The following is a 60,948-nucleotide window of genomic DNA, read 5'->3' on the forward strand; positions in this document are numbered from 1 at the left end:
CTTATTCGGCTCCTTTGTTTCAACCCGGAGAATTTCACCGTTTTCACAATTTAATTCAAGAATTTTCTGTCTACAATTTACCTTGGCATCATGCAATATCAACCAATCCATCCCCAAAATAACATCAAACTCATCAAATGGTAACAACATCAAATTAGCCGGGAAACAGTGACCTTGAATCATCAGGGGACAATTCTTGCAAACCTTATCGACTAAGACATATTTGCCTAAAGGATTTGATACTTTAACTACAAATTCAGTGTTTTCAACAGGCAATTTCTTACTAGACACCAAATTCATGCATATATATGAATGAGTAGAGCCGGGATCAATCAAAGCAATAACATCAATATCATGAAGAGAAAATGTACCAGTAATCACATCGGGAGATGAAGCATCCTCTCGAGCGCGTATAGCATAAGTCCTGGCAGGCGCTCTAGTTTCTGATCCTCCAGCTGCATCTTTTATCACACTCTTACCACTGGCTTTGCTTCCCACATTTCTCGGTGGTCTGCCTCTACTGACAACATCACCCGATCCAGCTCTTTGTAATCTTTCTTCTTCTATTCTCTCAGGGCAGTCTTTTACATAATGCTCTTGGGAACCACATCTGAAACAAGCTCGTTTAAATCCCCAACACTCACCAGTATGTCGCCTGCCACACTGTTGACATTCAGGTCTGGTGTTTCCTACATTACCCACACTTGCCACTGAGGTAGCTCGAGTTGTAGTTCCGGAATATGACCTCCCTCGGTCTCTGCGTGAATACCCAACTGAACCGGTTGGTCGTGGATCCATCCCTTTAAACTTCTTCGGGTGAGATTGAAATGTTCTGCCCATTGACCTCTTCCTTACATCTCGAGCTTCCATCTCTGCCCTTCTCTTTTCTCTACTCAGCTCTTCAGCTTTGCAAGCACGATCAACTAATACCACAAATTCTTTTAACTCTAAAATTCCAACATGTAATCTGATGTCTTCATTTAGCCCCTCTTCAAATCTTTTACACATAATAGCCTCCGTAGGCACACATTCCTGGGCATATTTACTAAGCCGGACAAACTCCCGTTCATATTCTGTTACTGACATTCGGCCCTGTTTCAATCCGAGAAACTCTTTGCGCTTCTGATCAATAAACCGTTGGCTTACATATTTCTTTCTGAATTCTTCCTGAAAGAAGTCCCAAGTAACTCTTTCTTTTGGAACCACCGTTATTAATGTTTTCCACCAACGGTGTGCCGAATCCTTCAATAAAGACACAGCACATTTCAAACATTCCACAGGAGTACAAGATAATTCATCAAATACCTGGATAGTATTTTCAAGCCAAAACTCGGCTTTTTCCGGATCATCATCAACATTGGCCCTGAAATCTTCAGCCCCATGCTTTCGAATTCTATCAACGGGTGGTTTACTTGATCTCACCAATTCAGCACTTCGTGGAGCTACGGGGACCGGCGGAGGAATAGGAGGGGGTGGAGGAGGTGGAACATTCGGATTTACACGGACATATTCTGTATACCAATCACTCATCATTCGGAGGAAGGCTTCTCGAGCCTCATCCTGTCCATGTGTCTCATGTCTACTCTCTTCATGCGCGGTCCCTTGTGCGGGAACCGGCGTGTTACTTTCAACATCATCTGCCATACCTCGATTAGGATCCATTTACTATATAAAACAAAATTTTAAATTGTCAGAAATCATCACACTATCACAATATATTGATGGCATGTATAGACTGACTTTCACACATATTTTATTGGTCCGAGAAACGACTAAACCGTAGCTCTAATACCACTAAAATGTAACACCCCTTACTCGTATTCCGGCTCGGAACAGAGTATGAGGTATTACTAAGTTTTTTTTTTTAAAAATTTCGACAGCATTTCTGCTTAATTTTGCTTAAACCTCCTGCAAATTTAAATCACAATCCAATATATATATATCAACCAAACTCATTTATAATAATACTCACAATTTAACTATTAATGAACACCACATTTTAAATCAAACCATAACATATATTTACATGATGATTCCATATTTCATAGGTCGTCTATACATGCCATAATTTTCCGGAACGATAGTAGCAAAATACCCCAAGTGTGAAGGATAGTGTGGATGATTGTCTGACTTCGTTCCAAATTTCCGAGTTGTCGGAAGTCACTATAATCAAGGGAAAAAAAATAAAATCGAGTAAGCATATAGCTTAGTAAGTAAACACATGATAAATAAGTAATTACTCCCATAACTACACCAAAATATAAACTTATTCATGAATAACTTCATTGTTTAGGCAATTTCCAGCAAACTGTTTTTCTGCGTCATAGTCGCTAATTTATTTTTATCCGGAGCTACAGGGCTCCAAATTGAGTTTCGTAAATTTTCCCTGAAACTAGACTCATATACCATTTCACCATAAAAATTTCAGAATTTTTTACCCAGCCAATTAGTACAGTTTATTCATTAAAACTTCCCCTGTTTCACTGCCCAACGGTTCTGACCCTTCCTCAAAAAAATTCACTTAACTCTCTGTACAAAATTTTAAAAATGGTTTCGCTTGTTTCTATTAAAAATAGAGTCAATAAGGAATCCAGGAATATAAATTTCACACCATAATTATTTTTGTACAATTTTTTGGTGATTTTCCAAAGTTAGAACAGGGGATCCCGAAATCAATCCAGCCCTATTTCAGTAAAATTCAGATATCTCCAAAAATACAACTCTTTTGCTTATTCTATTTATTTCATATGAAAATAGACACATTCAGCTTCAATTTCATATATTATTCAGCTTCCCATTCATTTTCCACCATTTATGGTGATTTTTCAAAGTTACCCATCTGCTGTTGTTCAACACAGTTTATAACTAAATCGTTCCTTTTTTCGTTTTTGATATTTTCTCCCATCTCATACATGGATCGATTTAGTATCCAACTCAATATTTGCCCCATAAAAATTTCCACCATATGGCAATATTCACCTTCCACACTTTTTCGTTGAGCACTCGGAATGTTAACCGTTATTGGTGGATCTCGCACTTAGCACCACCACTTAATCGGGGAATCAGCACTTAGCAACCCCTTGGGGGAATCAGCACATAGCAACCCCCTTTTTATTTCAGAGATACGGTGGATATCGCACTTAGCACCACCAATGAACTGGGGAATCAGCACTTAGCAACCCCTCGGGGGAATCAGCACATAGCAACCCCCTTTCACATTTCAAAGATACGGTGGATATCGCACATAGCACCACCAATGAATCGGGGAATCAGCACACAGCAACCCCTTTATGTACAACATACTTCGGCTTATTCCGAGTGTTCAACCCATAAATCATATATTGCAACCCTTTACCACCTTTCCCGATTTAACAACATTTTTAGGATATGGCCAAACATTTATTTTAATTCCAAATAAATCTCAACATATATCAATTAATGTCAAAATAATACATCAAGTCACGTGTTTACTTACCTCGGTGCAAAATATCGTAATTTTGCACTTCACTTCACTATCTTTTCTTTTCCTCGTTTGAGATAATCTTCACGTCTTTCTTGATCTATAATAGCAAATTTAACTCATTTAATGTTCACATTCATTAAAATAATCCACCACCCAACTTTTTAAAAAATTACAATTTTGCCCCCAAACTTTTGCATAATTACACTTTTGTCCCCAAGCTCGGAAATTAAACTTCATCACTTATTCTTAGGTTTTATGACATGCTGAACATTTTTCCCTTCTATGGCAACATCAAATTCTCACTCTAACATACACTTATGAACAATAATTATTTTTACCGATTATGCCTATTTACCCGTTTTCGCTTAAAATCGCTTAGCAAAAGTTGTTTAACATAATTTATAGCTTCATATTCCACCATAAAACAGCAAAATAAACACATTTCACCTATGGGTATTTTTCCAAATATGAGCCCTAACACGAATTATTGCTAGAATAAGCTAAACCGAGTTACGAGGATTCCAAAAATGCGAAGAACATTAAAAACGGGGCTAGGATGCACTTACTATGAGCTTGAGAAAGCAAAGAAACCTTAGCTATGGCTTCCTTCAAATTTCGGCAGCAACTAATGAGGAAGATGATGATTTTTGTCATCTTTTTCCCATTTTATTTTTTTTATTACCAAATGACTAATATGCCCCCACTTAAAAAAAATCTATTTCTCTCATTTCTTATGTCTATTTTTGTCCATCAACTAACTAATGGTCTAATTACCACATAAAGACCTCCAATTTAAAATTTCATATCAATTAGATACTTCTACATATAGAACTCAACTTTTGCACTATTTACAATTTAGTCCTTTTGACTAAATTGAGTGCCCAAACGTCGAAATTTTCGAACGAAATTTTTACGAAAATTTTCCGTGAAATTGTAGACCATAAAAATATAATAATAACCATATTTTCCCTCGTCGGATTTGTGGTCTCGAAACCACTATTCCGACTAGACCCAAAATCGGGCTGTTACATAAGCAAGACTAAAAAACATGCTACAAGAGTAGACAAAAAACTTCTAAAACTGAAGACTTATTAAAGAATGGAAAAACAAACAAAAAAACATATAAAATTTAAGACAACATGGGTTCAAATCAGCACGTGAAATCATTTATTATTTTAAAATACTCTCAAACCAAAAACAAATTAAGAAGTTGACAAAGAGCCACCCACTTTCTAAGAAAAATTACTGATGGTCAGTAGAGTTTTAGCGAACAATAGGAACTGTCATCTGTCCATCACAACTTGTGAAGACAACAAAGATACCTACAAAATAGATCTGCAAACTGAAAAGAGAGAAGACATGTATATTGAATGAGAAGAAGAAAGAAATAAATGGTTGATGGAAAAGGAAAAAGGCGTGTGATAACTAGCCTGGAGGCTGACACCGCCCCTAAGCAAAACAAAAGATAAGAAGCAAACGGCTTGGAGTATTTCTTTGAATTTTGAGTATTTTATATTTATTTTACTACTTTATTATTGTATGGATGGTATGAGATTGAATTATAGAATGAAAATAAAATTGATTTGGATGTAAACATTGTACAGACCCATTTGCCCGGGCCCAACAAAATAAATAGAAGCCCAAACCCAAACAAAACAAAATAACAATTACAGCAAGACCAATTACGGAAACAAAGCCCGGTGGCCTAAAACCTTAAAATTTTTTGGAATGGCCAGAACCCCTAGAGTTTCGGCGCCCCTCGCACCGCTGCTACCCCATGTGCGCCTTCAGCGCGCACCACGCCCGAAGTCTGCCACCTCCAGCCGGCCTTTCACCAAAACGGCAAGTTGACCTTGCCATGTACCTGCAAACAGAATAAAAAGAGAACAAAAGTGGAAGAGCAACAGGGATAATGGCAGAAACGAAAGTAAAAGAATAGGAGAAAAGTAGCAATGTAATCGGCTATAAGAGCCAAATCAAACAAATGTAAATGGGGGCGACTTTTGTATCAAAAAACAGATTCAATCGAAATAAAAAACAGATTCAAGGTTTTTTTTTTCTTTTTTTAGTTTTGAAGTATTTTTTATTTTTATTTTGTTCTCTTTTCTTTTCGTTTACATCTATATAAATAAATATAAAAAAAGGGTACCTTTCTTACCTATGCCACGTCGGAAGGGGGGAAGGCGAGGGGTTTTGGCTCGTTTTCGGGTCTTTGGCTTCCCTTTTTACGAGTTTCGGCTCCATATCCGTGGCCTAGAAGTAATGGGCTACAAAAAGGTCCGATTTTGAGCCTCCGGCCGCCACACACGGTGGCGCTACGGCGGAGGCTCACTGGATTCTCAGGTCGGATTTGTGGCCAGAGAGAGCATCTCTCTCTCCCTTTTTCTCTGTTTTTTTCTGTAAAATGAAGAAACTGATTGTTTTTGGCCTTTTTTATTTTTATACTAAACATAAAACGGCGTCGTTTTGATTTTGGGGTTCAGAGGCCAAAACGACGTCGTTTTGGTCTCTGACCCGCGCGGTGACCCGACCCTGGAGGAGGATCCGCGTGTTTTTGGCTCTTGGGTTATTTGGGTAATTGGTCCCACCGATTTTGTGACGCTTTCAAGGAGGTTTTTCGCATATTTTACAATTTTGGTCATGAATTTTCGCGCCTATTTCGATTTGGTCCCTCGACCATGTGCGTACGTTTCACTGGAACGGCGACGTTTGGTCAGCATGGGAATATTTCTGTCTTGGTCTGTCCCCTTTTGGCGCGCGTCACGATTTAGTCCTTTTCATCTTTTTTTATTTCGAATTCACCCAGTATTTTTGTTTTTATTTCGATTTAGTCCCTTTTTCAGTAATTTTATTATTATTATTATTATTTCTATTATTATTATTTCTATTATTGTTACTTATCATATTATTATTATTACATAATAGCTTATATACATATATACATATATACTTCTGCATACCTTTTATAGTCTTTATATACACGCATGTACATATACATATTTTTCATATTTTATAACTTAAAACTATTTCCATGCATATGTATATTTATTTTTTTAAATACTAAATACATACGCATATATATATTTTATATTATAAAACTTAAAAGCTTTATATATGTACCTTCATAGATTTTTATATCTTAAAATTATATATACACATATATTTTTATTTTGTTTTATAACTCAAAACTATATATACACACATATATATCTTTTATATTTTTATAGCCTTATTCATTTCTTTATTTATTTCTTTATTTATATTTTCATTATTATTTTGAATGAATGTTTTGATTTTATTGCTTATATGCTTGCGTTTGTGTATTATATTAGTTTGTCTTTGTATTTATTTCGTAGTCTTCGCTCATATTATTTTTGCTCATCATCATATTCATTTTTGTTCGCATATTGATACCATGTTTTATTTCGTGATAGATTAATTTTATTTGATGTATAAATTATGATTTTATTTGAATAAGTAAAATCTCGTGTTTAGATTTGCGAAGGTCGTACCCTAACTTACTGGGTTCCGATTTTCACCATAAATCTAAATATGCGAATTTTTTAAACTCAAGTTTTAAATGATCTCGGGAATAAAAAAGATCGTGTCCTAACTTACTGGTCGTGACCCCTTTTTTTAAATCTGAGATAGCTAAATACCTTTTAAATTCTCGGCATTCATTCGCGCATCGGGAATTCGAGATATTGTGTCCTAACTTACTGGATATGATTCTCCTCCTCGATTAACGTGAAATATGCCCCTTTTCTCAAGCATTTTCAACATTTTAATACAAGGATCGTATTTTTAAAATTCTTCAAAGTTTTCAATTCTTGACAACAAGACATTAACTAATCAACTAGGTACCAATTTTTGGGCATTACGAGGGTGCTAATCCTTCCTCGTACGTAATCGACTCCCGAACCTGTTTTTCTAAATTTCGTGGACCAAAATCGTTGTTTTAATAAAACCAAACCGTTTATTAAAAACAATTACTTTTCGAGGTGATCCAATCACATCTCATTAAAAAGGATTGGTGGCGACTCCCGTTTCTTTTTTCAAAACCCAAGTCGACCCCGTTTTTCATCCTAAAAATGGTGTCAATAGCTTGGCGACTCCACTGGGGACAAACACGAGAGTCAAGCCACGAGTTGATTAATTTTTGTCTTTTTGTCAAAAATTGAAAATTTAGTTTAAAAGTACGATCTTTTCGTTGCATTTTGTCTGTCATTTTTTTGGTCTTCAATATGTTTACTTTTTTTGTTTAAGCCTTTTGATAGTATTGCACATTGCATTGCATGACCACGGGTCACACCCTTTTAAGTGGGAGTGAGAAACTACGCCTTCGTGAGGTTTTCACCTCCGCATGGGATAGTGAATCGCTTCTGGGATACATCCTTACCTATGTCTTCGTGAGATTTTCATCTCCGCATGGCCATAGGGAAATGTATTCCCCTGAACCGAACTCGGTCCGTATGAGCCTATAATGGGTGAGGATTGAGGAATCTGGTGGTTCGGGTGCCTTTGCTTTAGAGCCGAACCGCATGTAGTGAACCTAAAAGGCCACCCTAGGTAGAGCCATTTCAAACCCCTAGTGGTTACCCGAATAGGTACTCTATTTTTCTTGTTTGCTTATGTTTTGTACTAACTCATCTTGTTTTGTTTTGATTATGATTGCATTGCATTTGCATCTTAGGAAAGAGATATTGATTCAAATCCAATTACTAAATTAAAAAACTTGTCATGGAATACGAATTCCTTGATAAAGTAGAAAATAATACGACTGCCTGAATATATTCTGAGAAACACAAGAAGGACGATGGAAGAGTTCGTGACCTTGCTTCGTGGCCTGAGGATTCAAGACGATTGTCCAAGAGCCTTCGACGTTCGAACTCCCTTAAAGAAGTTGACGAGTCTCATGAATATGACGACCAAGATCTAGAAAAGAAGCTAGCAGTGGCGTCTGTTGGAAATTGGCGAGATTATCACAAACATGCAGATGAAGGAAAAGATTGATGTTGTCTCTAGGAATATAAGGGCGAGGTCGTACATGCATCTGCTTTATGTAAAGGAATTTGCTTTCTAGAAAAGTTTCCTAAATGTAATTGAATCAAAATCAATGTCTCTCTAGGCATTCATTTTATGCACCGGTATTACATGCATTAGCATCCATTGAAAGAGTCTAATTGAGTCAATTTATTTCAGTTAACCTGGAAAACCGACAAAGTTACGACACCAGCTAAGTAAAAAATTATGGGCCAAAGGTTGGAAAAGCTAGAGCGACTTCAAAAGGAAATGCAAGACCAACTGCAGGCGCAAATAAAAGAACAAATAGAAAAGATTCAGCATGACATGGTACAAAAGATGCAAGAGTCTCAAAATGATCTGATAACTAAGATGACGCAATTATTGAAGGGAGTAGATAAGGGGAAAGGACCTGTGATAATTAATGAGGAAGAAAACAATGGCGAACCACTTTATCCTCCAGGTTTCAAGCCTCCGCACGCGCAGGTTCAGACTGAGCTGCATCCGCGAAGACCCTCTGTGTCGGTTAGGCCTCAGCAGTTCCAAGGTGATGCTTCAATACCAATGAATTTTCAACCCGGACCGGGCTCTAATCCCTTTGATAGCCCGAATAGTATGAATAGTATTGTTATTCCAGATCTTGATGAGATGGCTGAAAAGGACAAGGCAAAGGAGGAACTTCCAAAACAATTTGAGGAGAAATGGAAATGGATAGAAGAGAAGTTTAGGGCAATAGAAAGCATTGAAAGCTATCATGGGATAGACGCAAAAGATCTAAGCTTGGTTCCGGACTTGGTGCTACCTTACAAATTTAAAATGCCGGAATTCGAGAAATATAACGGGACCAATTGCCCAGAAGCCCATATTACTATATTTTGTAGAAGAATGACGGGGTATATTAATAATGATCAATTATTAATACATTGCTTTCAGGAAAGTCTTACAGGAGCAGTGTCAAAGTGGTATAATCAGCTGAGTAGAACAAAAATTGGTACTTGGAGGGATTTGGTACAGGCTTTCATAAGACAGTACAATCATGTCTCGAAAATGATGCCTGACAGAATTACCCTGCAAAATATGGGGAAAAAGCCTAATGAAAGTTTTAGGCAATACGCACAAAGGTGGAGGGAGATTGCCGTACAAGTTCAGCCACTGCTCTTGGAAAAAGAGACAACAATGCTCTTCATCAATACGTTGAAGGCCCTGTTTATTACGCATATGTTAGGAAGCGCGACAAAAAGCTGTTCTGACATAGTTATGAATGGTGAAATGATTGAGAATGCTATAAGAGCCGGAAAAATTAAGGCGGAAGAGAGTGATAAGATGTCAACCCCAAGGAGAAGAGAAAATGAGGTGAACAACACAGGTTACTCAAGGTCAGTAAGTCATCCAGGTAAAGGGGTCGCTAGCCAATAAGTTTCATCAAGACAAGAATCTTATGTGAAACAAGGCACTGAGAACCTCCAGTTCAAGCCGATTCCGATGTCGTATAAGGAGCTGTATCAAAGCTTATTCAACGCGCGTATTGTTACCCCTCTCTACATGAAACCTCCACAGCCTCTATACCCCAAATGGCATGATGCGAATGCATAATGCGAATATCATGCGGGAAATACGGGGCATTCCATAGAAAATTGCATTGCCTTTAAAAAACTGATTGAAAGGCTTATTAGCATGGGCATCGTTAAATTTGATGATTCCTCCAGTGCGAAAAATCCGTTACCCAATCATATTTGATAATGGAGTGAATGCAATGCAAAAGCAACTGAAGAAGGGACCTTGTTAGATATTCGCCCTTATAAACGTGGAAGTGTTCTAAGTAATTCGACTGCGAAAGAAAACCCTATAGTCTCTAGAGCTTTTTAAAGTAATGTTCAGAACATTTTTGTTGTTCTTAGCCTAGAAATGATAGAAATTCCTTTGTGAAATAGGCTTATGTCTGAACGTTATTATTTTAATGAAATGCATCTTTACGATTATTTTGAGCCGATATTTTCATTCTTTACGGATAATTCTATATTCTTTTATTCTTTTAGATTTTCTTCCAAACCATCATTCATTCATAATCATATTGTAAATAATCATTCATAAATTTATACATTCTTTTGTATATTCCTCGGTGCTTATTATGGGTCCTCAGATATCAATGACGTGAATGACTCTGCTACAGACCCAGATTTTCCTTTTGAGCAAGGCATGTGTTCAGAGGGATTTCAGGACTTTGAAAATGACAAAGATTGTAGCTTACCTCCGGACTTATTGAGGATGGTTGAGCAGGAGGATAGACAGATCCTACATCACAATGAATCATTAGGAATTCTGAGCTTGGAATTGACTTGTCCTAAAAAATGAAGCAAGACATTGTTTAAAGAGGTCTTTGTAGGATCATACCAGGATATGCCGGGTTAAGCACTGATAATGAAATCTGCAAAACAGCACGATGTCAAAACTTGTATGAATGATACAATTCTTTGCCAGGGCAATGTCGTTCTCGTCGATTCAGCATAGCTTTGCCCGTTTGAATTCGAGTTCTATCCCTTCAAGATGTTGTTGGATTTTATCCCGATGAAAGAGGAATATCAAAAGTTTCCAGTTGTAGTTTCGCCCTAAAAGGCTCTATAAAGGAAATCCGATATTAGAGAAGATTCTTTGAAAGGGATAACAAGGACTTGCCCAATCCTAAGAGTTCAGATCCGATTCGAAAAAAGGAAAAGAAAATAGAGAAAAAATCAAAATAAAAATAAAAAAAAAAAGAAAAAAAATCAAAGGTAAAAGCAAAAAGATAAATCAATAAAGTCAAAATAAAATATGAAAAGCAAAAAAGAAAAGAAAAGGAGAGGCCAGGGCGAAAACCCAAAAAAGGGTGCCTTGTGACCAAAGGTGGTTTTGAGTTGAAAACCCGAAAAAGGTGACTCAAATTTTGAGCAAAATGGGGCATGGACATCACCATTATCGAAGACTTCTAATGGGCATTGCTTCACTATTGAGATTATTAATTACTTCATCAAAGGGATAGAGGCTACTGCATGCGTCAATGTCATCATATCCCAATATAGAATTCCAGAGAGGATGGTATTGGAAAATGTATTGAACTGGAATGACAACACGATAGCTGAGGGCTGTAATCGGTTCAAAATCAGACATCACGGTTTGTCACTGTATTGCAAGACAATGAAGTTCAAAAAATAAAAAGATGAAGAATGAAAATGGAAAATGAAAAATGAAAAATGAAAAATGAAAAAAGAAAAGAGTAAAAATTGAGAGGCTAAGGAGAAAACCCGCAAAGGGCGCTTTAGGCCAAATGGGATCTGAGCTGAAAACCCGAAAAGGGCGGCTCAAATACTAATCGAAATGGGGCATGATGTGATATAAGCTGCTCAAGTTTTGATCATATTGGGGCATGTGGTGATCTTGCTATGCCTGAATCAACAGGAAAGGATAGGCGACATCTTGGGGGCATCGATAGAGCACTGTAGATCTCCTAAACACATGTTTAACTCAAAAGGGTCTTCAGAAAGCTTGTATAGAGAAGTTCAAGCTGCGATATCTGGGGCACCCAATTCTCATATTATTTGTTGTTCTTGGAATACTTTTTCTTTCTTTCCAAGATATACATTTCCAATTAATTCCTTTGTCGTCCTTCTTTACTATTTTCGATAATTTGTTCTTTCGAGCTATGCTCAGAACTAACTTTATTCTTATCCATTGTTATGACCATTTTTGCAAGCATGTTGCATTGGAATAATGATTAATGGACTAATAAAACTTTCACAAAGAAAGTTTTGTATATTACTCTGAAAAGTTTCTTAATGATATAGGAGCCTGAAACAGGACTATTGTTTAGAACACACCAATTTTAAAGGTTGGAAATCTGAGAAGGAAGAGTCTGAATTTAGACTTTCTCTTTGAATTTCATTGTCAAATGCATTGGTTGAACAAAATGATAAGATGACGGGTTAATGACGAAGCTTAAATGAACAAGCAAGTAATGATCATCAGGCAATAGGAAGAGGTTACCTTAGAAAAGAGAGCCTTCATTTACGCATAAGTCTTTGGTACGACACATTGGGAATGGTGTAAGGAACTAGAACGACTCGGATCATGTATCCTTGAATTTTGATAAGGAAGGATTGAGGAAAGACCACATATTTCTACGATTTTATTACAGTGGGAGAATGATGGTACAAATTTTGTGTCCTAGTGGATTTCACAGTGGGGGTAATCTGACTAAAGTGATTCTTTGAAGAAGTCGGTCAAGTGAGAAGATGTTGTAGCGCGTCAGTCACTAAGCCTTAATAAACTTCGAGTAATGACAACCTCGGTGGGATCGTTCTCGAAAAAATAAAATTATGCATTTATGCAAACACCATTCACACATGTCCAGTTAGGAGCATTTGATTCATTTTGATCATTCCATCCTAATCTTTAGGCATAATTAGGTTCATTATACAGGTCATGTTTCCTAGAGAACAGATCAGTGAAGATAAAAAACAAAGTCTTGCCTCCAACGGTTGCAGTGGAGCTGGTTAAAGATAGCAGATCTTGCCTTCCTGCGTTAACAGTGAAGCAGATCAAAAATAAAGCCTTGCCTCCATCGGTTGCAGTGGAGCTGGTTAAAGATAACAGATCTTGCATTCCTGCGTTAACAGCAAAGCAGATCAAAAACAAAGCCTTGCCTCCATCGGTTGCAGTGGAGCTGGTTAAAGATAGCAGATCTTGCCTTCCTGTGTTAACAGTGAAGTAGATCGAAAACAATGCCTTGCCTCCATCGGTTGCAGTGGAGCTGGTTAAAGATAATAGATCTTGCCTTCCTGCGTTAACAGCAAAGCAGATCGAAAACAAAGCCTTGCCTTCATCGGTTGCAGTGGAGTTGGTTAAAGATAACAGATCTTGCCTTCCTACGTTAACAGCGAAGTAGACAAAAAACAAAGCCTTGCCTCCATCGGTTGCAGTGGAACTGGTTAAAGATAGCAGATCTTGCCTTCCTACGTTAACAGCGAAGCAGATCGAAAATAAAGCCTTGCCTCCATCGGTTGCAGTGGAGCTGGTTAAAGATAGTAGATCTTGCATTCCTGTGTTAACAGCGAAGCAGATCGAAAACAAAGCCTTGCCTCCATCGGTTACAGTGGAGCTGGTTAAAGATAACAGATCTTGCCTTCCTGCGTTAACAGTGAAGCAGATCGAAAACAAAGCCTTGCCTCCATCGGTTGCAGTGGAGTTGGTTAAAGATAATAGATCTTACCTTCCTGCGTTAACAGCGAAGTAGACTAAAAACAAAGCCTTGCCTCCATCGGTTGCAGTGGAGCTGGTTAAAGATAACAAATCTTGCCTTACTGCGTTAACAGCAAAGTAGATCGAAAACAAAGCCTTGCCTCCATCGGTTGCAGTGGAGCTGGTTAAAGATAGCAGATCTTGCCTTCCTGCGTTAACAACAAAGCAGATCCAAAACAAAGCCTTGCCTCCATCGGTTGCAGTGGAGCTGGTTAAAGATAACAGATCTTGCATTCCTGCGTTAACATCAAAGCAGATAAAAAACAAAGCCTTGCCTCTATCGGTTGCAGTGGAGCTGGTTAAAGATAGCAGATCTTGCCTTCCTGTGTTAACAGTGAAGTAGATCGAAAACAATGCCTTGCCTCCATCGGTTGCAGTGGAGCTGGTTAAAGATAGCAGATCTTGCCTTCCTAAGTACTAGCAGAGCAGATCGAAGACGGCGAATCTCGCTTCCCTGATATTGCAATTAAAATAGTGAAGCCACAATGGCTAATCTTACTTCTTCGGCAGTGTAGTGAAACAGATTAAAGATACAACGGTGAATCTTGTTTCCCTGACATTACAGTTAAATAGACAAAAGCTACTAATCCTATCTCCCTAAAGTTGCAGTAGAGTGGATTAAAAAAAACACAGATCTTATCTCCCTAAGCAGTAGTGGAGCAAACAGAAGAAACCAATCCTATCTCCCTAAAGTTGCAGTGGAGCGGATTAAAACCACAGATCTTATATCTCTAAAGTTACAGTAGAGCAGATCACATTAAGTCTTATCTCCCTAAGTAGTAGTGGAGCAGACAGAAAAAAAACACAAACATCGTCCCCCTAAAGTTGCTGCGAAGAAGATTGAAGCTAGAAGTCAGATCTTTCTGAAGAGCAGTGCAGTGGAGAGGACTTGAAAAGATGAAGCATCAAAACAAGTCAAGAATCGATGAGACCGGGCAAATTGGTCTTTTTTAGTCTTTGCTATGTTATCGTTACACGACAACGAGCAAAGAGGGGCAGCTGTACAGACCCATTTGCCCGGGCCCAACAAAATAAATAGAAGCCCAAACCCAAACTAAACAAAATAACAATTACAGCAAGCCCAATTACGGAAACAATGCCCGGTAGCCCAAAACCTTAAAAATTTTTGGAATGGCCAGAACCCCTAGGGTTTCTGGCGCCCCTCGCGCCGCTGCTACCCCATGTGCACCTTCAGCGTGCACCACGCCCAAAGTTTGCCACCTCTAGCCGGCCTTTCACCAAAACGGCAAGTTGACCTTGCCATGTACCTGCAAACAGAATAAAAAGAGAACAAAAGTGGAAGAGCAACAGGGATAATGGTAGAAACGAAAGTAAAAGAATAGGAGAAAAGTAGCAATGTAATCGGCTATAAGAGCCGAATCAAACAAATGTAAATGGGGGCGACTTTTGTATCAAAAAACAGATTCAATCGAAATAAAAAACAGATTCAAGGTTTTTTTTTCTTTTTTTAGTTTTGAAGTATTTTTTATTTTTATTTTGTTCTCCTTTCTTTTCGTTTACATCTATATAAATAAATATAAAAAAAGAGGGTACCTTTCTTACCTACGCCACGTCGGAAGGGGGGAAGGCGAGGGGTTTTGGCTCGTTTTCGGGTCTTTTGCTTCCCTTTTTTACGAGTTTTGGCTCCATATCCGTGGCCTAGAAGTAATGGGCTACAAAAAGGAACCAATAATGTCCGATTTTAAGCCTCCGACCGCACACACGGTGGCGCTACGGTAGAGGCTCGCCGGATTCTCAGGTCGTATTTGTGGCCAGAGAGAGCATCTCTCTCTCCCTCTTTCTCTGTTTTTTTTGTAAAATGAAGAAACTGATTGTTTTTGGCCTTTTTTATTTTTATACTAAACATAAAACGGCAACTTCTATGGCAAGTGTAGGTAGTGTTAAACCTGCTAGATTGGAATGTCAACATTATGGAAAATGACATTTGGGGGAATGTTATTTAATCAGCCGAGCATATTTTAAATATGGATCTCAAGATCATTTTGTGAAAGATTGTCCGGAAAGAGAAGAGATAGAAAAGTTTCAGAATGTGAGATCGAGCAGTGTGACTACTAGAGGAAGACCACCAAGAAATGTAGGGAGTGGAACTAGTGGTAAAGGTGTAACAAAAGACACAACTGTAAGATCTGAAGCGAGAGCTCCAGCAAGAGCTTATGCCATCCGAGCTAGAGAGGAAGCATCTTCCCCTGATGTGATCACTGGTATATTTTCTCTTTACGACACTAATGTTCTTGCATTGATTGATCCTGGTTCTACTCACTCGTATGTATGTATGAATTTAGTGTCTGATAAGAATTTGTGTGTTGAATTGACTGAGTGTGTGATTAAAATGTCGAATCCTTTAGGCAAGCATGTGATAGTTGATAAAATATGCCAAAATTATCCTTTGATGATACAAGGTTAGTGTTTCCCTGCCAACTTGATGTTGTTGCCATTTGATGAATTTGATGTTATTTTGGGAATGGATTGGTTGACATTACATCAGGCCAAGATAGATTGTAGTCAGAAAATTCTTGAGTTGAAGTGTAGTAGTGGTACAGTTCTTCGGGTTGAAACAGATAAGTCAAATGTGATGCCAATTGTGATTTCTGCCATGTCTGTTCAGAAATGTTTGAAAAATGGTTGTGAAGCATATCTTGCTTATGTGTTGAATACAAAAGTGTCTGAAACAAAGATCAAATCAGTGCCAGTGAATATTCAGATGTGTTCCAAGAAGAGTTGCCAGGTTTACCTCCGATTAGAGAAGTAGAGTTTGGTATTGAAGTAATGCCAGGTACTGTTCCAATATCGATTGCTCCTTACAGAATAGCACCAACTGAATTAAAAGAATTAAAAGTGCAATTACAAGAGTTGACGGATAAAGGATTCGTAAGACCAAGTTACTCTCCGTGGGGTGCTCCCGTGTTATTTGTGAAGAAAAAGGATGGGACATTGAGATTATGTATTGATTATCGTCAACTTAACAAAGTGACAGTGAAGAATAAGTATCCATTGCCTCGAATAGATGACTTGTTTGATCAGTTAAAGGATGCCACAGTGTTTTCCAAAATTGATTTGAGATTCGGATATTACCAATTGAGGGTTAAAGAGTCAGATGTGCCAAAGACTGCTTTCAGAACCCGGTATAGTCACTATGAGTTTCTTGTAATGCCTTTTGGTCTGACTAATGCTCCAGCTATTTTTATGGATTTGATGAATCGAATTTTTTTGCCCTATTTGGATAAATTTGTGGTGGTGTTTATAGATGATATTCTTATTTATTCTCGAAGTGAAGCTGAGCACGCCGAACATTTAAGAATTGTGCTACAGACTCTGCGAGAAAAGAAATTGTTTGCTAAATTTAGCAAAAGTGAATTTTGGCTCAGTGAAGTTGGATTTTTGGGGCATATTATCTCGGGAGATGGCATTCGAGTGGATCCGAATAAGATATCAGCAATAGTTGAATGGAAGCCTCAAAGAAATGTATCTGAAGTTAGGAGTTTTCTGGGCTTAGCCGGATATTACCGTCGATTTGTAGAAGGTTTTTCGATGATAGCTTCACCGATGACAAAATTGTTGCAAAAAGATGTTAAGTTCGAATGGACTGAGGAGTGTCAACAAAGTTTTGAGAAATTAAAGAAGTGTTTAACTGAGGCACTAGTGTTAGTGCAACCTGAGTCAGGAAAGGAATTTGTTGTTTATAGTGACGCGTCGTTAAATGGGCTCGGATGTGTATTGATGCAAGAAAGAAAAGTAATAGCGTATGCTTCTCGACAATTGAAATCGCATGAACGAAATTATCCTACCCATGATTTAGAGTTAGCTGTTATTGTCTTCGCTTTGAAGATTTGGCGTCATTATTTATATGGTAAGAAATGTCGTGTTTTCACATATCATAAAAGTTTGAAATATGGTATGATACAAAAAGATTTGAATTTGCGGCAACGAAGATGGTTGGAATTGATGAAAGATTATGAACTGATGATAGATTATCATCAGGGAAAAGCCAATATAGTTGCTGATGCTTTGAGCTGAAAATCTTTCTTTGCTTTGAGAGCTCTGAATACGAGATTAACGTTGATTGAAGATGGATCATTGTTTGCAGAGTTAAAAGCTAGACCGTTGTTTCTTCAAGAAATTTGTGAGGCTCAGAAAGTGGATAATGAATTGCAAAGAAAAAAGACTCAGTGTGCAATGGATGATAATTCTGATTTTCGGATTGATTCAGATGGATGTTTAATGTTTCGTGATAGAATATGTGTTCCGAAAAATGTTGATTTAATTCAAAAAATTTTGCAAGAAGCACATGATAGTCGTTTGGCAGTTCACCCCGGTAGTGTAAAAATGTACAATGATTTGAAGAAATTATATTGGTGGCCGGGTATGAAACGGGATATCTCCGAGTATGTAGCAAAGTGTTTTGTGTGCCAACGAGTAAAAGCTGAACACCAAGTACTTTCAAGGTTACTTCAACCTATTATGGTGCCCGAGTGGAAGTGGGATAGAATTACTATGGATTTTGTTTCCGGATTGCCATTGTCACAGAAAAAGAAAGACTCAGTTTGGGTAATAGTTGATCGATTGACTAAGTCAGCTCAATTCATTCCTATACGAATGAATTTTTCACTTGACAAGTTAGCTGAATTGTATATTGCTGAGATAGTCCGATTACATGGTGTGCCTGTGTCTATTATATCTGATAGAGATCCACGGTTTACTTCAAGGTTTTGGAAGAAATTACAAGAGGCATTGGGTACTAAATTGAATTTTAGTACAGCATTCCACCCCCAAACTGATGGACAATCTGAAAGAGTAATTCAAATACTCGAAGACATGTTGAGATGTTGTGTATTGGAATTTGAAGGTAATTGGGAAAGATATTTACCTTTGGTGGAATTTGCTTATAATAATAGTTATCAATCGAGCATAAAAATGGCACCTTATGAAGCGTTGTATGGACGAAAGTGTCGGACTCCATTATATTGGACTGAACTTAATGAAAAGCAGTTACATGGAGTTGATTTGGTAAAAGAAACCGAAGAAAAAGTGAAGATAATCTGTGATTGTTTGAAAGCTGCATCGGATCGACAGAAGTCGTATGCGGACTTGAAAAGAAAAGAGATTGAGTTTCAAGTGGGTGATAAAGTATTTTTGAAAGTGTTTCCATGGAAGAAAATTCTGAGATTTGGCCGTAAAGGTAAATTAAGTCCAAGATTTATTGGTCCGTATGAAGTGATAGAAAGAATTGGTCCAGTGGCTTATCGATTGTCTTTACCACCGGAATTGGAAAGAATTCATAATGTGTTTCATGTTTCTATGTTGAGGCGATATCGATCGGACCCATCGCAGGTGATTTCACCGACTAAAGTGGAAATTCGATCAGATATGACATACGAAGATGAGCCGATTCGAATCTTAGCACGAGAAGTAAAACAGTTGAGAAACAAAGAAATTACTTTAGTGAAAGTGTTATGGCAACGACATGGGATGGAAGAGGCAACATGGGAAACTGAGGAGGCTATGAGGAAACAGTATCCCAACTTATTCACTGGTAAGATTTTCAGGGACGAAAATCCCTAAGGGGGAGAGAATTGTGATAGCCCGAAATAGGGCCTAATCGGAATAGTGGTTTCGTAACCACAAATCCGAAGTGAAATAGTTTAATTTTATAAATTTTTATTAGTTACTGATTGATTGAAATATTGTGTGAAAATATGAATAGAAAATTTTAATGATTTAGTGCCTAATTGAATTTTTAGGACTAAATTGAGAAAAATGTAAAGTGTGTCTAATTAGTGATTAAATGACTTAATTGAATTATTGCATGAAATTGGAAGTGTTTATGTGGCAATTAGACCATAAATTAGTGTTATGGACACAAAAGGGTAATTCTAGAAAAATATCTAAGTAATGGGTCAAGGGCATTTTTGTCAAAAGTGAATAAAAGATAAAATAAAGTGAAAATAAGTGTCCATCTTCTTCAAAATCAGACATTTGCTGCCAAAAAAATTCATGTCACCATAGCTAGGGTTCTTGATCTTCCTAAGCTCAATTGTAAGTGATTTCTTGCCCCGTTTTTAATTATTTTCGTATTTTTATGCTTATTGATGCTTGAATTTCATGTTTCTACTATTTAATTTAAATGAAATTAAAGTTTAAAAATTGACCCATTCATGATATAATTTTAAATTGATTAGTGATGTTAGATAATGAATGTTTGAAGTGTTAATTACAAGTTTTACTAGATGAATTTTGATGAAAATGTTGAAAAAGGGCTAAATTGTGAAAGATGGTAAAGTGTGCATAAAGTTGTGATTTTGTGAAATTGAGGGCTGTTATGTGCATGAAATATGATTTAGTGAAGTTTGAAATTTAAAAATTTAGTGAATTTTATTTTTACGAGCTTAGGGACAAAAGTGGAATTTTTGAAAAGTTTTGGGGAAAAATGTAAATTTTCCAAAATGTTGTGTATGAATTGTATTTGAATGAAATGTTGATAAAATGTATTAAATTGTGTTAATATAGATTAAGAAAGAAGAAATAGTGGAAGTGATCGGGGAAAAGAGAAAGTTATCGACTAAATTACAAAAATAGTCGTTTTGCATCCGAGGTAAGTTACGTGTAAATAATAGTTATATTTTTATAAATTGTGAATTATATTTGATATGTGAATTAATATTCAATGTGGAAGGAAAATTATTCATGAATTATTCAAGTGTTAAAGTGTTGAAAATAAAGTGTTAAGTGTAAATTCCCGGTTGAACTTAGGAATAGAAGTGGATAAAAGTGACATGTTACTAGAGATCAGTGTTACAGTGTTACAGTGAGTCCCGGGTGCTGGGTGATCTAGCATGTGTTGCAGACACCTGACAGCTTGTGTGAGCAGGCCCGTGGACATTTCCAGTGTTATTGATCAGTGGTAGCTTCGGCTACATAACAGTGATAGCTTCGACTGCATTTCAGTGGTAGCTTCGGCTACATAACAGTGGTAGCTTCAGCTACATATCAGTGTTGCACTTATGTGCTAAATCTCTACGTATCTGTGTATATTCCGAGTGTTCAACGAGATTAATGATAGGTTAAAGTGAATATGAACTAAAGTGTGTATGCAGGTACAATTGAAAGAATTGAGCATATGTGATAAATGTTAAGTGTGAAAATGTATATGCAAGTGAATTGGTAAGATTGTGCATGTGTAAGTGATTGAAATTGCTAAGAAATGTTTTGATTAGTTATATGTTAAAAGTGTTAATTATTAAATAAGTAATTATTGTTTACATGTAACTTACTAAGCTATTTATAGCTTACACCTTTCTTTCTTTCCATTGTTTTATAGTGTTTTGAGCTTGCTCGAATTGGGGATCGTCGGAGCTCGTATCACACTATCACAACCATCTCAGTATTATGTGTTTTCAAAATATTTAAAGTTATGGCATGTATAGAGTCTTAATCATTTTGAGTATGTTCATATGATATGGCTAAGATTAGCTATGGAAATGGTTAGTAAAAATTATGTTTTGGGTGTTATGTATGTGTAAATGGTAGCTAATACAAAGAAGCAGTTTCTTTGATAGCAGCAGTGACATGAATGTGAAAAATCATCATAAATAGTATAAATGGAATTAGAGAGTGAATTATATATGGAATTAAATCTTATCAAGTCTATTTTTATATGAAAGAAACGGTGTAGGAAAAGTAATTCTGTATTTTGATATATTTGAATTTTAGTGAGACAGGGTCAGAATGGTTTTTGAAGTCCCCTGTTCTGACTTTAGAAAATCATTATAAATTGCACAGAAATAATTATAGGTCATAATTTATATGTCTATATTCCTTAGTGAGTCTATTTTCAAAAGAAACAAACGATAACCTTATATGAATTCTGTGCAATGAGATAATTGATTTTTAGTGCCAAGAGGTCAGACCTGTCGAGCTGTGAAACTAGGGATACTTTAATGAATAAACTGTACTAATTGGCTAAGTCAAAAATTCTGAAAATTTTATGGTAATATGAGTCTAGTTTCAGGTACAATTTACGGATTTAAATTTTGAGTCTCGTAACTCGAGTTATAATTAAATTAGTGACAGTCACGCAGGTGGATAGTTTTGTTGTGAACAGTGAATTTAATTTTAAAAGTAAATTTTTATGCTTCGAATTGGCAAGTTAAATTGGATGACATCTCGTACTCGATTCCGGCGACGGTCTCGAGTAAAGGGTGTTACAGGTTAAATAAGTCTTTATGCCTTTTTATTATATAATTACATATTTATTATTTTATCCATATAAAAAACATGTTATTCATTAAAAATATGAAATAAAAATAAAATAAAAATATGAAAAATATATTTGTTAATTAAAAACTCGAAAATGACATATTTATTAATTAATTTAAAAAAAAAAAATTGAAATAAGTCTCTAACATGACGCTGTTCCATCATATTAAAATCGACCTATTTCCCTTAAAAACAACCTATATTTCTATTTTTTTTAAATGGCATCTATTACTAATTTTATTGAGAGAAACAAATTATTTTAATTAATAAATAATAAAATCTATAAAATGAAAATTTAATAAAATATGCTTTTATATAAATTTATGTTTCATCAACCAAATAATAAAAATATATAAATAAATCAAACATGATAAATTATTCATAAAAAAAAAGGTATATGTGAGTAACGTGGATAAAATAAAAATGTCCAGAGAAAATTGTGCAACTTTGGAATTAAGGTTTAATTTACAAAAATTTAAGAATATCAGGGATTAATAAAGTAATTGTTACATGTGAAAGTCCTTAAATAAATATAATAGAGATGGGGAAGGCCTCTCTAGATATTAATTTTTGAAGAAACATAAAATGATGATTGCCCTTCATTCATACTTTAAAAGTAAAATTTTGTTTCCTTATTTTTATCATGAAATTATTTTAGAAAATGTATCATGTTCTCGAAGCTTCAATGAGAAAATATATTGTTTTCACTTTTCCATGTAACTTCATTTGATAATTATCGTAAGACGAAATTTATATGGAAAATTGATAATTTTTTAAAAAGATTTTCATAATTATTAGAAACCATTGTTAAGAAAAAGAGATTGTAAAAAATTAATTTTCATAAATACAAATTTGTATACATAACAAATAAATCAGAAAGAAGATTGTAAAATATAAAAATACGCAGCATGTAGGAATATTTTAATATATTTTTACATCATTGATCATAAATATATAATTTTAATATATTTTTATCAGGAAATATAATTCGTAAAATAGATTTTAGAATATAATTTCAGTTATAACATCAATAATGATAATATACTTCAGAAAAATTATGCATTTACCGTAAATAAATGTAATTTATCTAAATATATATATAAATATAACTCTATGGTGATTTAGTTGAAGAAATTATTTATCATAAATTAAATCACCATAGAATAATAATATATTACATAATATTATTAATTAAAATATTATTATTTATCTTTATTACAATATTGATACAGAAATATATTAAAATAGTTAACAAAATTAATATATTATCATAAACAATATACTATAATAAGAAATTATAAATATATTATTTTAAAATATAATATATCATCAATTAAAAAATTTTAAATTTGTAATAAATCACCATTAGATTAAATCATCAATATTATTATAAAAAATAATTTATTATAATATTATTTATCATAAATTAATATATCATCAATACTGTTATAAAAGTAATTAATTTATAATATTAGTATTTATCTTAATTGATGATATAATTTATAAAAAATATTTTTTAATACTATATTTATTTCTGTTAATCTTAATAAGTAGATATTATTTTTAATGCATTTTCTAATAAGCTGGACACACTTTCACTCTCATTCTCTCTTTAAAGACAATCTATTTCCTTAAATTTTTTTAAGAGAAAGCTTATTTAGCTAAATAACTTTTTTTTCCTGACATATTCAGCTAATTTAACCTGTATGATTTAAGTTGTGGGGATAAAAATATCTAATGTGATTTGTTCATTGTTTTACCATAAAATTCAAAACCTCCTTTAAATTTCATGAAAGAGCACTTTATCTTATTATTATCCAACAAATAACTCTAAAAAAATAATTATTCTATGAAAATATGTTATCTATCTCTATATTTTAAGAAACCGTGACATTTATTCTAAAAAAAAATGAAATCTAATTTTTGTATTTAAAAGGTTTAGACACCTAATTCTTCAATTTAAAATTTTTAGTAAAACCATTAATATTATTGTTGACACCATTTTTTTGAAAAAATGGGGTCGACTTAGATTTTGAAAATGAAAACGAAAATGGGAGCAGCCACCAATCATTTTTGATAAAGTGTGATCGGGTCACCTTGAAAAGTGGTTGTTTTTAATAAACGATTTGATTTTATTAAAACAACGATTTTGGTCCACGAAATTCAAAAAAATAGGCTCGGGAGTCGGTTACGTACGAGGAAGGATTAGCACCCTTGTAACGCCAAAAATTGGTACATTGTTGATTATTTAGTGTCTTTAGTGTCGAAGATTGAAAACTTTGAAGAATTTTAAAAATACGATCCTAAAAACTTTCGAACAATATGGGTTGGAATTTAGGATTCTCTTGTTCTGAAAGAATATCACATCCAACACATTAGGACACGATACTATAAACTCTCGAAACCAAGATCACCTTATGGTTTCCAAAACCCATACTTTGAAACTTTAAGAGGGTATTTGGCTATTTGGCTAAACGAGAAATCGAAACCCAGCACATTAGGGCCCGCTTTTCGAACTTCCAAATGCAAATTATTGTCTTTATTATTTTGTAGAAAAAATCCTCATCTCGAGAAAACAACGTGTCATATCCTATGCATTAGGACACAATGTATTGAATTCCAAATAATGAGCCTTTATTTATGTTTTTTATTTATTAAAGAGCATTCTCGATTATTTAGATTCAACGAAGAAAATTGGAAACCAATACGTTAGGGCTCAATCTTCTCAAAGATCCCAAATACCGAGTATTGCCTTTATTTTCAAAATTTTCTCTTTTTTACGAATATGGGTAAAATTGATGCAATGTTAAATTTGATATATGGATAAATGTCGCATTAATAAATGACAATAATGAATATAACGATATAAGCATAAATAACACGAGCAACATAACAAAAATAATAAATAAATAAAATAAAAGAGGACAAATCAATTACATATAAAATAACAAGTATATGAGCGAATAAAATTAAAACAATCTTCCAAAATAATAATGAAAACGTAAATAAATAAAGAAGATGAATAAAATTATAAAAATGTAAAAAGATATATATGTATGTACATATATTTTAATTTTATGCAATATAAAAATATATGTAAGTATGTATATATACATAAATGTGTATGTAAATTAAAATATATATATGTGTATATAGGTGTATATATAAGAATTATGAAATATAATAAATATATATAAGTATGTGTATATATATGTATTTATGACAATAAAAAATGTTTGTATATACATATATTATAAAAATGTATGCATGTATTTATATATTTTAAAATTATAGAATATAAAAATATATGTATATGGATTATGAGACATAGGGAATATATTAAATTGGAAACTAAATAAAATTTCAAGGTAAGCATTAAAATAATGAAAATATGGAATAAACGAGCAAATGTTCCAGACCCCTTATGCGTAGCGTTCCGTACGGGATGGAATTGAAACAAGTACAAAATTCGTGGGGACAATTTAAAACACAAAATGAAAAGCCAAAGGATCAAAGGACCATATTGAAGACAAGTAACAAATCGGAAGGACCCGCAGCGCAAATAGCCCATTCGGCCTTGAAAACGTGCGGATCCTCTGCTTAACCGGGTCGGGTCTTCGGGCCAAACACAAAATGGCGTCAGTTTGGCCATGGTTGCTAAAGCTCAAAACGACGCCATATTATCCTTAATATAAATACTAAAAAAAAAGAAAAATGTTCAGTTTCACCTCTATTTAAAAAAACAGAGAGCCTATAAATTCTCTCTTTCGTAGCCCTCCAATCCGACCTAGGGTTCCGGCCATGGCCACCGCCGCAGCGCCACTGTGGTCGGTAGCTGGCGTAGCGCAAAAAGGGCGTTTCGGCCCCCGTTTTACGACGTGCTCACGGACTGAAAGAAAAAGTCCCATAACCCCTTTAAAACTCGAATCCAACGATGGCGAAAAGGCCATCGATGACGGGGCTGCCTTTCCCTTTTTCTCTTTTCTTTATTATTAGATATTTAACAGAAATGAAACAAAATCAAATAAAAAATGAAGAATCGGAGAAAACCCTAAAAATAAAAAAAGCAAATCACCTTTAGAAAATGCTTTTCTATTACTCTTCTTTCAAAAATTTCTTTTTGATCCCCCCTTTTTTATTACATTTCATTCGGCTCTTATAGCCGATTTCTTTGTTACAAATCCTGTTGCCTATCGCTATTTTGGGATTCTGTCTTCTCTTTCTGTTTCATTTTGCAGGGTAAAGCAAGGTCAACGAGCATTGAAGGGATAACCCCTGCCATTTTGGTGCAAGGCCGTGCCAGTGGAGCAGACCTCGGGCTGAGGTGTCTCGGGCGGCGCGAGAGAGGAGAGCGGCGCTAAAAACCCTAGGGTTTCTAGCCATTCTGAAAAATTTTAAAATTTTGGGCCACCGGGCCTTGTTACTTTTTTGGGTCAGGATTTAGTTTGTAAATGGACTGCCAGGGATAATTTGTTTGGGTTTAGGTTTAGTTTTGAGTTTTATTAGGCCTCGGGCAAATTGGTCTGTACAAATATTAATAATATTTGTTAACATTTTTTTATTTGATATGTTTGTTTTTCACTAATTATGTGTTACATTATACGAGGAAGTCTAATTAATATGTTAAAAAATGATAAAATTGGATGAAAAACATCAATAACATTAATGATTGAAAAGAAAACAAGACTTAATTTTTAAGATTTTAGATATGGGGATTAAGTTTTAAAATTTCTCCAACCTAATTATTTAATACATTGATAAAGATGATTAAAAATGTTACTTAAAAAATATATTATCTAATTAATTAATCTTAAGAAAATACTATGCACTTAAATCCTTCAAAGCTCATAACTTACAATAACATGCATACAATCCAAATTACTAATTACTTGACAAAAAATCAATAGAATGAATATAGTACTGAAAATGTAGAACAATCTTATTATTATTTATTTATCTATAAAAGAATAATTCGAAATTAAATCGGCCCATATTACTTTGCGAAATTACAAAATACTTGTATTAAAATAGTGAAATGAAATTGACTTATCTCGAAAAAGTTAGTAGATAGCTAAGGCCTAAGATTGATGATTCTAAACGTTGGCATGAGCAGGAGGATATAACAGTCATTTGAGTTGATATTAATTGTTACTTTTTTGGTGTTCAAGTCATTGCTGATGACTCATGATTCATGACCATTAAACTTTTTTTTTCTTTTATAGTTTTATTTTGGAAAATTGGAGAATCGTGATAAGTAAAAATGATCGGGTATTAGACTATATGAATGGTTCTTCTCTTGAAGTAATTATTTTACCAAAAAAATGAAAGGGCATTAGACTGTATGAATGGTTCTTCCCGTAATTGTGCAAAAAGTCTCATTTCTCTCACGCTCCTATCCATCACCGTACACCCACGACCAGGCTTCGTAAATGAAGGACACCATCGGCCGCACACGACAGCAGAGAAAACCGGAAGAAACACCTCGCTGTCAAATGAGATGGTACGACGGTCACCTCGGCACGCACGTGGGAGAGCAATTTTTGCTGCCTCACTTCCCCCTATGAATTGACGAAACTAGCCCTCCAATACACCCAAAATGGCAGGTTCTCGTCATCATAATTGGTTGAGGTGTGTTAACTTTATTTTTCTTTTAAAATTTCTTGCACACATTTATCCCGACGATGATCATGTGGGATCCCCGTGGACCCCAGCAAAATCAACGACCATTAGCTCTCTAGATACAGGATTCTTACCTGTGAGTATAATACACGCAAACCAAACCTCATAGCCAAACCGATAGATCTTCTCTTTTCGCTAATTTCCATAAATATCCCTAATCCTTATTTCTAAGTCTCCCAGTCGGTCGGTTCTATACGAGGTGGTTTCCGTAAATTCAGTTTCATCGGAAGGATAAATAAAATTTTTATAAGAAAAGGAAAAAAAGGCGTGGGATTTATTTATTAAGGGGAAATAATTAAATTTTGAACAGAGAAAAGACCGGCCGGTTAGATGGGCTCGTTATTTCCTATATAAACCCCTTTCCTCGCTAGGCAAATTGCATTCTAGTTTCAATAGAGAAAGAACCTCTCCCTCATATTATATTTATTCCCTCTCTATTTCTCTCTCTTTGGCTTCGCTACTTTCTCTACAGCTCTCAAGAGGTAAAAGAAATAATAAAATTAAAATTTTAATTTATGAAAAAGGAAATTCTCTCTCTCAAGTCTCAACTGGTTTTAATTGTTTTTGTGTTTTTTTTGAGATTTAGATATTTCGAATATTGGAAAAATGTTGGAGGAATGAAATTAGACGTTGAATCGGAGAACAGAGGCTTTGACCTTTGGATTGTTGCATTGTTTGGATAATATGTCTTTGACGTGTTTTGACAAGTTATTAGGTTTTCTTATCTTGATCTGCGAAAGGTTTTAGCTAACGGATTTGCTAAAATTCGCGGATTTGAAAGGAACGGAAACGGACCTTAAGTATTTAGATTTATGCTCTTTTCAAAACCCTAGTTTCTTATTGGTTTAGGGAGTTTCGATCTGGGGATGGTTTGAGGTTTAATTAGGTAAAGGTATTATGTGTTTTTCGAGATTGAACTTAGGTTAGTCTTATTTAGGGATCTTATGATTCTAATCTAGTCCCGATTGGAATTCCGTTTTTCAATTTAAGCTAGTTACAATTGGGGGACGGGTGAAGTTCTTTAGGTTTTCGAGTAATGTTCACATTGCATACAGTTAAGTCAAAATTGTTTGCTTGGTTTGGGTACTGTATACTGTTGATTGGTATTGCTTTAGTTTAACTGCGCCTTTCAAAGTAATCTTGTTGGTTTATTGTGATTGTTTATGTTGATTTTTTTTACTTTGTGTTTTGAATGATTTTGATGCATATGTTTGGAATTGCTGAGTTGATAGGTCATAGGTTTGTTTTTGAATCTGTTTATTAATAAATAAAAGTTGTGTGTGTATGTATGTAAGTGGATGTGTTGATTTGGCAATCAAGCTGGCTGTCATTTTCTTTTTATTTTATTATAAAAGGGTTTTTTGGTTGAAATATTTAGCAAATGCATTGCCTTGCTTAAATCTAGTTTCGTGTTTCTTAACAGATGTTCGCCTTTGTGCTTCTTAACTGGATATTGTTTGCTTAAGCTACCTGCTTTTAGAGTTATATTTCCTAGTTACACTGATGATTTTGTACTTTATTTGCAGCGTGGTATGCCATGTGCATTTTTTGCTGAAACAAAAACACAAGAAGATCCAGTTAGATATTGTAAGAGTAGTCAGATTGCTTGTATGCATTTATATATGAAATGGGCTCTCGAGGAAGACTATTATTTGATCTTAATGAACCTCCCGCCGAAGACGATGAGGAGAGTGATCGAGGTATCTGCATCCAGCCACAAAAGGCACTTCCATCAGCAAATCCCCATGCTACTGACTTGTTTGTGACATCATCAGGTTCTCAACGAATAGCAAATAACCATGCATTCTCATATGCATCTACTGGCTCAGGTTTTCAGCCTTTTATTCGGCCTAAAGTTTCTACTTGCCCTGAAGTAGGTGTTGAACCCAAAAGAACAGGCGATCAGAATTCCAATTTGGCATCGTCTTCTTCAAGGTCAAATATTAGTGGGGAGATAAAATCACAAGTAGCAGCTTCATTTGTTTCAGGTTCTGCAAATGCTCAGGCCATGGAAAGAGAAGAAGGTGAATGGTCTGATGCTGAGGGGACAGCTGATGCATATGGAAACTTTTGTATGCATGAAGAGGTTAAAGCTTCTCAAGAACAAGGTGTACAGGAATTGGAGTCTAATGCTTTAGGTGTGACTGTTGAAAGCGTTAGTGCAGCTGAAAACAGTCATTCTCCATTAAGACTGGAGCCACATCTGAATGAAAATAAGGGCAACAGTGTCCAAATTTCAGAAGGTGACAGTAAAGGTAATATATCCATTGATGGTCAAGAAGAGCCTGTGTTGGTGCCAAAACAGAGAGAAGTTAAAGGAATTGAAGCAAGTCATGCACTGAAGTGTGCAAATAATCCTGTAAAGAGAAAGATAGACCAACAGAAAGAAGCAATGCTGGGAAAGAAACGGAATAGGAAGACCATGTTTCTTAATTTGGAAGATGTCAAACAAGCTGGTCCTATCAAAACCTCTACTCCAAGAAGGCAGAACTTTCCAACACCAGTTATCACACGTACTGTGAAAGAAGTTCGCACTAATCCTCAATCTGGTGAACGTGCTGGAGAAAAGCAAGGTCAGCCAATAAATGAGGATCAGAAGCAAGTTGATTTACCATGTAATGATGGAATTAATCCTGCTGTGGAGTTATTTGATCATAAGTCTGAATGTGATGGTGATACCAGTTCTGGACTACTTGCCAGGCCTAGGAGGTTAAATAGTGACACTGAACTTTCAGAGGCTCATCTACCACCCATACCAAGACAGAGTTCATGGAAGCAACCTGATTTGAGGCAGCTTAAGAATATGCAGTTTTCTAATAGAAAGCCAGCTCCAATCAACCAAAGCTCTATGGACACTAAGATGGTAAATAAGAAACATCTTCCTTCTAAAAAGACAACTGCTACCAGTACATCTTATCAGGACACATCTGTGGAACGCCTTATACGAGAGGTGACCAGTGAAAAGTTTTGGCATCACCCAGGTATATGGTGGCAACATTTCAGATACTTGTTGACTACTTCTAAACTTCCAAGATATTTGTACATTCTTCACCTCCTGCTTGCTTTACAGTTTCTTATTATTTTTCTCATGCCAGTTATCCATGTCCCTTCAATTATCGCTCTATGAGAATGGTAATGCTCAAAGGACATGGAAGGTGATGAGATGTATATTTTTATTGTGAAAGTTGGCTTTTAATCGTATTGTTGCTATTGACTTATTTGCTATATCTATTAGCAGTAATTCTCATGATCTGGTTATTTCTGAGAGAATTTCTATTGCAGAGACCAATCGCATCAAATATCTGTGTAGTTCTCTGTACTTATTTACTCTATCTCTCCTTGAGTTGGAATTATGTGTTTACTTGATATTTTTGTGTTTGAATAAACAGCTATTGAAGTTCTTATTTGCTTGTATTGCATGTTGGGGGAGACTTCTCTGGGTACAAATTCTTGATTTGCTACTATATGTTAAGCCTTAGAATATTAAGTCAGGCCTAAAATTTGTACTTCTGAAGTCATTGATATGAAATAATGGAAAAGAAGACATTTAAGTAGATGATTGAAACTATTTCGTTCTTTTGTGTGGGGCTTTTGAAGATTTGTTCACACATTGCTCAAGCTATGTGACTATTTTTTGAAGCAATTGAAGCAATTTCCTACTTTTTTTCCCTCTTTTGGTTGGCGGCTTATAGATTGCATCATTTCTAGGTATATGCAAGTATTCACTATGTTATGATAGTTGGCTACTTCAAGGGTTAGACTGAATTTCCATTCATCTCTAGTTTGCTTTTATCATTTTATTCTGTTGATTTATTAAAATTCTATGTGCTATCAGCTCTGACACCTGCAATTAATTTTCACTTCATGCATCAGAGGATACTGATCTCCAGTGCGTTCCTGGGCGGTTTGAATCTGTAGAAGATTATGTCAGAGTATTTGAGCCTCTACTTTTTGAGGAATGCCGTGCACAACTGTACAGCACATGGGAAGAGTTAACTGAATCAGCTTCAAGAGATACACATATAATGGTCCGCATCAAAAACATTGAACGGCGAGAAAGAGGTAAAAGTGCCTGATTACTGTTCGTAGTCCACATCTTTGTAGTCTTTATCTTTTAGTTTTTAAAGTGGCTACTTCAGGTTACGGGTTTTAGTAAGTTTGGCAATTGTCACTTTATGATTCTGGTTAACTTTTTGGTTCTAGAGTAGAAATGTGCTCAAATATTTTTGGGGTCATGAGCAAATGTTTATACCAGCTCTATTAATTGGCAGAAAATTTGCTTTTATTGGTTCAGGATGGTATGATGTGATAGTTCTTCCTGCTAATGAATGTAAGTGGGTATTTAAGGAGGGTGATGTTGCAGTTCTATTGGCTCCAAGGCCTGGATCAGGTATGACATTGGGGAAAAAACTTATTTTCAGATATATTTCAGATTAATTTAAAATTCTTATGTATATCTTAGGAATGTTTTACATCTTGTGTGAAGCAGTTAGAAACAAGCGCAACTCCTCTACAATTGAAGAAGATGAAGACACTGAGGTTAATGGACGTGTGGTTGGAACTGTTAGGAGGCACATACCCCTTGATACTCGTGATCCTATTGGTGCAATTGTTCACTTTTATGTTGGTGATTCCTATGATTCAAGCAGGTATATAGAGAAACATTACTTATTGGTGTTCTGTAGTTCTGAATGCACTTGTATCCACCCTGCCCCCCCTCTCTTCTCCCCAGCGTCCCTCCTTTTTTGTGTGTTTTAATGTTAAAATTCACATATTAAATTTTACAGCAAGGTCGATGATGATCACATTCTGAGGAAACTTCAACCTAGGTCGCTTTGGTATCTGACAGTTCTTGGATCTCTTGCAACTACCCAGCGTGAGTATGTGGCATTGCATGCATTTTGTCGTCTTAATTCTCAGGTATTTTATTTGTAAATTTTCTCTGGCTAGCTCTAGGTCTTGTTGCTTGATGTATCTACTAGGGTTAATCAAGTTTCTCTCGTGCACAGATGCAAACTGCTATCCTTAAACCTAGCCCAGATCACTTCCCAAAATATGAGCAGCAATCTCCAGCTATGCCTGAATGCTTCACACCAAATTTTGTTGATTATTTACATAGGACCTTTAATGGGCCCCAGCTTGCAGCAATCCAGTGGGCAGCTACACATACAGCTGCTGGAACAAGTAGTGGGGTGACGAAGAGACAAGAGCCATGGCCTTTCACCCTTGTTCAAGGGCCTCCAGGAACTGGTAAGACACATACAGTCTGGGGGATGCTAAATGTCATTCATCTGGTTCAGTATCAGCACTACTATACCTCTTTGCTAAAGAAATTAGCACCTGAGAGCTATAAACAAGCTAATGAGAGTAATCCTGATAGTGTTGCAATGGGATCGATTGATGAAGTCCTCCAGAACATGGACCAGAATCTTTTCCGCACCCTTCCTAAACTCTGCCCAAAACCTAGAATGCTAGTTTGTGCTCCTTCTAATGCTGCAACTGATGAGCTTCTTGCCCGTGTTCTTGATCGAGGATTTATTGATGGTGAGATGAAAATCTACCGTCCTGATGTGGCCCGAGTTGGGGTAGACTCTCAAACACGGGCTGCCCAGGCAGTTTCTGTTGAGCGGAGAACTGAACAACTTCTACTCAAGAACCGTGATGAAATTTTTGGACATATTCAGACTTTAAAGGCTCGTGAAGCCATGTTATCTCAGCAGATTGCTACTCTTCAAAGGGAACTTACTGCTGCAGCTGTTACTGTTCGGTCCCAAGGTTCTGTTGGTGTTGATCCTGAAATTCTTCTTGCTCGGGATCAGAACCGAGATGTACTGTTGCAGAACTTGGCTGCAGTTGTTGAAAGCAGAGATAAGGTTCTAGTTGAGATGTCTCGCCTTCTCATTTTAGAAGCTAAGTTCCGTGTTGGCAGTAACTTCAACTTGGAAGAAGCCCGTGCTAATCTTGAGGCTAGTTTTGCCAATGAGGCTGAGATTGTTTTTACTACTGTCTCAAGTAGTGGGCGTAAATTATTCTCTCGCCTTACTCATGGTTTTGATATGGTTGTAATTGATGAGGCTGCTCAAGCCAGTGAAGTTGCAGTACTTCCTCCCCTCGCTCTTGGTGCAGCAAGATGTGTACTTGTTGGGGATCCCCAGCAACTTCCTGCAACTGTCATCAGCAAGGCTGCTGGGACCCTCCTATACAGTAGAAGCCTTTTTGAAAGGTTCCAGCAAGCAGGGTGCCCAACAATGTTGTTATCTGTGCAATATAGGATGCATCCCCAGATCAGGGATTTCCCATCTAGGTACTTCTATCAAGGACGTCTTATTGATAGTGAATGTGTTGCCAACTTACCTGACGAGGTTTACTACAAGGACCCTTTGCTTAAACCTTATTTATTTTATGATATTACTCATGGCCGAGAGTCCCATAGAGGTGGTTCTGTTTCATACCAGAATGTGCATGAAGCAGTGTTTTGTTTGCGCTTGTATGAGTACCTACAGAAAACCTTAAAATCTTTGGGTGTGCCAAAAATCACAGTTGGTATAATAACACCATACAAGCTGCAATTAAAATGCCTACAACGTGAGTTTGAGAGTGTTCTAAGGACAGAGGAAGGGAAGAGGGATATATATATTAATACTGTAGATGCTTTCCAGGGCCAGGAACGTGATGTTATTATTATGTCTTGTGTCCGTGCCTCAAGTCATGGGGTGGGATTTGTTGCAGATATTCGACGAATGAATGTTGCTCTTACTCGTGCTAGAAGGGCTTTGTGGGTATGAGTTCTTTCTTCTAATCTTGTATGCTATTAAATTCTAGCTCTGATCCTTCTCCAATTACCTTATTTTGTGTTTATTTTCTTGAATTGACTTTAATGTTTGAACAGGTTATGGGTAACGCCAGTGCTCTGGTGCAATCGGATGACTGGGCAGCCTTAATTGCTGATGCCAAAGCTAGGAATTGTTATATGGACATGGATTCTCTCCCTAAGGACTTCACAAAAGACTTGCTCCCCAAAGAATTTTCAGGGCCAAGGGGACTTGGTTACTCTCCATCACAGGGTAAGGCTTCTAATATGAGAGGTTTAAGGTCTGCTGGACCAAGACATAGATCACTCGATATGCACATGGAATCCAGGTCAGGAACACCATCAGAGGATGAAGATAAGTCGGGCACAACTGTAATTTCTAGGAATGGGAATTATCGGCCATTTAAGTCGCCACTGGATACTTTTTTGGATGATTTTCATCCATCAGGTGACAAATCTAGAGAGGCCTGGCAATATGGTATACTGAAGAAGCAAAATTCTGCTGGTACAATGGGGAAAAGAGATTCCTAGGCATTGGTTGTTGTCTACGAACTGTTTTGGCTCATGGCGGTCCGTGGAGCAAAACTTTATTTATAATCCTTGCATTGAAATTTATGGAGCTCTTAGCTCCATGAATATTGAAACAATTTGTGGGAAGTTGGTGCCAGACTTGTGTCTGATAATTGCCTTAAGATGAACAAGTTGAGAGGGATTTGCATGGGTCACCAGTGAACTTTTGCCAGTCTGCCATGTTGATTCCTGCTAGGAGGTGGATGATCTGGGGGGTAGGATGTATGAAATCAAACCCTATATCCACCCACCAGACAGGCTTCGAAGGTAAGAAATATATCATCAAGCCAAAATTATTGACTGAACAACTTTTAATGTAAATTTCATACGTGGGCACTACGACTGTCTTATACATATAACTAATGCTTTCTCTAAACCAGGAGTTGAATGCTGGCATTAAGGGTTGTGCCGCCCTACAATATCCCTTTGCTTGATAATTGATTGTTGCAATCTGCTATTACTTGGATGAAGTCTTTAATCGATACAGTTGGGCAGTCATCTCAAATTTTGGTGCTCTTTGACTCATCCTTTTCCGCAATACACTGAATGCATGACCGACTCTGGGGGTGTGAATTCTTTTGGATCTGTCAAATTTGAAGGTACATTCATCAAATTTACAAATGCTTGCAAAATGTCAGAGGACGAATGGCGATTCTTGAACGGGTGTGCTTTGCAGAATCCTAAGAATCAACCTCTATCAAAGTTGCCGTATATATTCTTTGAACATGGAGATGCACTACGGTGATAACTTTTTAGGTCTGATGGATACGGGTTGGTTAACCAAGTATTCTTTGCTTTTGTTCTTTATGTTAATTTTCCTTGGTTCTTTAAACCAAAAGACTTGGATAGAAATAGGACACACCTCCAAAATTCTGTATAGAGAAGTAAGACTCCTAAAAGGTTACAGGATTGTGCGAGGAACTCTCATCTAGCTGACTTTGTGTATACAGCTTCAGGTGGAACCAAAGAATTCTTTCTCAGCTGCGAAAAACCTCAGCTGCTGTATAATTTTTTTTTTAAACTTGAAAACCATTAAATTATACCATTTGTTTTATTTTCCTGTGATGAGATGTACTTTTCCTCAGATTGCCATTACTTGAAAGTAATGCGGGGGATATAATTTATGTAGCGATGAACACATCCGTACATGATTCAATTTATTATGTTAAAAATTCTCTCTAGTCTATAACCAGGTATCAGTAAGAATAACACAACAGGTTCCTGTTTGGACAGTATTTGTTCTTTTGCTCTTCTGCCGCTTTCCTGCTTACCAAGAAGATTGTAAAGTTGGTGAGCTTTGCTGTCAAAACTAAGGCATATTAAACTGTAGATCGAAAAAATTGAAAAGGTTGAAAAAAACAGGGTGTAATGGGATAAATCTTCAGAAGGGCATTCTATTTAATTTTTCCTTCTGATAGCATCTACAATCCAAACCTGTCCTCTAGCTTTGCCTAGTTTCCCTTACATTTTCCTGCCCTAAAAGGTCTATTCTACCCTCGATGTTTGATTACTTATTCGCATGTTGGCCTGCCTATTTTATACCGCTGCCAAAATGGTAACACACCCCAGTTTGTAAATTTTTTTAAACTACAATTAAGGTCATTAAATTATTAATAATTTATATTTTAGTCTCTTAACTTCAAAAATTCTTAAAATAGCTGTTGAATTATTTGAAGATTTTCATTTAAATTATTAAGTTACTCACAAATTTTTATTTGTCACTGAATTAGTAAGGTTTTTTTTTTTAAATTATGGTAGTGAGTTAGGTTTGGGTCACTTAAATTCAAAAGGTTATAAAATAATTATTAAACTATACGAAAGTTTTCATTTAAGTAACCGATTATTTGAAGTTTTTATTTAAGTCACTGAATTATTAGTTTTAAAAAAAAAAGAAATTATGCTAATGAGCTTTAAACAACAAATTGATAATTAGTACCTTCAATCGGTATTTATCGATGAGTAGAAGACCATATTTTAAATTTAAGTCAATCTAACGATCAATCTTGGAGATTGGAAAAAAAAGTTATTTGAAAATTGTTTCGTGGATTCATGATGTTCAAGTCTGTTTCATGAAAAATATTAAATTGTAGAATAGAAAAAAAGGAGAGTTTATAATTGGGACAAATAATGCGTGCAAAGAAGACTATATAGTGATGATTTTAATAGCTTATTAACTTAAATGATAACTTTTCAATCATTTAGTATCTAATTTTGAAACATTTAAAATTTGAATGATCAAAAAATAAATTTATTAAAAGTTTAATAACCTTAAATTATTTACCATAAAGTTTAAACCTAATTTCTACCTTGGCGTCTCAGTGGTTAAAGAAAACAAAAAGAGTAAATGGGGACACCCCTTCTAGAAAAGTTAGAAAACAAGGCTGGAGCCGAAAAGTACATACTTAAAAACAAAGGAGGAGCTAAAGGAACCCCAAACTTCCCGGTTTCTCGAATTGATTGCATGAGACGATCCAAGTACATACCATCAACGCCACGAACCTCACCGCTCCTATTTCTTAAGCGACACCCTTTTCATGGTCGACCTCCTTTTCTTTGATTTTTACCTCTGAGCTTCCACCCCTGAAGTTGAAGATCCCATTCCTCCTTGAATCTGTCAGGTTAGTTTGCTCCTTCCTTTACCATATATGCAGACTTACTTTTGGTCTTTAGATCTTTTCACAATTTGTTTACTTCCAGCTGCAAAAATTACCTGTTCATCTTATCGTTTTTATTTTCCCCATTTTTTTGTAAGCTGATTGGACTGTTTTATATCCGAAAACTTATGCGGTGGATAGAATTTGTCATCAGGTGAAAATAATGTCATTTATGCCAAATGCCTTTCTTTGGTCTAAAATGTTTTGGATGAAATTTTCCATCCCATATACAGACTTCTATACTACAGCAAATTATTTTCTTCTTAGATTCGTTGTTTTGTTGGACAAACTAAAGGAGAAGGGGTTGAGGTGTAAGTAAACGAAGCTTTTGTGTTACCGATGATCAAATTCTATAGTAACACCTTGCTATTGAAGATGATTAGCCTAGACAACTGCTCAGCAATTTTGGGCTATCTGGTTTGTTAATATAGTCTTCAAGTTATTCGTTTGGTCGTACAGATCATTCACTAATTTCAGTAATCTAGCTTCCTATGATTTTGAATAATCTTTTTTTCTTTTATGGAGGATTGGTAGCAATTTCTATGATCCCAAAGGGAGCTTCCACACCAATTCATCCTTCATGATCTTATGCAATTTCTCGTTTCTGCATTAAACTGTTAACATACAGGGAAACATCTATTAAAGCTATGAGTGCTGCATTGAAGAAATCCTCTTCAAATGGCTCTGATAAGTCTGTAACAACTGAAGAGCAGCATGCAAAGGTATGTTCCATTTATATGATCTCTGATTCCTTGTACCTCATAGATTATCATTTTGACCTATCATAGATCTTGCAAGTTGAAGCAAGCAAAAGCTTCTTTATATGCAGTCAAGAGTAAAGCTTTCTGACCTTTTGATATTTGCAGATTAGTGAGATAAGAAAGTTGATAGGTCCATTGCCTGAGAAGTTGGCCATTTATTGTTCTGATGCAGCCCTCACAAGATATTTAAGGGCGCGAAACTGGAATGTCAAGAAGGCAACTAAAATGCTTAAAGAGACCTTAAAATGGAGAGCAGAATACAAACCAGAAGAGATCCGCTGGGTATGCTACAGTTCATCCTCCTACAATAAGTTGTTTTGAATAGGGAATACCAAATGCATGCAGAATTTACCCAATCCAGTTTGCTTGTAACAGTTTCCCTTTTTCTTTAATCCATTTTATTTTGAAATTTGAGGGTGCTAGGCTATTGGCAATGAGTGGCCTGATGATCTTTTTAGAAGTTGCGTTCTTTTGCATTCAGTATGGTTCATTGAATTAGGAATTTAAATCTATGAACTTAACCTAAGAGTAACCCAAGTCAAATCTACTTATAATGGTTGAACTCTTGTCATTTTGCTGGTTCAGGTCAACCTTTATGGCGTTTTTACAATGTTGTGCTTTTTTGTATGATATAGGAAGAGGTTGCTCATGAAGCAGAGACAGGGAAGATCTACAGATCAAATTATATAGACAAGCATGGAAGAACAGTTCTTGTCATGAGACCTAGTTGCCAGGTTCCATCTGACTTCCTTGCCTTTTACTTGTGCAATTTACATCTGGTACTACATAAAAATTGAAGCAACTTTGAGTGAAAGGTGTCAAAGTTCACTCCAAAGAGGTGCCCTACATCAGCAGAAGGATAAAAGAAATGAATAATATAAGATAGACCCCAATCTAACAGTCTAAGATTTCTGATCATGGTGGTTCCCATATTTGTCCCAATAATAGGATGTTACACTGCCTCTTAAGCATTTAGCAAGTCCTAATAAAAGGTCAATGTACCGGTTTCTTACAGATTAGTAAGCATGTTACTTAGCTGTACATTGATTACCCTTGACAACTTAGTTACATTCGATTTGACTGCAGAACACAAAGTCAACTAAAGGACAGATAAGGTATTTGGTTTATTGCATGGAGAATGCAATTTTAAATCTTCCACCAGACAAGGAACAGATGGTCTGGTTGATCGATTTCAATGGCTACAACTTGTCACATACATCAGTGAAGGTGACACGGGAAACAGCACATATTTTACAAGACCATTATCCAGAGCGTCTGGGCTTGGCAATACTATACAACCCACCTAAGTTCTTTGAACCATTCTGGAAGGTAACCCTTTTTGACATTTTTCCACTTTTCTTTTTCTCCTGCTTTCTTGTTAAAGAACATGAAATTTTTACATACCCATGTGAGGTATCTCAAGAATATCCATACATGATTTGAAGAGATCTCTATATGTAAGCATATGAGTTAGCTAGTAGTTAATATGGAATTTGGATACATGGTTCCTAGTCAGATTTTGCAGATTTGAAGAGATCCGGATTTAATTTAGATTTCAACTTTTATATTCTTTTTGGTTTTTCGATGGTATTCTGCCTAAATGGTAAACACAGGTAATAAATAAGAGATTACTAGGCAATGCTAGTTTGAAACATTTCAGCACCCTAGTTGTTTTTCATGTCAATATATAATGTGAAATTCTTCCTTCCAGCATTTAGATCCAGCACTATGCGAACTATTATTGGTCTTCCTCTTCTTTTAGTTTACAGATTATGGGTTGTGTTCAATGCCATTTTTCGTTTTGTTAATGTAAGGACATCTTATTTTGCATCGTTACGATATTGGGTGCCTGTTTCTTGACAGGTGGTGAAACCATTTCTAGAACCCAAGACTCAGAACAAAGTAAAATTTGTTTACTCTGATGATCCCAATAGCAAGAAAATAATGGATGAGCTTTTTGATATGGAGAAGCTGGAGTCTGCATTTGGTGGAAATGATGATTCGGGTTTCAACATTAGTAAGTATGCTGAGAGGATGAGAGAGGATGACAAGAGGATGCCTGCTTTTTGGACAAGGGGAAATCCTCAATCCGCAGAGCCACCTGTTGATTTGAATTCGCTTGATTTGAACTCGGATTCTGATACTTCTGACAATGGCAAGGTAGACAGTTCCCCTAGTCATGTTTCTGACTCTGAAACCCTCTCTCCCAGTGAAAGTGTCATCGTCACAAAGGGAAGTGATAATGATTCCACAGAAGTTCATTAGATATAGAAGAGACTCGAAACCTGAACCTGTCTTGGGTGAGGTAATAAGGTATACTATAATCTGACCATATGCAGCGGGTGTCGATTGTTTCACTGTTTTAGTTAAAAAATATGAAGCCAAAAGTAAATCTGCTCTCAATTTTTATCATTGTCGTTTTATACTAAAGTTTAAATGAATTACATCGTTCAATTGATGTAATGTATTTGTATCCCTGGACAAGAGATTGCCTTGCCAAGTTACTGTTTTTACTTCTCAATAATTTCTCAAAACTGATTCACTGAAGTGAAAACCTTAACTTTTATTCTATCACGTGTTCCAAATGAAAGGCAATTGAGTTTGCCTTGCACATCCAGGGCCATGGGACCTGAAAGCTCATTTTGCCCCATTAACGATAGGCCATTTTAAAACAAAATAATTCAAATTTGAGGTTCAAAATTGCACTCCATAGTTTCTCAATACAAAGACAAATGAAGGAAAGTTGTTATTGCTGTATGTATATCTGTTACAGGGTTCACCATCTTTTCCAGAGATGCACGTAACTAGAATTGTAAGGATGGAACTATAAGATTACCGCAACCAAAAGAAAAATCAACTGTGACAGTAGCTGACCTTAGGTATTTGGCCCGACATTACAACCAATGTAATCGTAGATGTAAATGATCATGCAAGTAGGCTCTCCTGGGAAACAAGGGAAAGAAACAGTAAAATTATGTGAGTAGGAAAGGGAGCTAGATAAAAGCCAGAATTTGATGTTACCTATGCTGAAAAGGGGCATGTCAATGCAACATCTCATCTAGTTTCTGCCTGTACTGAGCCAACTTCTGCAAAAATTTCAATTGGTAGAAAGCATTAGTCTTCTCCATCAAGCTTTAATAATTTCAGGTAAGAAATAAGAAAAAATTTCCTCAAAACACGAGGATAATGATAATAATAATGATTAATTATACTAAGCTTTTGTATTCCATTTCCTTTTGAGTTTGAGACATACAGTACCAAACTTAGGACTATATATAAGTATAGTTTCTAGATTAATGTCCACCCAAAGAATTCAACAAAAAAAAAGGCTTATTTTATATCAATCAGGTCTTTTCCATGTATGTCTCAAAAAAGTTTTTTCCATTTTATATCACTCAGGTTTTTTCCATTTTACTTCAGCAAGATACTGGTTTCAAGCAAAAGAGAGTAGCCAAATACTACATGTCAAGAACGGGAAGCAATCATGATTCTTAATCTATAATAGTATAACGCGAAAAAGGTTTTAGTTATTATTCCTGAAAACATATCATGTGATGAAAGCATTAACTTGTATGACCAATTTGACAGCTAAAAGAGTTTACAAAAAAAAGAACTAAGCAGCTTTAATATGTTTATAGAACGAGATGGCCATATTTGCATATTGATACAGATAACACTTCCTGCTACGAATTCCAAATACCTAGCACTACAAAAGTTTTAAGGCATGAACTATTGCAATATTCTGAAATCACACACAATTTGTGAATTCCAAGCTCCTTTTCATCTCCTTCCCTTGTCAAAAGGTAATGAAACAATACCTACTCTGGCTTTTCTATCCTAACTCCTTTATAACTTTGAATTGACTTATGAATTTTATGCTTTGTGAAGCAAAAGCAGGTATATAGAACCAGTAGGGTGAAAGCATTTACACAGGTTCATAATGATCAAGGACAATGATGAGAGGAAGTTGCATACCCTAGTATAAGCATAAACTCCAGCCTCTGTTGGTGCGATGGGACTTCCCCTTCTAATGAACTTCCCCTCTTTAAAAATGTAAAGCATGGGTATCCCGGTTGATAGTTCTAAGCTGATAACCTGTCTCATAAAGAATACAGAAGAAATGTAGCCTTAGCGTTAAAACAAGAGCACCAAGAAAACTAAAAACATCATGAATGCAACAAAGAGACGGATCCATACCTCCTGTGAGGTTAACTTATCAAGATACATAATGATAGACCTTAAGGAGTTCCCATGTGCAGCAATCATGACATTCTTTCCAGATAGAAGTTGGGGTTCAATCTACAAAACAATAAGTTGGTTGTCAGGTTCCAAATAAATCACATTAAAGAACTTGAATCTCTAAAGTTAGACAAGGCATAGACCCCAACATATGATAAAAATATCAAACTAATTAAATATCAGACAAAGCCAGATGTAGACATTACCTCATCTTTAAAATATGCAACAGCTCTTTCAGCACACATTTCCAAACTCTCGCCATTTGGTGGTGGTATATCATAACTTCTACGCCACTCATGAACTTTTTCCTTCCCAAATCTATCTGCGGTTTCCTGTTTATTGAGACCTTGTAATTCTCCATACCTGCACAAAGAGGAGAGTGCATGAATCATTCATAAAAGAAGATTGAAAGAATTGAGACAACCAATAAAAGGACAATCAAAAAAGCGACAGCAATATAACTTCGTTCTTCTTGATACAAAGAAAACGAAAAAGTGATTACATTCTTTCATTCAATTGCCAAGCTGCTATAACTGGAATTGATTGTTTTATGGTGTCTTCACTATGTATTTGACTCCATACCCTTGCTTGCTCATTCTCATTATGCATGATAATTGGCACCTGCAAACATTATAATTTTAAAAAGTTAATCAGTCTAATAAACCAAAGAATGATAAAAAAAGATAACCACACTCAGAACTTCGTAAGTAAATAAACGATTTTCGATAGCTCAAATCCATTTAAACATGTCAATAATTTTACTAATGACTGATGAATGCTGGGCATCTGGTATCACAAAGCAGCCAGTAGTGCCTTAATTTTAGTTATCATGAATTTTTTCCCCTCAAGTTACCTTCTTTCGTCGGTGCTGTGTCATGGCTAGCATAGCGGTCATCTGTGCACGAATTAGTGCTGATGTAAATATCATGTCGACAGGTATGTTGCTGATTCTTTTGCCGGCTTCAATTGCCTCTTCCACTCCCTTCTTGGTTAAAGGCACATCAACGCAACCCGTAAACAGGTTCTTCTCATTCCATAAAGACTCCCCATGGCGAATCAGTATCAAAGCTGCTTCATCTGCAATGAGAACCAGTTGAAGAAAACAATCAGAAGATTTCACAAAAGTGAATCTAATTTTTTCCATTGTTATATGAGGAAACAACAAATCATTTTCATCAGTTGGAATCAACGTTGTTTTGCAGTTTGCCATAAAACAACTAGTGAAGAAAGTGCAAATATAGGGCAGTTGAATTGAGCTAATAATCATGAAGAGAAATGGTGCGTTGCTATAATATTCGCTCATTAAGTAGGAAAACTATGCATATGCTCTGGTCGGGCTTACTTGATTTCTTGAGAGATTCATGCGTGCCATTGTTAGAGGGAGATAAAACAGGATCAAAAACAGAGGTTTGAGAAGCTGAGGCTTGAATAACACTGAATTTCTTCTCTCCGGAACTACAAATCCCTCTCTTGCAGAACCCAACTTCCACCTTGAAACCTTTGGGAACCAATCTCACTGAATTATTTCCACCTTGGAAATGAATTCCAGAACTGCCATGAAGTTGAAGAGTCCCAACTGTTTGGTGCAACATAGCATTGGCCATTCTGAAAAATCATGATAAGCAAGCACTAAACTAAGAACATATTCTGTAACTTGACAAAATGAAGCAAAAATATACAGGAGAAAGTCTTCACTATTGACATACACATGTTCCCTTCCATTGCACTACTGGAAAAGAAAGCTAGAGCAAAATAACAGTTGATTATGACCATGCCACTAAGGATTTCATTTCATTCTAAATCATTAGTTAAATTATTCTTAAGGCAGATTAAGAATCTAATCGTTTAAAAAGCTCCAGCAAGCAACAACACGATCTACGATAACCTCATCAGAGAAACAGGAAAGCTATTTCTTTGAGAGAAAAAGAAAAATGAAGAAAAGGCTAATATTTTTCGGATGCCAACAAGTCGATCATAATAATATTAGTTAAAAATAAATTGACAGATACAAGAATCAAAAGGTTTCCCCAATCAAAGACTCAGATTTAACATTACCCACATCGGGGATTCATCCCATTTAATCAAATAAACATTATAAATTTCAGGACAACGAAAATCCAAAAAAGAAAAAAGAAACGACAAAATTGATGGGCAAGAAGAAATCAAACCTTAAAGACAACAATCCAGAACCCAAAAATCTAATGCTAAAAGAGAAAAAGAGGTTGGTTGCGACTTTGCGTTGTTAGGTGCACGAAATAACTTGGTGGGTTATATAGGCCAACAGCGAAAAAACCGAGGCAAAGAAAAATGTGAATATAATGAGAGTTTATACTAGTAATACGAGGAAAAAAAGAATACAGTCGACGGAGAAGGAGAGGGTTAGAGATTATTAGAGAGTTCACAAATTTAAAATGTCAATTTCAAGGGACAAAATAAAAGAAAGTTTGAAAGAGACAAACTGTGAGTTGTTTTAGTATGTTGCAATAAATTTGCAGACTCTAAGGTTATATAGAAACAATCGTTGTTGCTGTCTGTGGATTCTGTTTTCTTCTCATGTGTCACGCTCCCAACAGCTTGATGACAATTTCCCTTTTTATTCACTCAAAAACCATATTTATTTTTTAAATTTTTTATAAATTTCTTTTTATATAATTTTATTGGTGAAATTTGTATTTAAGATTTTTAATTGGGACAACTCGAATGTAATTACTGTTTGGTTTTCCCAAAATAGTTTCTTTTATGTAAGGTTAGTTGAAAGAGAGAGGAACTATTGCAAACAAGTAAATAGGAGAAAGTGGGGAGGAAGAGGAGAGCAAACACTGAATATAATGACATGTGGTGGTTTGTGAGGTGGATAAATGTCATACATGGTTAAGAATTATTCCTTCGATTATTGCTCCTAAATCAAGTCAAATTTATGGTAGGTATAAGCATAATCAATAACATACTAATTTCTAAAAAGAGTTGTATTGATTGAATACAATAAAATAAAATAAGATTTCTTAAAAAATTTCCTTATCGAGGCTCCTCTTAATTTGGTAAGAGTTATTATGCATTGCATCTCAACTTCTTCAATTCGAGTTCCTAAAAGGTAAAATGGAATATTGAATCAATGAACCTTGGGATTGTGGGATAGCATTTTTTGGCAACACCGTTTCAAAGGAAGTTGCACGTCTTACTACATTGTTTTTGAAAAATGCTTTTGAGAAGTGCTGTGAAAAAGTACTTTTGAGAAGTTCTTTTAAAAAATTTGAGTATTTAGTATTACTGTCAAAAAGTACTTTTGAAGAATAAAATGTCCATTTTAGACATGATATGATAAAGTAACAAATATGTATTTAAATAATGTTCAAATTAGTTAATATTATGATATTTTAGCAAAAATATAAAAAAATAATTTATTATAATTTATTATAACTTATTGTTAATATTTTAATATATAATATTAATTTTAAATATTTCTAAGTAATTAATATTAATTATTTATTAAATTTAATTAGAATATATAAACTATATTTAAATATAAAAATTAAATATTTGTAATTAGATATTGACACAATTGTATTATTATAAAAATTATTTTTTATTTTTAATTAATGCTTTTAACACATTTGTATTATTTTATTTTAAAATGTATTTGAATATATAACTCATATTATATATTAACATAACATAGAAAATATAAACCTAACAAATTAAAATATTGCATATATTTGGATTAAAGTTTTAAAAAGGGATAATATTTATATACCAAATATAAAACATTAACCAACCGGAAATTCTGATTAAAATTCTTTCTTACTGGACAAAAGGATGATCTTCATGGCAAAATATTATTGTGTGAGGTTGCATGCTTTATTTGGAGATACAATGACTGCAGGGTTGGTCTTAGCTAGGATACTTGTTAAATGATATGTTCACAGCTTCCAATTAGGTTTTTCCTTACATCACTCCTCACATAAGTAGTTTTGGTTGCATTCAACTCTAACAAGGCTGGACATTAGGAGCTTTTTGCCACTCGGAACTAGACCTGTCCATGGGCCGGGCGGCCCGGCCCGGCCCGACGGCCCACTCGAAATATGGGAGGGTTCGGGTAAAAATATAGGCCTGAAATATGGGCTTGGGCAAAAAAATGAGGCCCGTTTAAAAAATGGGCCGGGCTCAGTCTCAACTTTCTTGGCCTGGGCCTGGCCCGGCCCGAATATAATAAATATATATTTTTTATTTTTATTTTTTAATTTTAAAATACATTAAAAATATTTTTATTTTTTATTTTTAAAATATTTTTTTTGTGTTTATTAAAAATCGGGCCAGGCCGGGCCGGGCTTATTATTTTTTTCCCGGGCTGGGCCGGGCCTAAGAGTCTGGCCCATATTTCGGGTCGGGCCGGGCTCGGGCCTAAGAGTCGGGCTGAAATTTTTTTCTGGGCTCGGTCCGAACCCGGCCCGGCCCATGGACAGGTCTACTCGGAACCTGTGTACTCTGAAGCAATCAGAAGATTCAAAAATAATTTATCTTTTCTCGCCCTACTCAAAAAGAGGTCAGAAGTGAAAGTACTCAAATATTGGACAAAAAGAATCACTCAGGTATCAGAAGTAGAGTTCTGATGAGGGAAAACTCAATACTGGGGACGCATGCGTGCGGCACATAATAACATATATTTATACTATAAAGCTACAATTTAAACACAATAAATAGATCTGCCATGCCAAAGGAGGACATCCACAAGGCAGTAAGTGTAGACCACATAAAATAACATAATAGATAGGATACCTAACTCAACATTCACAAAAAAGCCTAAGCTAACTCTGGGTCTTCACTATTCAAAATATCTAATACTAGGCAAAACCTGTTTACCAAAACTTAAAAAGCAGCCTAAGCCACAACAGAAGGCTTAGAAGCAGCAGAGAGCTTAGACCTCCTCTTTGCTAAACTCTCACAACCGCGCTCCCTCTGCTCCTTCAACCTCATGGCAAGCAATTTCTGGTACTCTGCCTCAGCCTTGGCCTTTGTAATTCTTTTCTTCTTCTCTGCAATTCTAGTTAGCTTCTTCTGGAGTGTCAATGGAGTTGCCAACCTCTGGATTTTTGGAGCTTTACTGACCTTCTTGCCTGCAAAGCCAGAAAATTTATCAGCAAGTAATAGTTACAATCAAGAAATCATCATTTTCACCAAGCCTGTATGATTCTAGCTGAAACCTGTAAGGCCCAATTTTGGCACGGGCCCGTATAAATAAAAATAAATTAAGAGCCCAATAAAAACAGTCCATTTACAAAACTACTAATCCATTTAAAACCCAAATGGCCCAACTCTACCCTAACCTGAAATACCAACCTAAACCCAACCCGGTTGAACAAGCCCAACACCCAGTAGCCCATTACATTTCAGGAAACAGAAACCCTAGGGTTTCTAACTCCTCCTTCAGCCGCCGACGCCAACACACGTCCGCTCCTCCCACGCGCGCCACGCCACCACCTCCGTACGACTGTACTTGCAGAGGACAAACAAACAAAGAAAAAATAGAAATCGACAGCAAACATGGAATAACAAAAATATCAAATAGAAAAATAGGAGAAAACAGAAGGAAATTGATGTATTTTCGGGGTTATAAAACCCTATTTGCTGTATTGTTTCGGGACCATTTTTTACAAAAAAAAAGATTGAATGTAAAACACACACAGACACGAAATCAATGCAAAAAATACAAAAAAAATTCAAAAACAGAAAAGAATACATCGTTTAGGTGATTGTTCGACTTGGTTTTATTTTTTTATTTTTATTTTTTGTGTTTTCTTCGATTTGTTCTTATTTTATATGTGAAAAATATAAAGAATGGAGGGAATCTTACCTTGTCGTCGGCGCCGTTGGAGCTCGCGTCCTCCTCTGGCAATCGGAGTTGAGGCAAAGGGTGGCGTTTGGGAAGGGAACGAAACCCTTAGGGTTTTTTTATCCTTTTTTCTTTTCCTTTTTTATTCTGAAATAGTGGATAGATTAGCAGATTTTCTGTCTTTTATAACGCCTGTAAAACGATGTCGTTTGTGGCCGGTTTCAGTGGCCTCAAAACGACGTCGTATAGCCCTGTGACTCGATGATCCGATTTGACCCGGGGAGGATCCGCATGTTTTGTTTCAATGGCTTATTTGCATTTTTGGTCCTTCTATTTTTTGATTTACTTTAGTTTAATCCTTTTTGTTTTTTTTTAATTTTGCCACATAATTCGATCCTGCTTTCAATTTCGTCCTTCTGTCAGTTGAGGAGACGAACGTTCGAAGCGACGCCGTTTCCAATGATTTGACTTGATTGTCACGTGGGACTTGTGCGTTTAATTTTGGTGCTAGTCACTCTGATTTTAAATGAATTTCAATTCGGTCCTTTTCATTTCATTTTATTGCACGTTTTACCCCTAAATTTCTGTTTTAATTCCAAATTAGTAATCTGTTTTGTTATTTTTGCTACTAAAATAATTACTTTAATATTAATTTATCATTATTACTACTACCATTATTATTATTATTATTATTATTATTATTAGTAGTAGTAGTAGTAGTAGTAGTAGTAGTGGTGGTAGTAGTAGTAGTAGTAGTAGTAGTAGTAGTATTTTATTTTCTTTTTTATCAATTTTCCTAACCTTTTTATATACATTATTTTATTTTATTATGTAGTATTATTTTAAGTTTTCCATATATCCTTATTTAATTTCATAATGTATTATTTTATATATATTTTATGAGTCTAACATAGTTGGTACACATTTTTATGATTTTATTTATAATATATTCTTAATACTTATAGATATATTGTTTATTTTAAAACTTTTATAGATATAATTTATTGATTGTGATTTTCCTTCTTGCTATTGATTTTTTTGGTGTATCCTTTAAAATTGATTAGTAATTCATTTAATTTTTGAATATTGATATTGGTATTTGTATAACGTATGGTTGAAATTGTTGTTGCTATGCTTGTTTGTATTTGTCTATTGATTATTTATTATTCATTAGTGTATGATGTTTATAAATTGCCCCTTTTTTGGCATCATACGTTATTATTCAATCACATTACATTTGTTTTAAAGAATATGCCTAACTAAAGCATTAAAATCATTTTATTCCGTAAATATTCAAAATACTTGGTGTAATAGGCCCAATTTGCCCGGACCATAATCAAATCAAAATAAATATATATAAACCAAACACAAAAATTAGTCCATTGGCCCAGAACATTAAACCCAAATGGCCCAATTGCACTTAGCCCCGTTTACTTAAGCCCACTAGCCTGAATACCCGCATAACCCACTATCTAAAAGCCCAATCAGCCCAAAGCTAAGAGAACAAGAGACCCTAGGGTTTCTGCAAACTCTAGCCGCCGCAGTCAAGCTGAGCCTCCTCCTGCGCATGTTGCGTTCCTGCGCGTGCAGCGCCTTCGCGCCAGGTCCACACGTACCTTCTCCAGGTTGGCATCGTACCTGCACAACGGAAGCAACAAACCAGCGACGCAAAAGAAAAACAAAAAAAAATAGCAAGCAAATAACAGAAATAGAGAAGAGATTTTAGATTTTTTATTTAGATTTTTATTTTTCTTCTATTCGAATCGGCTATATAAGGCTGATTCCAACACTGTAAATGGGTTACACACACAGAATATCAATAGACAAATCAGAAAAACAAAAGCTGAGTTTTTGGAAGGTGATTTCTTTTTAAAGTTTTTTTCTTTATCTATCGTTCTGTTCTTGTTTCTTTTGGGGATATACCTGAAATAAAAAAGGAAAAGGCGAGGATCTCACCTTCGCAAGGATGCCGATGAAGCCCTGTTCGCTCCGTTCAAATCGAGGCCGGAGGGGTTTCACATTTGGAGGCGGCAGAGGGGAATGATTCGGGTCTAAAGTGGCTAGGGGGACTAATGATTTAGGGTTTTTTTATGGCATTTATATTAGTGAAACAGCACCGTTTGGGCCTTGCTTCGATGGCACCAAAACAGTGCCGTATTGGACCAAAATCGATGACTCGACCCAGACACCGATAGATCCGCGTGTTCTGGCATGGAGAGGGATATTTGCACAAATGGTCCCTTGATTTTTATAGCGTGTTTAAATAGATCTTTTTATTTCCTTTAAATTTTGCCCCGCTTTTTAGTATTTTTGTTTCGCTTTAATCCTTCGCATAAAATGCTACGTTTTGGAAGGGAGGGAATATTTCCCACTCGCCCCCCCATATAATTCGCGCCTTGTGATATAGTCCCCGACTTTGTTTTAATTACATTAATTTCTTGTTAATTTAGACTTAATTGCGATTTAACCTTTTTGACATTTGTTTTTTTTATTAATTCATTAATTATTTTATTATTATTATTAGTACATTCGGTCATATTTTCATTTATGTTTTTGTGCATTATTTTATTACATATATTATCATTTCGAGTTTTAGTTATATTATTATTATAATTTTATAATGTGTTATTTTATTCGACATAATATATTACCGATTACATGTTATTATATTATTTCCACTCATTTCATACATAATTTATTTCATTTGAAATACTCCATTATACTTTATTTATTCCAATCTTTTATACGTACTATTATACATATACCATTATATGAAGTTTTTCAATCCTTATGCATTACTCATTTAAATTAATATATGTATATTATTTAATGTGTTTTGATTTATTTTTATATAATATTTACTTTAAAATTTATTTGGATACTATTATTTTATGTAGTATTTATTTTTAACCGTATTAAAAATTTATTTCAAATTTATATATATATTATTTATTTTAAATTTATTCTAATATATAATTTCTTTTCTTTCATGTTATTGTTTATTTTTCAAAACTTGTTGCATTTTTTGTATTAATTTGCTTGGAGCTTTGTTTAAGATTAGTTTTTAGTTCATTAGCTTTTGAATATTAAAGCTATTATTTGTATGTGATGTGAGATAATTGCTCTTACGTGTATTGTATTGTTTGCTCATATCTATCGCTTCTTTGTCGTTCATTCGCGTACATTTTAATTTACGAATCACCATTCCGCGTTGTATGTTATTATTTGATTGTTTTATTTGTTTAAAAGATTACGTTTAATATCATTCAAGTATCGAGAGCTTTTTTATTCAAAAAGTTTAAAAAAAAAAATAATAACGCGACACTCGGGATTTGTGATCTTCGAAAAGATTGTGTCCTAACTCACTGGATTCCAATCTTCCTCGGGATCTAAGAGACCGAATATTCCTTTTAATTAACATAAATAAAAAAATCATTCTCGAGAATTCGATATGTGGTATCCTAACGTATTGGATATGACATATTGTTCTCTTGAGACGAGGATTTTTCTAATAAATGAAAATAAAGGAAATATTCGATATTTAGGAATTTTGTGAAATCGAGCCCTAACTTACTGGGTTTTAATTTTCTCATTTGACCCAAATAATCAAATACCCTTCTCAAAATGCATAAGTTTTAAAGGTCAAGAGATAAACTTAAATTTGATGATTTAAAATGTCGCACTCTAACTCATTGAATGTGACAATTTATTTCTTCGAAATAAGTGATCCTTAGCATCCAATTCATTTTACCCAAATTTTCTTTTCAAAGGATCGTATTTTAAAATCTTTTCAAAATTTTGACATTAAGACATTAAACAATCAATTCGGTACCAATTTTGGGCGTCACGAGAGTGCTAACCCTTCCTCGCGCGTAACCGACTCCCGAACCTGTTTTCTCAAAATTCGCAGACCTAAAATCATTTTAATGGTGAACCGGTCACACCTTAATAAAAGATCGGTAGCGACTCCTACTTTTCATTTTTAAAAGTCGATTCCCCTTTTCAAAAAAATGGTTTCGACACTTGGTGTTCACGATTTTCGAGAGAATGGCGCCCTAACTTATTGGGCTTCAATTCTTTTCGTTAAATTTAGATATCCGAGTATCCCTTTTTAAATAAAATCGTACAGATTCTAAAGAAAAGTTTTTCGAGATTTCAAAATGTTAGATCCTAACTCACTGGATATGACATTTTGCTACCTCGAATTAAGGATTTTCAAAACAAAGACAATATTCAGTATTTAGGAATTTTGGGAAATTGAACCCTAACTTACTAGGTTTTGATTTTTTTATTTGACCCCAAATAACCAAATATCCTTCTCAAAATGCATGGGCTTTAATGATAAAATTAATTTTGAAGATTAAAAATGTTGCGCCCTAATTTACTGGATGTGACATTTTATTTCTTTGAAATAAGAGTGCCTTATTATTTAATTCAATTTATTCGAGTTAAAAGGATCGTGTTTTAAAATCTTTTCAAATTTTCGACATTAAGACATCAACAATCAATTCGGTACCAATTTTGGGCGTTACGAGGGTGCTAACCCTTCCTCGTACGTAAACGACTCCCAAACTTGTTTTCTCAAAATCTCGCAGACCAAAATCGCTTTTAAGGTGAACCCGTCACACCTCAATAAAGATCGGTGGCGACTCCAATTTTTTTTATTTTTAAGTCGACAACTAAACTCTTTTTGTTTTTTCAAAAAAGGTGGTTTCGACAAAACCCAAAATCCAATATCCTACTTCCAGCATACACCACGCATGAGTAAATGGTAAAGCAAAACATGTTTCCAGGAATAGAAGTAAACAGATTGTTGCAGTGTACAAGCTGTAGTGTTTGCAAAAGCCAATCATGAAAATATTGGTCAACAGATTGTTGCAGCACATCAAAATCTTGTTGTAAAAGATTGTTGATATTAGCAAGAAGTAAACTTTGGCCTCTAGCTTTAACAAGTAATGTGATAAGAGAAGTTTCCAACCTAAGTTAAGTGTTAAAAAAATCATATAAAACGAAAAAGAAAATGGGGGAAGCAAATGTTTTAGTCGTTCACATCTGAGCCTAAGAATCAAAAGAAGTTTATAAGAAGAAACTCATTAACAGACATTACAAACAATAGGCTAAAAACAAACAGATCTGATAATATGGGTCAAACCATCTAGCCAATGGAACTGATTGGTCAAGAAATTTACATTAGACGTTTCTAACTTATGAACTTTGAACAATGGATGAGGACCAGCATTTGCAACTCCATGACACCATGATATTTTACCATTAAAATGGGGTTTAAAATTTTAATCAATATCTTGTGAAGTGCATTGATTCAATTATGTTAAACATTGTATCAAATATCTACTACATGAATGAACTAATCCATCCAGTACTAACAAATTCAAGAACAAAACAAATATTTTCAAGCCCAGTCCAAATACAAGAAGAAATGATCACTTCGGATCTCATCAACAAACAGAATGAAAGCAAAATAAGACAATGAGAGAAAGGAAGATTGAAACAAGAAAGCAAGAAAGGGAGATTGAAACAAGAAAAGAAGCCATAGTTGAAATCATTTGTCTCAAGAAATACCAGCTTAAATCAACAGCTTCAAACTCTTAATAAGATCATAGATGAGTAGAGGAAATTAAGAAGTTGCTACCCTCCGCATTATATTCCTGTTTAGGACATATTAAACACCTGCACTAACTGATTGGTGGGGATCTAGCAATTACTAAAGCAAAGCAGAGCAAAGCAGCAGAGGCACAAAGCAAAGCAAATCAGTAAAGCAAAAGAGGCATAACAGAAAAAAGGAACACTAATTCTGAAAGAATTACAACACAAGTTCGAACATGACAACACAAGTTCAGCAACAGAAAGTTATCAGGAAGGAACCATGATTCGTTATATCATTATTTAAAGAAACAATCATCCTTTACCATTACAACTAGAGAATCATATGCCTTCTCCAGAATGCAAACTTTGAATGGGAAGCGGGGAAGAGAGCCTAGAAGCGCAATCAATAACAGTTTAAATCTATACTCCAATCCAGAACCTAAACTAGATGGCATCAGTTTCTCAAGAGACATCTCATAATGATGCTGCCAAAAAAGAAACTAATAATAATAAATAATAAAGATGCAATAAAGGTTAAGCAATTTATCAGGCTAGAAATCTTGGTGAGGGAATTCAAGAGACTAAGCTAATGAAGACTTATTTTTCCATCAGAGAAGAAAAATGTAAGATGTGTGATTCTACCACATATTATCCCAGAAAAAGAATACTTCCTCTTCAATTGATTTTCAGATAATACTAAAATACGGAGCCAAAACACCACAAAATTGCAATAAAAACAAAACCCACTAGCTACCTGTTATTTGAATAAAATTGATGTGATAATCATGAGCATGGCCGTATACTCGTCGACATCTAGCCACTAGGTTGGTCTCCTGACTTGTTACCTAGATATAGTGAAGATTAAAAGTTAGTGCAGAGTGATCAAGAAGCATTTAGACAACAAAAGAAATGTTCCTGATTGCTCAAAAACAAAATCCTAACACTCTCCTCCTGCCAGAGAAAGAGAGAGGATGGTATTCTGAATGTGGGTTTTGAATGGGAGAAGAAAATCCTCCAAAGAGAAGCACCGGTGGTGGAGAAGAGGAGAAAATATACAGAAGAAATAATGATAAAAATCAATCCCATAATAAAGACAAACAAAAATATACAAAGAAGAAAAAGATAAACTCACCGGTGGTGGAGAAGAGGAACAAAGAACCAGAGACTTCTTCAGTGGAGAAGAGGAACAAAGAACCGGCAGAGGAACAAAGAACCAGCAATGAAAAGAGATGGAAGCAAAGTGCATTTTGGATGAAAACAAAGAACCAGCGTTGTTTGTGTGTTGTGTGGCTAAAAAAGTAAAAGACCAGCCCAAAAGCACTTCTTGGCTGAAAAAGCTAAAAAAATCTCTTTTTTCATCTGCCTAAAAGCACTTCAAAAACGCTAGAAATTTGCAAGAGATGAAGTTCGTTCTTTATTGCTTTTCAGAGAAAAGTGCTTTTACATATAAAAGCCCATCTCAGATGCAATAAAGAACGAAGCCTTACTCCCTCCCAAGTCCCACCCCTAAGTTCCTAGACACAGACTTTTTCCTTTGGACTATAGCCCATCGAGACACTATTTGGAATTAAAACCCCAATGCAAACATGGGCCAGTTTACAACTGTGCCAATGTTTGGGTGAGCTTAATGGAGTGGGCTACTGCACCTACAACAATTCGGTTTATTGCTTTGTTAAGGCCTCAGATGCTTCTGAAATTGATGCTCATATCCATTTGGTTTATACATAGATATGAAATAAAAAGATTAATTAGTGAAATAGTTGAAGTCTGACCGTGCAGCACTCAACTTCAAAGTCGGCACCTCTTCTATCTATCTATATATTTTTGGGCTCAAATGAAAAATGGGCAAATATTATAAATATTTGATCAAACTTCCATAATTTCAATTGTTTCTTTCTCCTAGTTTCAATACAATATTGATAGGTTTCAGGTGGCTTGAAACCTAAAACTGAAAAAAAAGATACAATCGAAACTAGTTATTATGAAAGTTTGATAAGATATGGAAACTATTTATAATAAAAAATATATGTAGAAGACGACACCTAGAGGTACCGACTTCAACTATTTCAAATCTATTTTTGCTAATTAATCTTTTTATTTCAGATATATGGGAAAAAAGCCGCATGTTTCTTTCCCCTAGACTTGTTTTTGGTGCCTTCTGGCTAAAGAAGACTATTCCACTCTCTGGCTGTCAAGTGGTAAGTTATAGATAGTTACAACTTAGCAATAAAAACCACTGAGTTCCACTTTTTTTCTCAGTCAACGGTGCCTCCATCTCTATCAATCATTGCTCCTTCACAGAGAGGTACCATAGCACCGGGTCACAAAGGGAACATCCTTTTTGTACGAAAACATGGCGTGAATCTTGCTAGATATCTTCTGAAGCTTGTCGGATAGTGAATGGAATTGGTCTCCAAAGATAAAAGACATCATAAGGCACTGAAATCTTGATGGTGGTCCACGTTTAAGTTAAATACTCAACATTAATGAACAAAAAGAAGTGAAAAACTCAACATTTACTTTATCTATTTATATATACTTCTTAGGTATATGTAACGCTTAATGGTGGATAGATGTAAATGCAATATCTGTTTTTGAAATTGTTTAATGGCCATCGCCTCATCAAGTGTCCTGTATGTAGAAACATGAGGGCTTCTACTACTTTCCCTTTCCACTAAATAGTAACTACAATATATTGTGATCCGATATTGCAACAGTAATGAGTACTAAATAGTAAGTATAAGCTTTGCTTCTGAAAGCAAGGTTTTGTCATTAGAACAACTTTTGTGTCAACCCCTTCACTGCCAATTAATATGAGTTTCAGAACATTCTCCTCTTTTTTCAAACCTTTTTAAATTTTTTTATTTTTATTTCCCCGAGAATTCAGTTCAGTGCATGAGAATGGTGAGTTATGTCATGCATGAGGTATTTTATTATATAGAAAATTCGGTTAAAAACAAACATTTTCTTAGTCAGCCTCCATCTTCTCTTGTGTTCATTAAAAGACAACGTATCCAGCAACTTCCTTTGACCATAATAATAATAATGCTTCTTAGTTCATTTCATTATTCTAGCTTTGGCGGGTAAAACTTGGATGTCAACCTTCAATCTGCTTAGGTGAGGCGAGAAAAAATATATAAGTCAACGTTGAATCATGCCAGAACTGTGGGATATGATTAATACTGGTGGTCAAACATCACCCACCAAATGAAATTATTGATGAACTTGAACTTGATTTTGCAAAAGCACTCATAAATAGTCAACCACTCAACCAGCTGAACCAAGCCATTTCGAAGTCAACATTCAGCTCTGTACCTCTTGTCTCCGGCCACTGTGATTTAATTTATATGTATTATATATAGGGAACTGAATTCTAGAGACCGGCATACGAGAGCGAAAACAAAAGAAACATCAAAATGTTAGTGTCGTCAACAATGCATCTATTAAGCATGTGTGTCCTGTCTTTGGTTTTATCTTGCTGTCAGGGAAGGGTAGATCCGAATTTCCGGATTCGAGCAGTTAATCTAGGAGGTTGGCTTGTGACCGAAGGTTGGATTAAACCTTCCCTTTTTGATGGCATCGTCAACAAAGATTTTCTGGTTTGGAGATTAAACCCTTTCTTTCAGAATAACCATTCACCACTATATACAAATTCATGAAACAATAGAATACAGTATATAATTAACTCCAGTTCTATTTCTGTGCTTCATTGATATGATGATCAGGATGGAACTGCACTTCAGTTTAAGTCAGTAACAACCGGGAAATATCTTTCCGCCGAGCAAGGTGGAGGAAGTATCATAGTGGCCAACCGGACAACTGCTTCTGGTTGGGAAACCTTTAGAGTAATGGAAGCTATACTTTGGTCTGAACAAGTTTTTTCCTATGTTGTTTCATTAATTCAGGGTTTGTGACTTCAAATTTGTTTCCCCACTGGTATGAAACAGCTGTGGAGGATCAATGAGACAGCTTTTAATTTTAGGGTCTTTGGGAAGCAATTCATTGGAGTTGACACGGACGGGAATGGGATTGGCATAGTAGCTATCTCAAAAGCTCCTGGACATTCAGAGACCTTCGAGATTTTGCGGAACTCCGATGATAAGAACCGGGTTCGGATCAAAGCTCCAAATGGGTACTATTTACAGGTAATTGTAACTTGCAAGTCTTTGCAAAAGCTTGTTAGGCCCACTAAGAAAGACCTTTCATTATCCATCTAGGTCGGCATTTCACTGTGGGATGAAAGGCAGGCAAGTTTAATTGGGATATTAAGACATTGTATTTTTTATATTTGTTAGGTATTCCCTTTCTCAACACCACTGAAAACGTGCTTTCTTAAGATATGCATGCAGTGTATAAGTAAATAATGGTGTCCAATTAGTGTATGCCTTTTGAGAAAAGATGTAAAATGCAGGCAAAAACAGAAGAAGTGGTGACGGCTGATTCACAAGGAAGTAAAGGATGGGGAGACGATGATCCATCAGTATTTGTGATGAAGATGACAGGAAGGTTGGAGGGCGAGTTTCAAGTGACCAATGGCTATGGCCCTGAAAATGCTCCACAAGTCATGAGGGTATGTGCTGCCCCACTAAGATAATTACTTTTTTTTTCTTTTTTTGCTTCATTATGAATTTATTTAATTGCATATTAATAATGTTTAAAATGTGTAATGCAATATCAACAAATTAAGCTCAACTTTAAGTTTTTTTTAATTAATTAGTTGTCATTATGATGAAAAAAAGAGTGGGGTGGGGTGGGGGGGGGGAAGGGATATTTTCAACTAATATGAAAAACCATTATAAGATGGTTTAAAATTCATAAGACAAATTTGGCCTTTGACATTAGTGTCGGCGTTGGCTGTTGACTTGATGACGTCCAAATGGTGGTATGGAACAATTTGGGTGGCTTTAAAATTGCCATTCCTATCTCATAGTTATTGACAGATTTATAACTTTTATTATATAGCTTGTGATCTTATTGGTATTATTTTAATTAGTTTTTTTTTTAGATCTTGTAATGATATCGTGTGATGTTCAATATTTTATCTTATTCTTAGGAGCATTGGAGGACATTCATTGTGGAAAAAGACTTCAAATTCATATCACAAAATGGGCTAAATGCTGTGAGAATACCAGTAGGATGGTGGATCGCCAGCGATCCGACACCACCTCCGCCCTTTGTTGGCGGCTCGTTGCAAGCATTAGACAATGCCTTCCAATGGGCAAAGTAAGTTCCTTTTTCTTCCCCTGTAAACAACTAATTTTCATCAATTCACTCAAACTGAATCTTATCAATACGATATTCATATTCCCCAATGAAGTTACAAATTTTCCTTCTTCTTTTTTTGTGTGTAGGAAATATGGATTAAAAGTTATAATTGATCTACATGCTGCACCTGGTTCACAAAATGGTTGGGAGCACAGCGGTTCCAGAGATAGCTCCCAGGAATGGGGCAAAACAGATGAAACCATAACCCAAACAGTAGCTGTCATAGATTTCTTAGCATCCAGGTCAAAACAATGAATCCATTTTCTTCATTGAAACTCAATTACATAATTAGTTATCAGCTCTAACTTCATTATGAATTATGATGCCTTTTGGTCCTTGAATATAGATATGCAAAGAGCCCAAGCCTTTATGCAGTCGAGCTCATCAACGAGCCCCTCTCACCGGGAGCAACACTGTCGAGCGTGATCGAATACTACAAAGCCGGTTACGCCGCCGTGCGTAGGCACACTTCAACAGCTTTCGTGGTGATGTCGAACAGGCTAGGACCGATGAAACCGAGGGAGCTGTTTCCAATGGCCAGTGGCTTTAAGCGATCTGTTATTGATGTACATTATTACAACCTTTTCGAAGACATGTTTAACAACATGACTGTCCAACAGAACATTGATTTTGTATACAACAATCGGTCCTCGCAGCTGAATTATGTTACGACATCTAATGGTCCTCTAACTTTTGTCGGTAAGAATGGATGGTCGGTTCTCATGTAAATTGAAATGTTTATGATATTCATTCATTAATGGCGAGTGTAAATGAAATGAGTGATGGTCATTTTTCAGGGGAATGGGTGGCTGAGTGGCAAGTTGTTGGAGCTGGTAAAGAGGATTACCAACGGTTGGCGGAGGCTCAAATGGAGGTGTATGGGAGGGCAAGTTTTGGTTGGGCATACTGGACTCTGAAGAACGTTAACAAACATTGGAGTCTGGAATGGATGATCAACAATGGCTATATCAAGCTTTAGGGTTTAGGCCCGTCGGCTCTGGACTTGGGGCATCAATAGGAGCATCTCTTGGTAGGCAATAAAGGCTGCAATATTAACATGTTCCCAATTCTCAACCCAAAAAGCAGCCATAAAATAAAAAAGGCTTGTATTTTCAAATTACAAAAATGTATATATCATCTTTTCAATTTGTCATCATAAGCACATCAACAAAAATTAGATATGCAAAATTGATTGAAATTGTCAAAGAACTCAACATATAAATATGAGAAGTATCAATACTTTGTTTTGTGGTGGGAACCAAAAACTGTCCTCTTCCATGATAGTATATAATTGCGCAACATGTCCCCCATAATTTATGGACTTGTACCTTATAGGTAGCACAAATCATGTTTCAATAATGTTTTGTTTTTGTCAGTTTATATTTATTGGGCCATCAAGTCCATTCATTGTCAGCTGTGATCCAAAGAAGTGAGAATGCATTTAACAATCTTAAAATGGTTGCAAATTGTAATTATATTAGTTCAAAGTAACACGATCCTAATTGTGT

The 60,948-nt window shown here is 35.5% G+C and overlaps 5 protein-coding genes across 12 annotated transcripts; 3 read left to right on the forward strand and 2 right to left on the reverse strand.

Annotated features, from left to right (window-relative positions):
* Positions 1-27,994: 27,994 nt before the first annotated feature.
* Positions 27,995-36,271, forward strand: LOC107905041 (probable helicase MAGATAMA 3). Of its 4 annotated transcripts, none has more exons than XM_016831597.2 (10): positions 28,034-28,191; positions 29,236-29,484; positions 29,587-30,690; positions 31,583-31,771; positions 32,004-32,099; positions 32,196-32,358; positions 32,497-32,629; positions 32,719-34,488; positions 34,599-35,357; positions 35,471-36,271. In XM_016831597.2, the coding sequence occupies exons 2-9, from the start codon at positions 29,337-29,339 to the stop codon at positions 35,049-35,051; spliced, it is 4,056 nt and encodes a 1,351-aa protein (XP_016687086.1). In that variant the 5' UTR covers positions 28,034-28,191; positions 29,236-29,336; the 3' UTR covers positions 35,052-35,357; positions 35,471-36,271. The 4 variants fall into 4 exon arrangements, with proteins under 4 accessions (XP_016687085.1, XP_016687086.1, XP_040950224.1 ...); XM_041094290.1 differs by having other exon boundaries at positions 32,199-32,358; XM_016831596.2 differs by having other exon boundaries at positions 27,995-28,191; positions 29,236-30,690; positions 32,199-32,358.
* Positions 36,272-37,456: 1,185 nt separating this feature from the next.
* Positions 37,457-41,052, forward strand: LOC107905044 (phosphatidylinositol transfer protein 3). Its single transcript, XM_016831599.2, has 6 exons — positions 37,457-37,708; positions 38,373-38,466; positions 38,611-38,787; positions 39,141-39,239; positions 39,592-39,834; positions 40,369-41,052. The coding sequence occupies exons 2-6, from the start codon at positions 38,392-38,394 to the stop codon at positions 40,768-40,770; spliced, it is 996 nt and encodes a 331-aa protein (XP_016687088.1). The 5' UTR covers positions 37,457-37,708; positions 38,373-38,391; the 3' UTR covers positions 40,771-41,052.
* A 130-nt stretch (positions 41,053-41,182) lies between these two features.
* LOC107905043 (2,3-bisphosphoglycerate-dependent phosphoglycerate mutase 1) lies at positions 41,183-45,315 on the reverse strand. Its single transcript, XM_016831598.2, has 9 exons — positions 44,913-45,315; positions 44,087-44,349; positions 43,598-43,821; positions 43,247-43,365; positions 42,951-43,107; positions 42,703-42,804; positions 42,481-42,600; positions 41,527-41,591; positions 41,183-41,448 (listed from the first exon to the last, which is right to left on the reverse strand). The coding sequence occupies exons 2-8, from the start codon at positions 44,346-44,348 to the stop codon at positions 41,547-41,549; spliced, it is 1,029 nt and encodes a 342-aa protein (XP_016687087.2). The 5' UTR covers position 44,349; positions 44,913-45,315; the 3' UTR covers positions 41,183-41,448; positions 41,527-41,546.
* A 2,538-nt stretch (positions 45,316-47,853) lies between these two features.
* Positions 47,854-55,652, reverse strand: LOC107905045 (serine/threonine protein phosphatase 2A 55 kDa regulatory subunit B alpha isoform). Of its 5 annotated transcripts, none has more exons than XR_005914059.1 (4): positions 55,308-55,628; positions 54,930-55,020; positions 53,295-54,675; positions 47,854-47,942 (listed from the first exon to the last, which is right to left on the reverse strand). XR_005914059.1 is itself a non-coding variant. In XM_041094291.1 (3 exons), exons 1-3 carry the CDS (start codon positions 55,419-55,421, stop codon positions 54,265-54,267), a joined length of 234 nt encoding a protein of 77 aa, XP_040950225.1. In that variant the 5' UTR covers positions 55,422-55,614; the 3' UTR covers positions 53,960-54,264. The 5 variants fall into 5 exon arrangements, 2 of the variants coding, with proteins under 2 accessions (XP_040950225.1, XP_016687093.2); XR_005914058.1 differs by having other exon boundaries at positions 47,856-47,942; positions 53,295-54,660; positions 55,308-55,624; XR_005914060.1 differs by having other exon boundaries at positions 47,856-47,942; positions 53,295-55,020; positions 55,308-55,652.
* A 1,696-nt stretch (positions 55,653-57,348) lies between these two features.
* On the forward strand, positions 57,349-60,698 carry LOC107905046 (probable glucan 1,3-beta-glucosidase A). The gene is made up of 8 exons (XM_016831608.2): positions 57,349-57,774; positions 57,901-58,020; positions 58,123-58,320; positions 58,587-58,745; positions 59,229-59,398; positions 59,527-59,682; positions 59,787-60,139; positions 60,238-60,698. The coding sequence occupies exons 1-8, from the start codon at positions 57,592-57,594 to the stop codon at positions 60,417-60,419; spliced, it is 1,521 nt and encodes a 506-aa protein (XP_016687097.1). The 5' UTR covers positions 57,349-57,591; the 3' UTR covers positions 60,420-60,698.
* Positions 60,699-60,948: the final 250 nt, after the last annotated feature.

This window comes from Gossypium hirsutum, chromosome D05, assembly GCF_007990345.1.
Source record: "Gossypium hirsutum isolate 1008001.06 chromosome D05, Gossypium_hirsutum_v2.1, whole genome shotgun sequence".
NCBI lineage: Eukaryota > Viridiplantae > Streptophyta > Magnoliopsida > Malvales > Malvaceae > Gossypium > Gossypium hirsutum.

Bases quoted from the DNA above. Each gene is read 5' to 3' on its own strand.
- LOC107905043 (XM_016831598.2), bottom strand. From the start codon at position 44,348: ATGGCCAATGCTATGTTGCACCAAACAGTTGGGACTCTTCAACTTCAT. The intron at 43,366-43,597 runs GTAACTTGAGGG...TAATGTTTGCAG, and splicing joins CACAGCACCGACGAAAGAAG to GTGCCAATTATCATGCATAA. The intron at 43,108-43,246 runs GTAATCACTTTT...CTCTTTGTGCAG, and splicing joins TGGCAATTGAATGAAAGAAT to GTATGGAGAATTACAAGGTC.
- LOC107905044 (XM_016831599.2), top strand. From the start codon at position 38,392: ATGAGTGCTGCATTGAAGAAATCCTCTTCAAATGGCTCTGATAAGTCT. The intron at 38,788-39,140 runs GTATGCTACAGT...TGTATGATATAG, and splicing joins AACCAGAAGAGATCCGCTGG to GAAGAGGTTGCTCATGAAGC. The intron at 39,835-40,368 runs GTAACCCTTTTT...GTTTCTTGACAG, and splicing joins TCTTTGAACCATTCTGGAAG to GTGGTGAAACCATTTCTAGA.
- LOC107905045 (XM_016831604.2), bottom strand. From the start codon at position 55,421: ATGCACTTTGCTTCCATCTCTTTTCATTGCTGGTTCTTTGTTCCTCTG. The intron at 55,021-55,307 runs GTGAGTTTATCT...CACTATATCTAG, and splicing joins GTTCCTCTTCTCCACCACCG to GTAACAAGTCAGGAGACCAA. The intron at 54,567-54,929 runs GTAGCTAGTGGG...TTGCGCTTCTAG, and splicing joins CAATTTTATTCAAATAACAG to GCTCTCTTCCCCGCTTCCCA.
- LOC107905046 (XM_016831608.2), top strand. From the start codon at position 57,592: ATGTTAGTGTCGTCAACAATGCATCTATTAAGCATGTGTGTCCTGTCT. The intron at 59,399-59,526 runs GTAAGTTCCTTT...TTTTGTGTGTAG, and splicing joins AATGCCTTCCAATGGGCAAA to GAAATATGGATTAAAAGTTA. The intron at 60,140-60,237 runs GTAAGAATGGAT...GTCATTTTTCAG, and splicing joins TGGTCCTCTAACTTTTGTCG to GGGAATGGGTGGCTGAGTGG.
- LOC107905041 (XM_016831595.2), top strand. From the start codon at position 29,337: ATGGGCTCTCGAGGAAGACTATTATTTGATCTTAATGAACCTCCCGCC. The intron at 30,691-31,582 runs GTATATGGTGGC...TTCATGCATCAG, and splicing joins AAAGTTTTGGCATCACCCAG to AGGATACTGATCTCCAGTGC. The intron at 34,489-34,598 runs GTATGAGTTCTT...ATGTTTGAACAG, and splicing joins GTGCTAGAAGGGCTTTGTGG to GTTATGGGTAACGCCAGTGC.